Source organism: Musa acuminata, chromosome BXJ3-1 (assembly GCF_036884655.1).
Source record: "Musa acuminata AAA Group cultivar baxijiao chromosome BXJ3-1, Cavendish_Baxijiao_AAA, whole genome shotgun sequence".
In the NCBI taxonomy this organism is placed as follows: domain Eukaryota; kingdom Viridiplantae; phylum Streptophyta; class Magnoliopsida; order Zingiberales; family Musaceae; genus Musa; species Musa acuminata.
The window spans coordinates 18,977,288-19,049,376 of NC_088349.1; the positions used below are offsets into that span (position 1 = coordinate 18,977,288).

At 41.0% G+C, this 72,089-nt stretch overlaps 2 protein-coding genes across 6 annotated transcripts; both read left to right on the plus strand.

Moving 5' to 3' along the window:
- The first annotated feature begins 4,490 nt into the window (after positions 1–4,490).
- Positions 4,491–21,808, plus strand: LOC135629672 (pyruvate kinase isozyme A, chloroplastic-like). Of its 3 annotated transcripts, none has more exons than XM_065137401.1 (3): positions 4,523–4,578; positions 4,649–4,962; positions 21,221–21,801. In XM_065137401.1, the coding sequence occupies exons 2-3, from the start codon at positions 4,695–4,697 to the stop codon at positions 21,520–21,522; spliced, it is 570 nt and encodes a 189-aa protein (XP_064993473.1). In that variant the 5' UTR covers positions 4,523–4,578; positions 4,649–4,694; the 3' UTR covers positions 21,523–21,801. The 3 variants fall into 3 exon arrangements, with proteins under 3 accessions (XP_064993472.1, XP_064993473.1, XP_064993475.1); XM_065137403.1 differs by having other exon boundaries at positions 4,545–4,664; positions 4,750–4,962; positions 21,221–21,808; XM_065137400.1 differs by having other exon boundaries at positions 4,491–4,962; positions 21,221–21,796.
- A 1,545-nt stretch (positions 21,809–23,353) lies between these two features.
- On the plus strand, positions 23,354–39,129 carry LOC135629725 (folate-biopterin transporter 1, chloroplastic-like). Of its 3 annotated transcripts, none has more exons than XM_065137579.1 (9): positions 23,354–23,648; positions 24,292–24,533; positions 24,781–24,845; positions 24,916–25,078; positions 25,273–25,421; positions 25,504–25,755; positions 28,798–28,966; positions 29,038–29,130; positions 38,618–39,129. In XM_065137579.1, exons 1-9 carry the CDS (start codon positions 23,495–23,497, stop codon positions 38,909–38,911), a joined length of 1,581 nt encoding a protein of 526 aa, XP_064993651.1. In that variant the 5' UTR covers positions 23,354–23,494; the 3' UTR covers positions 38,912–39,129. The 3 variants fall into 3 exon arrangements, with proteins under 3 accessions (XP_064993651.1, XP_064993652.1, XP_064993653.1); XM_065137580.1 differs by having other exon boundaries at positions 24,946–25,078; XM_065137581.1 differs by having other exon boundaries at positions 23,355–23,648; positions 38,649–38,943.
- Positions 39,130–72,089: the final 32,960 nt, after the last annotated feature.

Genomic DNA, 72,089 nt, shown 5'->3' on the forward strand with positions numbered 1-72,089 from the left:
CTCCAAGATAAGGTGTCTGTGCCCAGAAGCTCCCTTCGTCTTTGGCACCATGTAAGATGACTCTGCTCCATCAGAATGAAGGACCCATGGAACGACATAATCCCGCTCTTGCCTCTGCAAGAGTTCATGTCCTTGACCTTTGTCCAAGGAAAGCTTTGTGCCTTTGCTCCATGTTTAATCTTCTATGTCGGCTCCCTTCATGCGGCTTGGGTACTTCGCCAAGTTACACCCAACTTGCTCCGCTCCTCGATTTGCATTGAGTTGATGATGGTCCTCACGCCCACCATTCCACGGGTCAGCCCTCCATTGAGTCTGATCTCCATATCGACTCTAAGTATGGCTTCATTTGTGTTGCCTTGGGTCGCTCCCCCACTTGATCTCGCAATGCATCCCCCCAATGCATTATCTCAAGCGAGATCATACGATGACTCCTCATCTTTCGATCGACCCGTTGAGCTTTGTGAAGTTGTTTTTGAGGTACTCCTCCTCAACATGTGCGGTCTATTACACATGGTTCTCCCTCTAGAGAGCCGGGGCTTATCCCTCCTGGATATCTGTCCCGTTGGAGCAACTTCTCTCTTCGCTTCCTTCTCTTTGAAAGTTTCGGAGACCACCATCCCCTTGGACTACAACACTTTGCTGAACAAACTGTGCATTGTTCTGTCCCTCGCAAACACACTTGCTAGGTTGCGACTCCACATCAATACAGCCCTCGCTACACCTCTCAAGGCTTAGCAATATGCTGAACTCGCTGCACACTTTAGCCTCCTACGAACGTATCCTTCTCATGCTGAAGAAAAAGTTTCAATGCTCCATGGCATCGAGTTTCGATCGCCTTGGGATGGCCACAAACACTCTATCGTTTGTATACAAGCCCTTGTATGAGTACTGAATTCTTCAAGTTAGCAATTCTTCTCACCTCTGTGAGCTTTGCATAACTTTTTTGGTCGCTGAACAACCTATTCCACCTTACATGGTCTCATCCTTTACTAAGCGTCTTGCTTGCCTTGAGCACCATCAAGTATAGTTGCCAATGTTGAGCCATAGCTCAAACTCAACCATCCCAATCTTTGTGCGCTATGTATTCTTCCCAGCTTGCTTGTGCTCGTGGTGCCTCTTGTGTGAAGGGTTGGCCATTCCTTTGAACGCCAATCTTAGATACCCACTCCTCTGAGCGACTCTTTTTCCCTGCATCTCCATGCCTATTTTCCCCCAAATGGTCACGCGTGCTGGCTGCCCTCAACGTAGCCCCGCTAGGTCCCCACGTTTGTATATCAAGTGTTTCTATGAGTGCTTATCCCACTCCGATACCACATGTCATGGACTTAGCTGGTTTTGCCTAAGTCGTGCGGTACCCTTACGTGTCCATTCGCAGGTCAGCCTCCTCGAAACCTCCTATGGTCTCTTAGGACCTACAAAAGAGAAAACATCTCACTCGGGATCCATAAGCAATCATTTCAGTAAGCATTTCATAGCCAATGCAAATTACAAACAGACTTTACAAGCTCTGAATGATCGCACAACAAAGGGTCCAAAATAATTCACTACAGACCGAAATCCCCATAAGTGCTCACATGATAAAACCTTTATTTGTAAGCTTAAGACGACCACCAAAACTAAAGAAAATAGGGCTACTAAACCTACTGCCAACCCTTTATATGGTGTGCAAAGCATCAACAAAACCGAAAGATACGGACGTACATGAGCATTACATCAAACACTCCGTTTACAGTTTTGTCCGTGACAATTCGATGATTCATCAACTTTACCTATAAAAATATTTTGTTCTCACTTTGGTTTCATCTAAACAGAACTTTGCAACTTCAAGTACTCTAGCATATTCAAATGAATCAAATTTATCTCCATCAATATCCCATATCTTAGTCTCTCCCTTTAAGTATCGTGGAGTTCTCCTAAAAAAAGACAAAGATTTCACTAAATGAATACCGAATCGTCTACATGTTGTGAGAAGTCATTTTGTTTCTTTTACAACAGTGCACGAAAGAATAAATACTCTAGTTTCTCTATATGGTAATGATTGGTTAAAGAATCATAATCAGCAAGTGTCTAACTCTACTAGAGTAATTAGCATATCATTGAAAAGAACATTTTGGTTGTGAGGTTGTCCATAATCTAAGTTAATGTTTGTTTTGTAACTATTAATGGACATCTCATGTATTGGAAGTTTAAAGATGTTAAATTTGATGTTTTTGATCCATATGAGCTTCGGGTTCAAGGATCTATCGACTCGATATCATCTTTTGAATGAAAATTTATAGAAATTTTGGCGGAAGAGAGAATTTTCGCAGAAAGACCAAGCGTAAAACCAAAATAAAATAACATATATTGCTTGTAAAGTCAAAGTCAAAATACTAGTTACATAACTTAACATAACGGAATAAAAACGTGATAGAAAGCTTATAGGTGCATGAAAACATAGGCTGTCTTTGGACAGCATGTCAGTGCTCTCGGCAGATTACGGTTGCTATCGGTTCTTGGTCTCCTCCTTCTCTCTTCACTATTGGAACCTCCTCCTGAGGTTTAGAAAATAGGCAATAGGCATTAGGGACTTCTCATAGATTAGGACTTGGATTGTGGTGAGAGGGCTGCCGTTTCTTGGGCTTGGTCTTTGCTTGTCCGAACAGGGCTGAGTAGTGTTGAGATCATCCCTAATCAGTTTCATATGTTTTGATGTGAACTTGTGGTAAATTTTTGGCTTATAGATATAGTGTTTAATTGATCCTGTGAGTTCATAAATGATTGTTACAAATCTTTGAGTTGGCTTTGGGATTTATGGATTTATCAAGAGATATATTGAGTGATTTAGAAATTGCACATGTTTTATAGTATGTAAATGAGAGCTGCATTCATTTTTTCTCTCAATCTTATCGTTTGGATCCTGGGATTTGATTGTGGATGGTTGAAAATATTTGATGAATTTCTTGTTTAAGATAGTTCACACCTAGATAATATTTTTCTGTGACTGTTATTTTGGGGTGTGACAATGGTGCTCATGGTTCAAGTTGGGATTCCTACCCAATATATTAGAACTGTATTGATCCAACCATATCTGACCAAAATTTAAGATCTTGATGTTTGTAGATCCTCATAATTGAATTAGACTAGCATGTGTACATGTGCATCTACTAAATGGTGATGTTGGATGAAGCAAGAGCCCCTCCCAAACCAAAGTTTTCAAACTGGTTGAACACCAATCCGGTGATTGACCAGTATTTGCGATCTAGGCGACTTTGCCCTAATCTGATTCAATACTGGGTATACTGCCTGATATGTGCCATCAGAAACATATCGTGCACCAAGAAATGTTGGGCGCTAAGCCTGCACCATGTACCAATACTAGTGTTTTTCTAATTTTAAACCTCCGACAAGTGTTCACAACCTGTTTAGCTTTTTTAATTCCTCTCTCTCTCTTTCTCTCTGTCTCTCTCTCTCTCCCCGCCTTCATCTGCACCTCCACACTGTCTGCACTTCACTCTGCTTCAGCATCAGTCATGATACCAAGTGGTCGTCTTTTGCATCTACATCTTCCTCGGTCTGTGATGCTACTGGTGGGTTCGGCTCAAGACACAATGTCCTCCTTGCCCTCGCCACCCTTTGTTACCCTCCTTGCACGGCATCGTCTCCACCAACAAGATAGTCGGCTTTGTCTTTGTTTGATGATCGGACAGTGACCTCGTCTCCCTCCATCACTGCCAGAGTGAGATGTTCTCGAACAATATCATTTGATGTGTCTGTTCCCTCACTAGCTCCTTCTTACCCTTCTTTCTTTCTTAGGTGGTATTGGCCAATACCAATTGGTAATAACCTGTACCGAGGCTTGATACACTGTACGGTACCAATATTATATCAGTCTAGCTGTAGATCAATATTGGTACATGATCAAGATTTCAATCCTTGCCCTGAACAATGGGCTGGGTGTGAGATTTGTTATTTGGATTAGGGTATAGACCTTTATTGAGCTTCATTGAGCTATGCAGATGAGTGCCAGCCGATCAATACTTAATATGCATCATGCTCTTTCATTGGACTGGTATGCATTATATGAAGCGAGCAGTAGGAGTTGGCACTACAATTCATGAATGAGATAGTACATGTTCTGTCTCGTGCATTTGCTGATAGCCTGATTCTAGGTGACTAAAACATAAATTGATCTTTCTTTGCCTTCGACATTTTGAGTTGTTTGTTGCTTTTGGTATTAAATCATGACAAGCAAACCTATGGAACATAGGTATACTTGTCTAAATTTTTCTTCCAGATTATCATACATCACCAAGATTTTTAAGGCTTTTAAAGTCTGTAAGTACCTGCCATTTTCATGCAAAATCTCTTCCATGTTTTTAAGTTTGTCTCATATGATTAAACGCAAAAATGTCAAAAGTTGCCTGACCCTGTTTGTCTTTCCCATCTTCTTGTCAAAAACAAAGTTGATCCTTGTGTGAATAATCTGCATTTTGTTTTACAGAGAAATTGCAGTCATTGCAAAGATTGAGAGCATTGATTCCTTCAAAAATCTGGAAGAGATAATTCGTGCATCAGATGGAGCAATGGTTGCCAGAGGTGACTTGGGTGCTCAAATTCCACTTGATCAAGTGCCTTCAGCTCAGCAAAAGATTGTCAAATTTTGCAGGCAGCTAAACAAGCCGGTCATTGTGGCTTCTCAGCTTCTTGAATCTATGATTGAGTACCCTACACCAACTAGAGCTGAAGTTGCTGATGTTTCTGAAGCAGTTAGGCAGCGGGCAGATGCTTTAATGCTTTCTGGTGAGTCAGCTATGGGCCAATACCCTGAAAAGGCTCTGACTGTGCTTAGAAGTGTAAGTATCCGGATTGAAAGGTGGTGGAGAGAGGAGAAGCGCCACGAGGGAATGGAACTTCCTGGTATTGCATCTTCCCTTTCTGACAAAATTTCGGAGCAAATTTGTAATTCTGCTGCCAAAATGGGTAAGCTTTATCATGTTGTTTTATCTATCTGAATTTTGCTAACAATTTGTTGTTCATTGGTAGTTTTTCATTTCTGAAAGTTACGTATGACACTTGTTAGTGATGAGAATTGTTTCAGCTTTATAGCTTGGAGATATTTTCATGTAGTAAATTACAAAATGTCTTGGCTCTTAGTTTCTAACTGTTTGCATATGGTTGCATAAACTTCTCTTTAAATTTTTGCCAAACCATAAGAGATTGAATAACTAACTTTGATGAATTCTATCTTGTCCTCCTGGAGTTATTCCATATTTCAAATCTTTAAACATAACTGCTAGTAATGGAAGTTATCTTGTCGTTCTGGAGATATTCCTTAGCTAAATTCTTGAAACATAACTGCTACTAATGAAAGCTATCTTGTCCTTGTTTTTTTTTTTCTTTGCAAAGAAATACTACATTAAATTAAATTAAGGGGAGTTAATACACTGAAAAGAGGGTGAAGCACCCTGCTCTAAAACTGAAGCAAAGAGCTTCTTGATAGCAAAATGGAGGTGGAGTACCTCGCACAAAAAACACTGGAGGTGGAATACCTTGGTCAAAAAATGAACCTTGAGCCTCTTGACAAAAAAATGGAGGTGGTTCACCCTCAAAAAATGAAGAGGAAGCTTCATGGCACAATAAACGAGGAGAAGCTCTTCGCGGAAACCGGGGGTCATGCCACCTTCCATAGTTGGCCAAGTTGTGAGCCTTGGTGTTGTTTCTGTCGATGTGTGTCCACTATGTTACTGAGACTTCCTTTGCATGGTAGAGGATGTCTTGGCAGATATAGCGTATTTCCCAAGGGGCTGGATGATGGCTTGAGAGAATGTTGGATAGTGTCTTTGAATCAGTGAACGCTCTAATCCTGGAGGTATTGTTTCGCTAAGCTGCCTTCGAGCCATCAAGAATAGCATAGGTTTCTGCCTGGAGGGGCATGGAGGAGGGATGCTTGTCGCAGCCTTCTAACACTGGATTGTTTTCCTTGTGTGTTAGACAGAAGCTGGTACCTACGAAAAGAGAGGAGGAGGGGTCGTGTGAGCCATCACAAAACAAATTGTAAAGGTGATCTTTTGGGGGGTAATCACTTTAGCCAATCCGAGTAGGGCCCCTTTGGTCCTCTGGAGCTGAAAATTCCATCATCGGTAAGGGAGAGAACCCTATAACATATGGCTCCAATTTGGCATTGGGGTTGTGAAAGTGACAGTTGTTCCTGTGTTTCTAAAGCAACCAAAACCTGCTTGTTATTAGGGCTATGAGGCAAGTCTTGGAGGGTGGGTCAAGATCCGATCCCTCCTCCAACCTAGAACCATTCGACCAGGTGTCAAAGGACTGGAAGTAGTAGTGGAGTTTTGTTTCAGCAAGGTGCCAATAGTTCTGTATGAAGATGCACTCAAAGAATATATGTTCGGTGGAATCCTGGCTTGAGTTGCAAACTAGGTAGGGAGAAATGTAATTGTGGACGAAGTTGGATGTCCGTTCAGGGTAGGAAGTCTTTTACATAAGAAGCTTTTTTGACTACGGGTATAATAGGAAGGCTCCACATCGTCATCCACCCATGCTAGTTGGAGTTTTCTAGTAGGGATCTCTCTCTAATGTACTTATAAGTACTCCTTGGGGTGGCTAATCCCAAAGGGTGAGGAGCCCACACCCAAATGTCATCACAAGGGACCTCGGGGAGGAAGATTTAAGAGATGGAGTAGACAAGATCCGGTCCAAAGAGGTTGTGCAGTGTGCGGGTTCCTTTTGCCGTGATCCAACAGCTCATGGACCTTGCTGAAATTAGAGATGAGACTGATATTTAGATATGTTGATCAGTGAGAAAAAGAAATGTTGCCACCCCATGGGTCATCCCAAATGAATGTTTTGTGCCCATCACCAATTGATCATCTTAAAACCCTCTTTGGTATGGGCCAAAACCTAGAGAGACCCTTCCAAGTGCAAGAGGCTTTAGGTGGGGAACCAGACCAAAGATAGATAGGGCCATATTTGGCCAATAACAATTTGTCCCAGATGTAGTCCTCCTTGTTTAGAAGGGGCAGGAGTTTATTTAAAAAGCGTTAGGCGCTAAAAGGTGCCAAAGTCCAAAAACATCCGAGGCGCTAGGCCCTCGCCCAAGCGCTCGCCCGAGCGAAATGAGATGCTAAAATATAAAAATATATAATATAATTAATAAATATAATTATTTAAAATTTTAAATAAAAATATACTATTAAATTAAAAAAATCTAAGATACAAAATCACAATGTCACATTAATAAAAAGTTTCAAAATTCAAAACAATAAAATTTTACATCAAAGTCATTCATCATAATCAATATTATCGTCATTTTCACACAAATTATCTTCATTGAATTCGTCTTCTTCCTCTTGTCCTTTGATTCCTTTCTCTTCATCAAGATATGTTTAATTCTCTGTCTTCAACAATAGCAGAAGCCGAGCTTGATGCTTTTGCACTCATTTTTCTCTTTGTCATCTGTCTTGTATATGTTTGTAATTCTCCAACACCTGAAGCTCTTGTCACATCTCCCCATATCAATCTATCATCTTCAAATACAAGCTCGTCTTCGGCATCTTGCAAGTTAGCACTCATTTCTCCTACTAACCACTCATTTGAATCATCAATATCTTGCAATGAGATTGAATCAAATCTATTTTGCAAATCATGATGAGCCTTCAAAGCTTGATTATACTTTATGTAAATAAGATCGTGCAATCGTTGATGTTCCAACCGATTTCTTCTCTTCGAGTGAATCTATCATGTCATATAATTTAAAAATATATTAATATAATTATCTAAATAAATAAATAAATTAAAACGAAAATATTTAGTGATCCTTACATGCTCAAAGACACTCTAGTTTCACTCACAATCTGAAGCACTAAATGTCAAACTAAATACTTTGATAGCAAATTGTTGTAAATTCGGGGTGGAATTTCCAAATAGACTCCACCATACAGTTGTAAAATTTATGTTATCATTAGCAATAACATAGTAACATAATATATATGAAATTAATTATATCAAATTATTAATACCTAGAGACGTAGTTGTCCTAGATTGAACGACAATTGAAATTTCAAAAAGACATTCGACATTTTTATATAAAGATAATTCACGAATAATCTTATCTTAAACCTCAAGACTAGGAACTAATCTTACAACGTACTGATATAACCCATCCAAAACTTCTGCATCAAACCCAATAGATTTAATCTTATAAAAGAATTCAGGATTCAAATAATATTCTGCTGCATGTAAGGGACGATGAAGTTGATAATTTCATCTTTCGTCAATGATTGTAAAAATTTTCTCATATTTTTTTTTATTTTCATTAAAAGATCTTTTAATCGTCTCCTTTGTTCTATCCATAGCCTTATAAATATATCTCATTGCAGGCTTATTTTCATTATCCACCAACCGAAGGACTCGAAAAAGAGGGCACATTTCCTTTAATATATAAACTACATAATTCCAAAAGGAAGGCAATAAGATGATATCAGCAACCCGCTTGTCTTTTGCTTCTTTGGTCCATTTGCTTGTCACCCATTTCTCAGAGGTAAACATGTTTTTCATATTATGTTTTTGACGATGCACGCTCTGCAATGTCAAGAATGAAGTAGCAAATCAGGTGACACCATATCTCACTAATTCTTTGTTCCCTGTAAATTCTCTCATCATATTCAAAGCCCCAATATAATTATAAAGAAATCCAACAACAAAAATTGCCCTTTCTAAGGTTTCCTTGATGTCTAAGATCTTTCCAATATCCTCCAACATTAAATTAATACAATATGTTGTACATGGAGTTCAATACAAGTGTTATCTTTTTGTTTCAAGCAATTTACCTGAGACAAAGGATAACCGAAATGATAAGACTTAAGAGTTTTAACACATTTAATTGAAGATAAAATAATTAACAAATTCAAAAGATGAATATTACCAACTAATACATAGTTGCTTCCAGTGTCGGTTATGATTTGAATGATATTTTGTTCTTCAATTTCTTCCACGAAATTGTCAAATAAATTATATATCTTGTCTCCAGATTTTACAAAAGATGAAGCATCTATTGACTTCACAAACATAGTCTCTAAACATAGTCCAAACATCTGACATAACAGAGAAACCATGTGTTGCCCATGATTCTTTATGACCCTTTAGTAAGTCATTTGTATAATTCAACTCTTTTTGCAACAATGAAACTCACATCTCATAATAACTTGGAGGTTTTAATCTTTCACCATATCTTCTAATAGCTTTAATCATATCTTTAAAACTGTCTAAACGAGTTGTACTAAGGGGAAGACCAACTTGATAGAAGAAGCGAGCAATGTGCTGAATTATTCTTCCTCTTATTTCTTTATCACAAGTATCACTTATATTTGTTTGTCTAAATTTTGAGCCTCCTACTTGCCCTTGTTGTTTATGGGATCCTTGAAACATATATAGATCCATCGATCCTTTTTTACCCTTCTTAGTACTCATAACTTCTTTTTCTTTTTTGTCGTATACTTTTTTCCCACTTGGGTTAATACTCATAGAATAATCTTCTTCTTCATCCTTGAGATGTTTAACATTGTCTTCTGGTAAATTCTTGTAAGATTCATTCTTTTGTGTCTTCTTTTCATTCATATAACTCAGCAACTCTTCTTTTACCTTAGGTGGACACTTTTTGCAAGCTGCTGCATTCTTGAAATTTCTTACTAGATGTTGTTTTGCACGAAAAATACCACCTCTAGTAGTCTTATCGTAGAATATGCAAGTCACTGCATTAGGATCTTTCGGATCCTTCAGATAATTATACTTCCATGCAGGATCTTTTTTTGATATCATTGGAGACTCTATTGAGTTGCTCTGTACACTTGCCATTTATTTTGAAACCTAACAATAATTTCAAATAAATAAAAATTAATAATATTAAAATTAAAATAATATATTATTAATCTATTAACAATATTGAAAACTAATAATTTTAAATAAACCTAACAATATTAACCCGAGTGCCTTTTTAAATCTCTAGATTTAACAAGGTGGAGGTCCTTAAGCCTAAGCCCTCCCTCCCAACTTAAGAGAGGCATCTTTTTATGGGAAGGGTTGTTATTCCACAAGAAATTTCTGGAGAGTTTAATGATGTTGATATTGGAGTCAGAAATCCATGTGTTCATAAGTATGTGTAAGGGAATAGTGTTGATCACTGAGTTGATAAGAATGGATTTATCGATATGGGAAAACATAGTATAGTTTCAGCCTTGAAATCTTGCAAGGACCTTTTCGATCATAGTGTCCTGATACCTATTGGGCAATCTGTTGTAATGGATATAGGCGCCTGGATAGTAAAGGGGCCAACTGCCATCTTTTATACCTTGGTTGTTGTTGATGTGGTGTTTAGTGGTCGGATTGTTACTTATAGGAAATAGGATCTCAGATTTGCCCTTATTGACCTGAAGGCCCATAATGGCTGAATATGACTTCAAGGCCTTAAGGAGATGTCTGCAAGATTTGTCATTAGCTCCAATGGAAAGGATAATATCATTGACAAACAAACATCATGTGGGTGATTTTAAAGCCCTTTATGTTGAAAGGAGAGATCTTTTTTCAATCGAAAAGGTCATCTAAACTGTCGGTGAAGATATGTTGCACTATGACAAAGAGCAGGGGGGATAGAGGATCCCCATAGCTAATGTCTTTGTGACTATGAAACCATTGGGATGGAGAGTTGTTGAAAATACAGGAGAAGCTAGGTGAAGAGATGCATTCATTGACCCAATCGATAAATGGGAGGGGAAAGTTCATACGCTGCAAAGCAACAGTGATTGCCTCCCATCGAGTCAAAGGGTTTAGTTAGGTTAAGTTTAATAAGGGCTAGAGAGGACTTGGCCTCAAAGTTGTACATGGTGTGGGCCAATTCGTAGGCTATGGTAATATTATCGTGTATGGAACGGCTCGATATAAAGGTGCATTGGTTTTGTCCAATTAGGTCATTTAGCAGGTGCTTCATTGTATTAACAATAACCAGACGAGTTTATACAGGACGTTACAAAGAGAAATGGGTCTAAAGACAAAAATTACAGTAGGATTAGATTTCTTAGGAATGAAAACCAAGTAGGTTCTAGACCAAAAGAAGGGAATTCTAGGGTGAGAGTGGAAAGCCTTAAGGATGTTTGGCCCCTAATGAGCTCTAGTAGCTCTTGTAAAATTCCACACGGTGTATCTGTCAACGCCCGGCCTTATTAAGAGCTCTTGTGATTTTAGAGAGGGTAAACTAAATTGTGAGCCCACTATGGGAACTAGATGAGATAGTTGGCAAGAGAGGCCAGGAGGGATGGGTGGAAAGGAAAGGGGAGTTTCGTAGGTCTATATACCACTTTGTCACGGACTTAACTGGAATTGCTTAAGTCGTGAGGCACCCTTGCAGCAAAGTCACAAACTTAGCTGGAGTTGCCTAAATCGTGAAGCACCCTTGCGCCAACTCCTCGGACTTGGCTGGGATTGCCTAAGTCATGAGACGCCCTTGCGATATATGCATCCGCAAAGGGTTAGCCTAATTGCAATCTCGTACAGGTCCCGAAGGACCTATAAAACAGAAAGTTGATTAGTTTGAAAATGAGCGACAGACAAGTCCCGATGTCTCGCAAAGAGGGAAGCTTTATAAACAATTCAACAAGCACCTTGAGTGCAAGAGAAGAAGGAGAAAACAAAGACTTTAGAAGGTTGAACAAACAATTGCAAGTCTGCAAACAACTGCTCACCGGGTGTCGAGCGCGAAAGCAAGTTCCCGTTAAGTTAACGTGCGAACTTGTGAAGATTGTTTAACGCTCGACGCTACGCTGAATCCCATCCCCCCTGGTGCCACTCGGGGGGTTCCAGGGTGCTGAGATGACTGACGTTTTGCGTGAGGCTGCAGTCTGCGGAAAATAGGTTGTGGCACGTAAAAACGGAGCCATTTTGGGGCAGTTCGACCCGACACGACGAGTGGTCGCACTACAGCGCTATGAATTGTCGTTGCTTACATTTTTCAAGCAAAAACACATAAAACCAATGCAAAACATGCTGTCATATTTCTGTACAAGCATGCAAAAATGATGAACGGTTCGTTGAACGAAGTTGTTGCGTGTGCGCGACGACCATTCGTGACATTCTCCCCCACTTAAATTGTCGACGCTTGTTGGTAGTTTTTTTATGACTGCTTCTTCATGTCATAGGACATCTTCGGGCTCTCAACTAGCTTCGGTTCAGGGAAGCTTTCTCCACTTCACCAAGTACTCGGTCTGCTCAACTTCATTGGGTAGCTTTATCTTGCGATCCGTTAAAATGGTTTCAACTCACTTCTCGTAGGAGGCCCTAGTTAGGGGTAACCGAGTTGGAACACTTTGGGAAGCATCTTGCAGATCTGAGCGGTAGGCTTTCAAGTTGCTGGTATGAAAAACATTGTGAATTTTGTGTCACGCCGGCAACTACAACTTATAGGAGACATTGCCCACCCTATTGATAATTGAGAAGGGCCCTTTATATTTATACACTAATCCTTTGTGTACTTTGTGCCTAAAGAATTGGAGTGATGTTGGTTGGATCTTCACCAACACTAAATCGCTAACTTTGAACTCTTGCAATCACCTTCCCAAGTCTACCCACTTCTTCATCTTTTTGGTCGCCTTCTCCAAGTAAGCTCGTGCAATATCTACATTTCGGTGCTATTCTTTTGCAAAGTGATATGCTGACGGACTACTCCCAATATACCTGATAGCCAAGGAGTGAGGAGTCGATGGTTGTTATCCCATAATGATCTCGAATGGGCTCTTGTTGGATGAAGAGCTCCGCTGCAAGTTGTAGGAGAATTGGGCCATGTCCAATAGCTTCACCCAATCTCGTTGGTTGGTACTCACGTAGTGCCGAAGATATTGCTCAAGGAGTGAGTTTATTTTTTTCAGTTTGGCCATCCGTCTAGGGGTGGAGGCTTATGGAGAAGTATAACTTAGACCCCAATAATTTGAATAGCTCGGTCTATAATCGTCCCAAGAACCGAGTGTCTCGATCATTGATGATATTGTGCGGAACTCCCCAATATTTCACCACATTCTTCATCATCAACTTGGCCTCTACCCTCCAGCTGGAAGGCATTCACCTGCTCCACTTTCAGGCTCAACGCATTGGCTACGACATTTGCTCTTTCGGGCTTGTACTCCATTGCCATATCAAATTCGGCCAAGAAGTCCTACCATCGTGTTTGCTTTAGGGAGTTTTTTTTTAGTTTAGAAGTAACTCAAAGCAATATTGTCCGTCCTCAGCATAAATCGCGATCCGAGAAGGTATTGCCACCAATCTCGTAGACAGTGGACCACCGCTGTCATCTCCTTCTCGTGCATCAGATACCGCCACTTGGTCTCGTTGAGCTTGCGGCTCTCGCAGGCCATCGGGTGACCCTCCTGCATGAGTACTCCCTCGATAGCGAAGTCTAAAGCATTTGTATGGACTTCAAAGGGCTCTCCATAGTTCGACAATTTGAGCATCGGTTCTTCTAACATAGCAACCTTTAGATCTTGGAATGTCACTTCATATTTGTCAGACCATCTCCAAGGCTGCTCCTATAGCAACTCCATCAGTGGAGCTACGCACTTCGAATACCCAGCTATGAAGTGTCGATAGTAGTTGACGAAACCAAGGATCTCAGCTCCAGCACCTTTGGAGTCCACCATTTCGCAATAGCTTGCACTTTTGATTTGTTCATCTGAATTGAACCATTATCGATTCGATGCCCCAAGACTAAGATCTTTGTCTGAGCAAAGTAGCACTTCTCCCTTTTCACGAACAAAGTGTTCTCCCTGAGAGCCTTGAAAATTGTCCGAAGGTGCTCGACATGCTCCTCGAGCGTTTAGCTGTAGACGACGATATCGTCCAAGTAGACGACCACAAACTTATCCAAATACTCCTTGATAGTTGGTTCATAAGAGTGCAAAATGTAGTCGGAGCATTGGTTAAGCCGAAAGGCATCACCAAGAACTCAAACGCTTCATACCTAGTCATGTAGGTAGTCTTCGCTTCGTTGTCATCAGCAATGCGCACCTGCCAATACCCCGATCGAAGGTCGAGTTTGGAGAAATACTTTGCTTTGCCCAGTTGGTCGAACAAGTCCACAATGAGCGGGATAGGATACTTGTTCTTCACTGTCACCTTATTGAGGGTTTGATAGTCGATGCATAGTTGGAGGCTCCCATCTTGTTTCTTTTGAAAGAGAACTGGAGCTCCGAATGGTGCTTTAGAACTACAGATGAGACCACCGCTTAGCAATTCGTCTAGCTGCTTTCTAAGTTCTACCAACTCTAGAGGGGACATGCGATATGGTAGTCTTGCTGGAGGCTTCACTCCCGGCTCCAGCTCAATATGATGATCCATGCCTCTGTGTGGTGGCAGAGTTTTCGGTAACTCAGGTAGCATAACGTCTGTGAACTCCTTCAGAACGTTCACCACCATAACAGGTTCATAAATGGCCTCTCCATCAAGTGGCTCATGCTTCATAGCAGTCACGAAGGTTAATTCTCATTTTCGTACCTCTTTAATTATAATGCTGATATTTGTTTGGGGTCCTTGGTTCCTCTCCTAGAGATGGGAACCACACAAGGGTCGTCACCTCCCATCAAACATAGGGAGTTCAGGAACAGCATTGGCACCAACTTCGCTGCGTGCATGAACTCCATTCTTATAATCATTTGGAAGTCGTCTAATGGCACCGCCATCATGTTTATGCTCCCGCTCCATGTTCCGATCTTGATGGAGTCTCCCTGTGCCAACCCGAGATCCGCTTGGCCTCCGAGTTCACTGCCTTCATCCGACTTGAGTTCTTCTCCAAGATCAGCCCAAGTCTCTTTGCTTCTTGATCGACAATAAAGTTGTGAGTAGCGCCCGTGTCCACCATTGCATGGGTTGTTTGGTTATTGAGATTAATGTCCACATACATCAGCTCGTTACTCCCTGCTTTTTGTAGCTTTGCCTTCATATTCTCCCCCACTTGACCTCGCAATGTATTCAACAAACACATTGCTCACATCTGTAGACCTTGCGACTTCTCATCGTTGCTGTTGGCTACTTGAATTGAGGGCGATGGCCTTAACCTTGTCTGATTTGGGGGGATGGATTGATGCTATTAAGGCATTGAGTGTCTGTTTTTGTGGGCACTCCCTCACCATGTGCGACCCTCCGTACAAAAAGCATCCGTCAGGTTTTGGGGAATTGTCTTTTGAGCTTAGCCCTTTGTGGGAACTCTTCTTCCTTTGCTCGCACCGGGGCTCCTTTCCTCGAGAATATTTTGGAGGGTGATTTCCTGACGATTGTCTCCTTTTCCTTGAGTCCTCCGAGGAAACAAAGTCGGTGAGCCTTTCTGCAGTCGCAATTGCCCCGATCACATCGGTGACATTCTTTCGATACAGTTCCTATTGAGCCCATGGCTTTAAGCCATCGAGGAAGCTGAATAGCTTATCCTTCTCGGACATGTCCTATATATTCAGCATCAGTGCAAAAATTGCTTCACGTAGTCTCGAATAGAAGTACTTTGGCAGAGTTGTCTCAGCTTTCTCCTTGCGACGAACTTTGTGTTCTCGGGTAGAAACTGAGTTCTCAACTCCCGCTTCAAGTCCTCCCATGTGTCCACTCGACACCGACCTTGTTGGATCTCCTCCTAACGGGTTTGTCACTAAAGTTTTGCATCCCTATTCAAATATATTGTTGCTTTTGAAACTTTTGTATCTTCAGAATCGGGCGTTGTAGCTTGAAAGTACTGTTTCATGTCAAACAAGAAATTCTCGAGCTCCTTTGCGTCCCTAGCACCTTCATAGCAATGTGGCTCAGGTGCCCTCAAGTTTTGTGGCGGCGCAACATGGGTGTTGCTCCCTCCCGCATTTAGTGCCCTTGTGAGCACTATCATTCTGGAAGTGAGTTTCACCACGACTTCGTGCAAATGTTGTACGGAGTCTTTGGTATCGTCCGTCAGTTGATCGACTAGGGCTTCAACCTTGTCGATTCGGTATTCAGCTTCTTCTTATAAACTCTCTACCCCAAGAAGCCTTCGTTGGCCTTGGTAAAGTTCCTCCAAGCTTGCTTCAAGAACATCCAGGCGGGTTTCCACCATTGAGTCTCTCCTTATGGCTTTTTTTCCCGGTTGGTGCTCCAGATTGCGCCTCCTCCGCTCACGGAGAGTAGCCAACTTCTCGCTCATTATGTTCGCTGTCGCGCTCCTCCTAAGCGGCTCCAACAGCATAAGAGCGAGTTTACACTTGCAGCCCACCTGCGGTTGCTTGGGGCAATGGTCCGGCTTGCCCCGTCTTGCTCAATTCGCCACGATGCTTTGCCATGTGAGATTGTGAAGTTTCTTCGCTGCTTGCTCGAATTGCCTGCCCACTCTGATATCACAATGTCACAGACTTAGCTGGAATTTCCTAATTCGTGAGGCACCCTTGCGGCAAAGTCACGGACTTAGCTAGAGTTGCCTAAGTCATGAAGCACCCTTGTGCCAACTCCTCGGACTTAGCTGGGATTGCCTAAGTCTTGAGGTGCCCTTGCGACATATGCATCCGAAGGGTTAGCCTAGTTGCAACCTCGTACAGGTCTCGAAGGACCTGTAAAACAGAAAGTTGATTAGTTTGAAAATGAGCGATGGACAAGTCCCAATGTCTCACGAAGAGGGAAGCTTTACAAGCAATTCAGTGAGCACCTTGAGTGCAAGAGAGAAAGGAGAAATCAAGGACTTTAGAAGGTTGAACGAACAATTGCAAGTCCGCAAACAACTGCTCACCGAGTGTCGGGCGCGAAGGCAAGTTCTCGTCAAGTTAACGTGCGAACTTGTGAAGATTATTCAATGCCCGACACTATCCCGAAGCCCCATCTCCCCTAGTGCCACCCGGGGGGTTCTAGGGTGCTAAGATGGCTGATGTTTTGCGTGAGGTTGCGGTCTGCAGAAAACAGGTCGTGGCACGCGTAAACGGAGCCATTTCGGGACAGTTTGGCCTGACTCGGTGAGCGGTCGCACTGCAACGTTGCGAACTGTCGTTGCTTACATTTTTCAAGCAAAAACACATAAAACCAAGGCAAAACATGCTGTCGTGTGCCTGTACAAGCATGCAAAAGCGACGATCGTTCGTGACAACTTGGTGAAGGCATTTCTAATGTTGTCAATATTTTCATTAGTGACTTTGTTGTCCAACTTGATGGAGTGGATTGTGTTGGCTCTCCTCCTTTGTCTCACAATATGGTGAAAGTATTTTGTGCTCTTATCGACTTCTTGGAGTCATTTAGTCTTAGCTGTAGTGCTCCATTTGAGATGGATTTGTCTAGAGAGAGTTGTAAATTTGTTGTGGAGGCATCGGAGCTTAGTGTGGTCTTTCAAGGTGAGGGTAGAGTTATTCTCTTTAAGCTCAAGTGCCTTGAACTCAACCTCAGTATTAATCAAGGCCTTATTAATGTTCCCAAATCTAAATGGTCTATAAGTATTCTTAGCATGATCAGAGTGGTTGAGGGAAATAAGTAGGGGCGTGTGATCCGAAAAATTCTGGGGGAGAAGTTTAACATGAGCATGCAGGAAGGAATAAAGCCAAACATCATATGCAAGAGCTATGTCTAGGCCAGTGGAGACCTGAGAGACACCGAACCAAGAGTCGATGTCATTAAGATTGTAGTCCAAAAGGAAATCTCGAAAAGCAATTACAAAAGAACTAAGCATAATTTTTTTGCCATCAGACTTCTCAAAAGCCGAAGTAATACAGTTAAAATCCCCACAAATCATCTAAGGAATGTTAGAAAGTTACAAGTTAGAAAGATTATTCAAGAGAGACATATGAAGACCAGCATGAGTTCTAGCATAGACTGCCATAAGAAGCCAAGGAAGCGTACCTTGTTGTTCCACTATTAAGTGAACACATTGTTGATTCTTACATATTGGGTGCGTTCTTATTTGGTCGAATCTCCAAGCAACCAATATTCCATCTGCTTGACCTTGGGCTTGGGTGATATCCTCGTGCCATTCCTTGCCAAGCCTTCTAGTGAAGGCCACGGCCTCCCTGAGCGAAAGGTAGGTCTCCAAGAGAATGAAGATTGAGATATGGTTTGAGCCTATCAGGTGTCGGATGTGTCCTGAGGCATCCTTCTTTTGGACCCCTCTATAGTTCTACAAGAGGATATTAGGATGTTTGATCATTTGGGTTTAAGAGGGTGATCGTGGTACTTGTGACAATGGTAGACTTAGTAGTGAGATTTTAGTTGTCTACCTTCTTCTTGGATTTATATTTCAATGTAAGGAGTGAGGTGTGGGGACTTCCCTAAATCGGTGGTTTCCGCACCTTCGAACCTTGTGTTTGTGAGAGCCTCATCCATTCAGGGTCATCTTCATCGTGCAGGAAAGCACCATCGTCTTTCGTGGAACAGGATATTTTATCATTTGGGTTTAAGAGGGTGATCGTGGTACCTGTGGCAATGGCAAACTCAGTAGTGAGATTTTAGCTGTCTACCTTCTTCTTGGATTTATATTTCAATGTAAGTAGTCAAGTGCGGGGACTTCCCTAAATCGGTGGTTTCCTCACCTTCGAACCTTATTTTTGCAAGAGCCTTATCCATTCAGTGTCATCTTCATCGTGCAGGAAAGCGCCATCGTCTTTCTTGGAACAGTTCGTAGCTCAGCGGAACGCCTGCTCCACCTTGTCAATGAGGTTTCTAAAGAGATCATTTTGTGGAGGCGAAGGACCACGTGGTTAGGGGCTTGGAAAGCACTGGGGAGAAGCTTTAAAGGTGAAGCGGCCATCAGTTGAATTAGGTGGGTGGATTAGAAAAATATAGGGGGGGGTATTGAAGGGATTAACTAGGAGGATTTGAGGGATTAGAGGGGCGGCCAGCCCTTTTTGGAAAGGGAGGGAAGGTGGATAGGGTTTCTTTGGGCGCTCAGTTATGTGGCTAGGGGAGCGGAGGGAGGGAGGGAGGGAGGGAGGGAGGTTTGACGGGTTAGGTTGGCTGGGCAAAGCTCTGACCGAGGAATATGGTTAGGATTCACTCCTTCCATTGCAGGGAGGGGTGGTGCAGACGAAGAGGGTTGATGCAGCCGAGATTTATGGTTTCGAGGGCGGCACTGACGAGGTGATGTGGGGTTTCACGTGGGTGGGATGCCTTATGCTGCTTGTGTCCTTTGAAGAGGACGCTTTAGCCAGTGTAGTCTCGGGATGGAGGGAGAAGTATTAAATGCGGCAAGTTTAGGTATGGGGGAGTGTGAGCTGGCCTGGTCGACTCTGAGCGTGTTGAGATTTGGGTGTTGTAGAATGTAGTTGTGGTTTCGGGTCCTGGGCCCTTGTTAAGCCCTCATCCATGAGATCTGGGTTAGGAGCGGGATTAGAGGCCTTGTTGTAATGGGCAGTGGGTGCATGACCGTTGTGAGAGGGATGATTGCTGTTACAGGTCCTTCTTTTGACTTTGATCTGAGGCCCGTACATCTCCTCAGAGGCCTCGGTGTCAACCTGAACAAAACGTTCTTCTTTGTTGCTGACCAACAGTTCACGAAAGCCCTGCCTGCCGGAGCCCTCCTTGCCCGTCGGGGTTGGTTGCTCCGACGGCTTGCTGCAGCCATACTGATTGACATTATTGGCCCACCACACCACCGGAAGAACAGAAATTTGGTAGTTTTTCGTAGGCGATAGTTTGGAAGAAGTTGGTATCCTCTGTTCTAACCCAGATGCCCTTAGGTAATGGCTATGAGTAATCAAGCATAATGCAGACGCGAGTATACCTTCCTCATGCACTCGAGGCTGTCATTGCATCTACCTTTAGCGGGTTTCCTATGCAGGTGACGACTCGGAATAGGATTATGGGGAACATCAGCTCGATGGGGAGTCCGGGTAGTTGGATCCATGTAGATGCTGTCATCATTGTCTCCGTGAGTGGCTGGAAGTTTTCACGCTAAGGAAAGAGGTTTAACGCCACTCCCCGTAGAAACTAGGGACCTCTTGTTAGCGTGTTCATCATGTCTTGCTCGTTCTGGAAGCGGAAGCACAAGTACCCACAGGTGAGGTCGATGATCTGGAGTGTTGATTGTAGCTTCCAGAGGGAAGGGGGCTTTGCTCTAAGAACCTCCAAGGGTGGGGCTTTCCCAAAGAATTTCCCATATAAACAGAGCTTCAAGTTGTGCACCTCCATTGGATCTAAGATCTAACATGCCTAGAATGTTTCTGGATCTTCGCTATCTTTGCAACCAAGTCTGCAACGAATTGCCATGGGTCTACAAAGGATGTTTGTCAGAAAAGACTAGCCCAGAAAGAGGGAGGGGTTTTGGAGACTGGGGGAGAACTCTGGTTGGGGGCAGGGTTCTTTTCAGTGGAGTTTTCCTGATTCAGCGGCTTAGAGGGAGGTGTTGCCTCAGAGGTTTGTGTAGCAGCGGGGGAAGAAAGGGGGATCGGGGGGCCTGTCCGCCTCTGCAGGTGGAGCCTCAGCCAGGGGAGGGGAAGCAGAGCACATGCTCTCCAGCACTCAGGTCCTAAGTCTTTATGCAGCTTCCTCACTACATTATCTTGTCCTTGTGAAGTGATTCCTTAGCTTAGGCTCTTTAACAATAGCATGGCATTGATAACCATTCATCGGTACGTGTTATCTGAATTTCTTTGCTTCAATGAGTTATGTTGTTCTAGTGATGAGTTATTTTGGCTTGCTATCTGTATTTTTTCCTTCTTCTGAGTTATATATTCTTTTTTTATACATGGAGATGTTTTTTGGACTTTGACATTTAGTGATGATATTCTAAATGTAAGTAATTGTTTCCAGATTTGCTGAATTTAAGCTTCTGCGATGGGAAAATTTATATTTTTGAACCCCAGTTGATTCCTTGCCAAGACTGTTTCTATTGAAAATTTTATGTTGTGCTGTATGAATTTGTATGTAACATGAATAAAATATCTTTTTTATTTTTTGATTGATTTACTGTTTAAAAAGATGCTCTCAATTCAAATAAGACTTGGTTAGTCTATGGCAACCTTTTAAGTAATATTTTATCTGCAGCAATAATATAATTTTAGTTGGCAATGCCATCCATTTGTGCCTGATTACTGGACAACAGAAGAAATATGCTAATTTTGTGCCACCTTTTTATGCATTTGATTTTATTGTCTTTTTTTAGCCAATCCCCGATATGCTTTATGCAGTTAGTCTAGTATCATATCTTCGTTCCAGTGCTTATGATAAGAACTTGTTTGTTGCTCCTGATCCTGTCAATCATGCTTCACAGCTAACAGCTTGGAAGTGGATGCAGTCTTTGTGTACACAGAGACAGGTCACATGGCTTCTCTTCTTTCACGGTGCCACCCTGATTGCCCGATCTTTGCATTTACATCCTCAACATCTTTGAGGCGACACCTGAACCTTCAATGGGGTCTCATACCCTTCCGTCTTAGTTTCTCCGATGACATGGAGAGCAACCTCAACTGCACATTTTCTTTGCTCAAGGCAAGAGGAATGATCCAGCCTGGTGACCTGGTCATCGCACTGTCCGACATGTTGCAATCTATTCAGGTGATGCATGTACCATGAGGCAGATTTTATCGAATGCTAATAAGTTGTCTGATCCTATCGGCAAGCTTGGGAGAGGTAGTTGGATGCTTTGCTCCACAGTATTTGTTGGTTCTTTCATCGGTGGCTATCCCAATTGATTTATCCTTCATAAATCTGGGTACTATCATCTGCTGCTATTTTTTGTATTTCTTAAAATATCTAAAACATGTAGAACTATCCTTACATCGTTAAACAACTATGATGGTCAACCCTAATGGTTTTCCAAGTCGACTTATTTTTCAGCTTGCTGTTGCTCGAACCATTGAACAGATTTTGGGATTTTCGGATAATGGATCTGTAGGAGTCTCCAAGCCATGTCTCTTGTTTCACTTCTGTCATTCATTGTGATCTGCAAGCCCTGCTGTGTAATCTTCTTACTCGTGATAAAGATTGCGTGAGAAATGTCAAATCTGTTCATCCTCTTTATATCTCAATACGTTGGACAATGGTGGATGATATGATGATTGGGAAAACTGCTTGAAGTTTTTTACATGAACTTGTTACTTAGAATTATCCTTCTTCATGCACTTAACGTAACTGAACACTCCTGCTGGGTTAATGTGAGTGAATGCTTCTCAGCGTTATCCTCGTTTGGAAGAACAAAGAAGACAGAGAACATCTGTAAGTCTTTTATTATTCTTTTACCATTCAAAAACGAGGTCTTGCATATATGTGTGTGTATATGTCTTCGAATACTTTTAACTCTGTCATGTGTCACCTACAGATTGATCATGACAGTTAAAGGGACCAAAAACCACGCCATAGGATCTCGCAACCCAAACACCACCGGTTGACTCCCAACTGCCACCGCTTGCAGCAGTAACACGCGTCCTGGTGCCTCTTACTTAACCTGTTGCACACGTGTGTTCGTCTCCTCCCGTCCACCGTCGCTGCCATGCATGGCTATACCAGTTTGCTCGCGTGCATGATTCGACGAGTGCCTCTTCTTTGACGTCACTCACCAAAAGGGTAGCAAACGTTGCCCGTCTCCTCTCCTCTGTACTACTTGGCCGCCACAAAGAGATCTCGTCCTCCGCCCTTTTCTTCCGCCTTCCGCGGCTTCTCGCCAGCGTTGCACCGCGGAGAGCTGCGTTCGTGGGGCACCGACGGACGGGCAGCAGCAGGTCGACCCTTCACAAAAATCGACGCCCCGGCCGCCGGTGCCACCTCGTGCGGCACCGATCCCTGGGCCCGACCCTTCGCCCGACTACGCGGGCCCGCCGCCGCCGGTGATTCTGCCTTGAGACGACGTCGTCAACCCCGAGGATAACCTGCCGTTGCGGGGACAAACTTTGGTAGCGGAGTTCTAGCTTTTCTGTTGTCTTCTATGGAGCCAACACAGAGGATGGAAAAGATCTGCAATTGTTCATGCTGTGGCTTGTAAGAAACTGCAATTAGTCCTGCAACGAGGATTCTAATCTTGTTCGTGAGGTGATTACAGTGTAATTTAGGAGCATTCCTAATGTCTGATCTGTGGAGAACTTCATAAAGAACTTTCATGCTTAATTATAGTTTATATATTATAAATAATAATAATAATATTATTATTATAATAATGATGTGAATCAGCAATCATTTGATTGAAAATGATTGCACTTATAATGTGTGGGAGATGGAGATTAAGAGAGAATTTGAGGATAATTTAAAGAGTTATAAACTGTATTTAATTGTTTAAGTTGTGTATTGGTGTCTAAACTGATCTCCGATGTTTGATTTATTCATATAAGAACTATGTTTTTATTTAAGCTAATTTTATAAGGGTAGGCGTGGAGATTTCGGGTTGAAGAGGAATATATTCGTCATTTTGCGTAAAAGAAATGTATTGGTACGTTCCACAGCTTACGGTGAAGTCCTGCGTTTCTTCAATCGCCGCCCCTTTCCTTCGTCCTCGATCCCCCCTTCGGTTCTCCCTCCACTACCGCCCGCCGCCGCAGAAACGAAAGGCGGCGGCATGACGTCCCCCTCCGGCGCCACCCTGTCGCCTCTCCGCCGGAAGGACGGCGGCGAAGGTATCGGCGAAAGCCGCGACGAGGAGGAGGCCTCTCGGCGCCCGCTGGAGCCCGAAAGTGTCGGCATCGAGATGCCCGAATCCGACCGCAGGATCGGTGGGTTTGTTTCTTTGGCCGATTCCCTTCTCTGTTCCCGACCTGTCGGTGGCGATCCCACTAACCTTCGGTCAAACCCGCTGATTCCCCCTGCCCCAACATCTCGAATATTTATTTTCTGTAAATTTCTTTGATTAATTTCACCTAGGTAGTCCGAATTTTTCTGATTGTGGTGTCTGAACTCAGTTTGGGTGAAACCATTGACAAAGAGTTAAATCGCCCACCGGTTACGCAACAAATCTACAAAAGTAGGTCTTTTTCTTTGCTCCGGGCAAAATCTTTCTAGTAATTGTACCTATGATGGGGAGCAGATCGGGTTTTATCTGAGAAGTATCATCTGTGATTAGTTTTGTCTTCTTTTTGTCTCTCTGGGCAGATAATTCTTAACTGTTTTCAAATAGTTAATAACTTCTGTCTTCTCTGAAATGAACATGATGGAGTGATACATTTATTAGGATGACAGGTGATTTATGAATTTAACTTGGGTACTGATCCTGAGCTTCAGTTTGACATTATAGTCCTATGAGCTATAGGCATTTTTAAATGCTGAATGCTGAATGCCTTTCAGTTTGACATTATGTTATTCTTAAGCTTCTTATGGTCAAAACTATCCATGGTAAAAAAATCGATGTGCTTATTGTAGGTACTTCCGGATCAAGGAATCAGCTACTTTCTGGTGATGCTACAGGAGGGGCATATTTCTCCAATATAAATCTTATCCAGAGGAACAAGTCCAAGATTAGCAGCTTAACATGTTTTGGAGTGGATATGACCCCCGACAACTTTGCAGTTGCAATAGTGTATTTTGTGCAAGGAGTTTTAGGCCTTGCCAGGCTTGCTGTGAACTTTTACTTGAAGGACGATCTTCATCTTGACCCAGCAGAGGTCAGTCACCTTCTTTTTTAAAAAAATGTAATATATGTTGGTTCCAAATTCAAGTTTGGGTAGCATTCCTGTTTTCCTTCTCCTGTTTTCTTGGTTAATAGTTTATAATATAATTATCATTGTACATTTCCTTTCCATCTTGTGATTAGCAGATGTTGCTTAATTTAAATTTATGACTGATAACATGATATCCTATTTGGAAAGTAATCTTCACATAAACATTGACTCTTTTTTCCATCTGATTTAGACAGCGGTTGTGACAGGTCTGTCTTCTTTGCCATGGTTGATCAAACCTGTTTATGGTTTTATCAGGTTCGCGCATCTGTAGTATTCCTTTATCATCTTTTGCAATATGGTTGCTTAAATATTCATCTAATGGCAGTGACTCGTTCCCACTTTTTGGCTACCGAAGGAGATCATATCTTTTTCTGTCTGGGCTTCTTGGAGCACTTTCATGGAGCTTAATGGCTATGTTTGTCGACAGCAAATATAGTGCTGGACTTTGTATTCTTCTTGGATCTCTTTCAGTTGCCTTTTCTGATGTTGTAAGTGTTATAATTACTTTGGCACACTTAATCTATGAGTTGATCTCTTCTATTTACTATGCAAATTGATGTCAAGATGTATTAAAAAAATTATATTTATCTAGTTAATGAAACCTGCCATCCTGATAAGCTCTCCTAATTATTCTTTTTCATGCTTAGATGAGTGCTTTTGAAGTCTGAGACATGTATTATAGGTTGTTGATTCAATGGTTGTTGAAAGGGCTCGTGGTGAATCACAGAGCACATCAGGATCCCTTCAGTCTTTATGTTGGGGATCTTCAGCCTTTGGGGGGATTGTGAGTGCATATTTTAGTGGTTCACTTGTGAACAAATATGGTGTGAGGTTTGTTACAGCATCTGGAGTCTTGTCCTCTATATTAAAATTTTTGTAATTCTTTCTAATTTATCATTGTCGTGTATTGCAGATATGTTTTTGGCATTACTGCTTTTCTTCCATTGATGACATCAGCAGTTGCTATTCTTGTAAAAGAACATGCTTCGAATGCTACCAGAGGACATAATCTCTCAAGCACCAGTTCAGGCTTTCTAAAGAGCTCCAAGCAAAGTATTTTCCAGTTGTGGGCTGCCATTAAGCAGCCTGACATCTTTTTGCCGACATTATTCATTTTCCTGTGGCAGGCAACACCACATTCAGAGTCTGCCATGTTCTTCTTTATGTAGGTTTAAGAACATACACATTGCATTTCTGACCGATTTACACTAATTTCTTTCCATTTCATTTGAGATATGGTGCCTCTCATTTTATACTTTCTGATTAGGCATTTCTTGCAATAGTCTTATCTTGGGAAAGTCGCATTAAGTTCTTCATTACCATGATTTTTTTTCTTGTTCGATTGTGATTGCATAAAACTCACAACAAAAGGTAAGGATGTATGAATTGATCCATGTCCATTTTATGGCCATATATTATAAACATAAAAGTGCTAAAAATAAGTATTTATTGTTGTTGGGATAGTGGGTGAGATGTAATAGTTGTGATTGAAATTTTTATTGACACTTACACCCGAAAATATGTCTATCTTTGGCCACACTGCCACAATTCTGTTGAACTTTTTAAAATGATCTGATTGCAAGTTGGATTCTTTGATCATTAATGTGGTTTTACTTGATTAGATGGGTAGAAGTTCTGAGTCTTTTCAGGATTCTCTTTATTTGAGCTTTAAGCCTAGAATTGCTTTAATAAGTATCCATTACATCTCCTTTGTGATAAAATGCCCTTACTGAATCTTTTCTTTTTTGGGTAACCCCTGGAATCTGGATATCTAATCTGACAACCCAATTGCTTCTGTTTTGTAAAAATATTTCAGAAAACAAATATTTCAGAAAAATATTTCAGAAAATATATCTATCTTTGGCCACACTGCCACAATTCTGTTGAATTTTTTAAAATGATCTGATTGCAAGTTGGATTCTTTGATCATTATTGTGGTTTTACTTGATTAGATGGGTAGAAGTTCTGAGTCTTTTCAGGATTCTCTTTATTTGAGCTTTAAGCCTAGAATTGCTTTAATAAGTATCCATTACATCTCCTTTGTGATAAAATGCCCTTACTGAATCTTTTCTTTTTTGGGTAACCCCTGGATATCTAATCTGACAACCCAATTGCTTCTGTTTTGTAAAAATATTTCAGAAAACAAATGCTTGATCGTAAAAATCAACCGAAGTTTAATGTATTTCTATCCCCCAGACCATGTCAAACTTTAGAAAAACATATATAAAGCTCATGCCTCTTACAATTGTACATTACATATCAGAAGTATTAATTTATAAGGAAGTTTATGGCTTTGAGGATTATCTTTATGTCACATTTCAATATTTCAGCAAGCCACTTTAGATTCAAATACTATTACAGAGAAGTGTGAATCTGTAATTCAAAATTGATATGTAAACAAATTTGGATTTCCTACATTTTTCAAACTAAAAAGACGATCAAATGCATAAGACTCTTGCTAATGCTGGATATAGGGAGGTCCAATTTATGCAGTCTTACCCTTTTAAGCAAAGAGGTTGTTTTCATGACATGAACTTTGGTCATTTAAATTGTAAATGAACTATTTTACTGGGAATTTCTTGTAATAGATTTTTTTGACAGCAAAATGCGATAACGGATAACACTATTAATTTATGTTTGTTATGGATACAAAATGAGACTCGTAACTGTTTCATGTCACTGGAACCAAAAAGTCTATACTCTCAATATGCAAGAAATGTAGGATGAATTTCTTGAATTTAACAAAACAAGTGAAATGGAAATTGCTTTAGCTTTCTCACATGGGTATCCTTAGATTTGACTACTAGGTTCATTTGCACTTAGTTGGGATTTGTTGGTGGAGAATGAGTGTTATAAAATATTTACCCATTTGTTTCAGTTTTCAACTTAGTTTGAAGCTGACTTCTAAGTACATATGAGAACATAGTTTTTTTTTTTTTCCTATCCCATTTTGTCCAAGTTTTTTGATATATTTGTTTGATTAGATTTTGTGTTACCTAGGAAAAACGGCAACCTAGTGCACTAGGCTCCCACCAATGTGAAGTTTAGGAAGGGTCAATATACATGCATCCTAATTTAAATATTGGTCATGTAGGTGTCCCTTACTATGACGCTAAACCATGGTTTGCAATACCATACCGTACCGTTCAGTACGGGCAATATATACCGGTCCGATAAAAGGCTGGTACGGATGGTACATCGGTACAGTTTAGTGTATCATGTATCGGTATACTTGGTACAGCTTGGTATAGTTTGGTACATACCGTACTGACAGCTGATCGGTACATTGGTACAGTACGACATTCAGAACCTTGCACTAAACCTCTCCCAAAGATTCTGTGTTACTTGCAAGACAAACTACTGGTGTAGAGTGAACTTTTCTGGACATCATAATCCTACTGATACAAGACAACATGGCCCTCTTTCATGTAGACATCTAGCCTCGTGTGATCACACTCATTCATTATTGGGCACTCATAACTGCTAGTAAAATTTTTTATATTGATTGCAATTCTTCACATTGCAAATAAAAATCTGAGATAGATTACCTTGGTGCAATAAATCCATGTTTGTAGTTGTTTACATACACCTTTAGAACTTCATTACCTGAATCTGAAATTACAACAAGGAGATAAATTAGTATTGATATCTATGCCAAGGCTATTTAATCTGCATTCTCCATAGTGTAACCAAAACTTTTATGACGAAATCTAAGTGGAGAAGATGCATCTGTATCTACCTAGAACAACCATATGCTCTATTTTTATTTTTTTCTTTCCTCCTGCTCTTTGAATTGCATACACTTGAACTTGTTACACCAAATTTGTAGTGCCAACACTCATTTCGGTATGTAGTTATACCCTTGTAAGTTTCTGGTTTTGACCTATGATTGATTGTTAAATGCTCTTTGTCTAAAATACATACACTAGCAATATATGCAACCTGAGATCACATGTTGTGCCTGAATAATATCGTACTTAATCTAAGAACAAATTTGCACTTAATAGTCTTTGTAGCTTGCTGTTCCACTAGCAATGAAAAAGGCTCAGTGCCAGTCCTTTTCTTTTTCCAGTTTGAAGTGCTTATTGACCACTTGGTCTTCTTTACTCATGTATACTTGCTAGGTAGTTTGCATATTAAGCTCTTTATTTATATTCTGAGAACTAAACTTTTTGTGTTGTCCCTTTGCATCCATGCTTGGATTAAGAACAAATAAACTTCGATTTACTCCAGAATTTCTTGGCCGTGTCAAGCTTGTTACTTCTGTGGCATCCTTGGTCGGGGTTGCATTGTATAATTCGCTTCTAAAGAATGTTCCGCTAAGAAAAATCTTTCTTCTGACAACAATTTTTGGGTCAACCCTTGGGATGACGCAGGTGTGCATCATGTAATAACTTAGAATGTACAAAATTCAGTTTTCTCTCGAGTAACTTTGGTTATTTCACAGGTCTTTCTTGTCACTGGATTAAACCGACAGTTTGGTATTAGTGATGAATGGTTTTCCATCGGGGACTCTTTGATTATAACAGTTCTCAGTCAGGTTAGTGTGAACAACATGAACCATATATTTTACTTGATTGCAATCAATCAAAATACATGCTTATATTTGGTCAACTTTTTAATACCAACACCATGTGTAGAAAAAGTGAATGTGTGCAGGATACATAGATGAACTTTCTACCTGCAGAAAGTTAAAATCATGTTGTTCATGAATAAATTGGAATTACTCAAGTCCTTTGTTTTCTGGTTGTAGTTTGAGATCAATTTGTTTATCTTCTTACTTTATTGCAAGATTTGCCGTACCACAGCATACTGCTCGGTACAGGCAGTATATATCAGTCCGATAGAGGACCGATATGGGTGGTACATTGATACACCTCCATATACCATGTGTCGATGCGCTCTGTATGGTTCGATATAACTCTGTATGTACCCTATCGATAGCTGGTTGATACATTAGTACGGAACGATAATGACAACCATGCTTTATTATTCCTGCATCGACTAAACAGTAAGCTTATAACAGATGCATTTACATTTTTCTGTTGTCAGACAGCAATTTCACTGCCTGATTTACTCTCCCTAAACTTGAGTTGACTACCACATGTTTATTTATCAAGAGTCAACTCAAATCTGAGACTCATTCATGAATTGACCTCCTTGAATGGATCTGGGCCCAAAGGATCATGTGATCCTACAATCTGGATTGCAAGTTTGACTATGATGGTGTGATCTACGAAGATAATCTTTGAGATGTCGAACCATTCATCTACAAAAGCTTAAGCCCAAGAGGAAGACCTTAATTTTGGAGATGATAGCTCACACATTGATGCACAACTTCAAGAACTTTTGAGCGATGAGCCAAGTTGAAGATGAGAGAAGAAATCTGATAGTGATGCTCGTCTCTGCTCTTGTTTCAGCTGATGAAAATGTCTTTCAACTTCCTTTACATACTGTTCAAGACTCTTCTATGGCTCTAAAGAGGACTTTTTCTGAACTTGCCTTTCAGTTTTAGAGACACCAAAGACCACATGCTCCATCTCCTCACATGCCGAAGAACCCAAGTTTACCAAAAGTTGTTTTTCAAAATTATGCCTTTATCCCTCCATTTGTGGATTATTAAACTTACTGCTCCTTCACAATCTACAAATCGACCACTGCCCCAAGCTTAACAGCAACAACAACAACAGCCTTCATGGGGCTATGCCTTGGCCATGGAAAGTCTAAGGACGGGTTAGCCAATCGGTGGATGAAAAGGAGGCTTTATGCTCTCTGGATGATGAACTAGTAGATGATTAACCTCTTGAACCTCCAGATCCTCTTAACACTTCTACATCAGCTTTGTGACACTACAAATGGAGACTAGGACAATGTTAGGCCCTTGTGCATCCTCCTTTGAAGGCACAACAGGAGAGACGACATGCATGTTACAATCCTCAGGTGATTCTTTTGCTAATTGGAGATTTTTCTCAGTACCTTGACCAGCAGAACATGATGTTACACATTGTCAATTGCATATCCACTTTCCAAAAGTCACTGAGATTTTTTACAACTTGGTTCTTTCGTGTGGAATGATTTTTTAATTTTATAGGTATCTTGGATGCCAAAATGGTGACATTCATAGAGAAAGAAAAAAAAAGGCAAATCTCAAAAAAAAAATCAGTACTGGTACCATGCGGTAAGCTTGCCTCCCAGTTAAGTTTGATATCAATCTACATGCCCACAGTAAGACCAGTGCAATGAACTTATTGGGTGGTACAGCCAATATCAGACCAAACTGAGTGAAAAATCACCTGGCCACCAATGTATACCTCCTTGTACTGATCAAGGAAAGCAGTATTTTAAACCTCAGATGAGACCATAACTATTGCTACTTTATTATCACTAGTGGTAGATGCTGCAGGCATGGTTTCAAAGCTTGCCTGTGGCAGACCATACGGATCAGTATTTATAGGTGTAATACTCGGTACTGGTATAATACCATTCTATGATTAGATCGGCTGCCTCTTTAGCCCCCTTGGGAGTCCAAACATGATCCGCTTCTTTTACGAGATTTCCCACCACTACAACTCATTGAACCTCCTGTATAGCATCTTTAGGACGAGAGACATAGTTTTACTTTCATTACAATGAGAAACAGATTATTGGATATTAATGTAATAGCTAAATAAATGTCCTGTTGGTGTTAGGCTATGAGGAGCCCAAGGAGGGAGAGTTTATAGATCTATATGAAAATGAAGTTAACTTGTGTGATATTGTGGTGGAAGAAGAACCACCACCTGTTGAAGTTTCGACGTTCCAGTTGTTGAGAGATACTTAATGCCATCTCCATCAGTTCTTAAACATAAAACGATGGGATTTACTTCCCATGTCAAAAGCAACTTGTTTTCATATCGGTAGACACTGATCAACATATTCTTTATTGCAACTAATGTGGCAAAAAGAGTAAACACATTATTTGGAGAGACAAGAGAAAGCATGTGCAAGAGGCTAAAATAAAGGTCTTGTGAGCCCCTCTGAGACGTTGCAACTTGAGTTTTAAAAGCTTGTGCTCTCTATTTTTTTTCTATATTCCTCTCCTCTTCTTTCTCTTCTTGGAGTGAATTTGGTGGCAAGAAAGGATTCATGTAGCCAGTCCTAGATAGTTTAGATTTTTTGTTGATTAGCAAAAACAAAAGATAAAAATTAAGTTGTGCCTCCAGGTTTTATGGTTGTGATTTTTTTTGTCCTTTCTATGTTATAAGCAAAAGGTTCAAGATGCTACAGTCAGTGGTGCATCACATTTCTAGACTATGTAATCACTGGACTGAACACATCGAGAATTTCAAAATCATTCATCATCATCTTTCAATGAGTAGAATACAACAAAGATGTGAATAACACAGTTTAACTTTTACCTGTTGTTTTGCTCTATTTTAATGTAATATCAATTTAACAGAACATGGAAAAACATGGTGGTGCACTTTTGTTATTGCTTTGAATCTATAGTACATTTCAATGGAACACCATATTGTCACGAACTTAGCTGGAATTGCCTAAGTCGTGAGGCACCCTTGCGGCAAAGTCACGAACTTAGCTAAAGTTGCCTAAGTCGTGAAGCACCCTTGCGCCAACTCCTCGAACTTAGCTGGGATTGCCTAAGTCACGAGGCGCCCTTGCGACATATGCGTCCGCAAAGGTTCAGCCTAGTTGCAACCTCGTACAGGTCCCGAAAGACCTGTAAAACAGAAAGTTGATTAGATTGAAAATGGGTGACGGACAAGTCCTGACGTCTCGCGAAGAGGGAAGCTTTATAAGCAATTCAATAAGCACCATGAGTGCAAGAGAGAAAAGAGAGGAAGGAGAAAACAAGGACTTTAGAAGGTAGAACGAACAGTTGCAAGTCCACAAACAACTGCTCACCGGGTGCTGGGCGCGAAGGCAAGTTCCCATCAAGTTAACGTGCAAACATATGAAGATTGTTCACAACGCTCGATAATATACTAAAGCCCCATCCAACCCTATGCCACCTGGGGGGTTTCAGGGTGCGGGGATGGCTGACGTTTTGGGTGCAGCTGCGGTTTGCAGAAAACAAGCCGTGGCACGCGAAAACGGAGCCATTTTGGGGCAGTTCGACCTGGCGCGGCGAGCGGTCGCACTGTAGCGCTACGAACTGTTGTTGCTTACATTTTCCAAACAAAAACACACAAAACCAAGGCAAAACATGTTGGTATGTCTCTGTACAAGCATGCAAAAGCGACGAACGGTTCGTTGAACAAAGTTGTTCCATGTGCGCAATGACCATTCGTGATATTCTCCCCTGCTTAAACTGTTGACGCCCTCGTCGACGCTTGTTAATAGTTGTTGATGATTGCTTCCTCATGTCATAGGGCGTGTTCGGGCTCCTAGCTGGCTTCAGTTCGAGGAAGCTTTTGCCACTTCACCAAGTACTCGATCTGCTCTGCTCCATTGGGTAGCTTTATCTTGCGATCCGCTAAAATGGTTTCAACTCGCTTCTTGTAGGAGGCTCTGGTGGGGGGTAGTCGAGTTAGAACACTTCGGGAAGCATCTTGCGGATCTGAATGGTAGGCTTTCAAGTTGCTGGCGTGAAAAACATTATGAATTTGGAGCCATACCGGCAGCTGCAACTTGTAGGAGATGTTGCCCACCCTACTGATAATTGGGAAGGGCCCTTCATTCTTGCACACCAATCTTTTGTTTACTTTGTTCCTATAGAATTAGAGTGATGCTGGTTGAAGCTTTACCAACACCAAATCGCCGACTTTGAACGCTTGTGGTCGCCTTCCCAAGTCTGTCCACTTCTTCATCTTTTTGGCCGCCTTCTCCAAGTAATTCCGTACAATATCTGCATTTCGGTGCCCATTCTTTTGCAAAATGATATGCTGACGGACTACTCCCAGTATACCCGATAGCCAGTGTGTGAGGAGTCGACGATTGTTGTCCTATAATGATCTCGAAGGGGCTTTTGTTGGACGCAGAGTTCTATTGCAAGTTGTAGGAGAATTGGGCTATGTCCAACAGCTTCACCCAATCTCGTTGGTTGGCACTCACGTAGTGCCGAAGATATTGTTCAAAGAACGAGTTTATCCTTTCGGTTTGACAATCCTTCTGGAGGTGGAGGCTTGTGGAGAAGTATAACTTAGACCCCAGCAATTTGAATAGCTCGGTCCAGAATCATCCTAGGAACCGAGCATCTCGATCACTGATGATATTGTGCGGGACTCCCAAATACTTTACCACATTCTTCATCATCAACTTGGTCACCTTCTCCGCTGAACAGTGTAGGGGTGTAACAATGAAAGTTGCGTACTTTGAAAATCGATCGACCACCACGAGTATCGATCCGAGTCCCCCTACTGCCAGCAAGCTTGTTATGAAGTCCAAGGAAATGCTCACCTATGGCCTTTCTAGTACGGGCAACGGCTCCAAAAGTCCCACCGGCTTCCGCTACTTCACCTTGTCTTGTTGGCAAGTGAGGCACGTTCGAACATATTCCTCCACATCAGTCCCTATCTTCGGCCAGTAGAAGGCCCTCTCCACGAGAGCCAAGGTTCTGTGAATACCCGGATATCCAGCCCAAAGGGAATCGTGACACTCTCTTAAGAGTTCACGCCTCAAATTGTCCACTCGAGAAACGTAAACTATATTCCCTTTTGTGTAAATGAGTCCCTCCTGGACCCAAAATCATCGTGCCTTGCCTTCTTTGATGAGCTACATCAAGGTTACTGTCTGGGGATCAATATACAGTCTATCCCGGATCCTGGAAAGGAAGTTGGAGTGCAACTGACTTGCTTGGCCTCTGCCCTCTAACTGTATGGCATTCACTCGCTCCACTTTCCAGCTCAATGCATCGGTCACGACATTTGCTTTTCCGGGCTTGTACTCCATTGCCATATCAAACTCGACCAGGAAGTCCTGCCATCGTGCTTGCTTTGGGGAGAGTTTCTGAGTTTGGAAATAGCTCAAAGAGATGTTTTCTGTCCTCAACACAAATCATGATCCGAGAAGGTAGTACCGCCAAACTCGTAGACAATGGACCACCGCTGTCATTTCTTTCTTGTGCATCGGATTTCGCCGCTCAGTCTCGTTGAGCTTGCGGCTCTCGTAGGCCACCGTGTGACCCTCTTGCATGAGTACTCCCCCAATAGCGAAATCTGAAGCATCTGTGTGGACTTCGAAGGGCTCCCCATAGTCCGGCAATTTGAGCACCGGTTCTTCCAATATAGCAGCCTTTAGATCTTTGAATGTAGCTTCACATTTGTCGGACCATCTCCAAGGTTGCTTCTTCTTCAGCAACTCCGTCAGTGGAGTTGCGCACTTTGAATACCCAGCTATGAAGCGCCGATAGTAGTTGACAAAACCAAGGAAGGATCTCAGCTTCGACATCTTCTTTGGAGTTTGCCATTCCGCAACAACTTGCACCTTTGATTTGTCTATCCGAATAGAACCATCACCAATTCGATGTCCCGAGAATAAAATCTCCGTCTGAGTAAAACAACACTTATCCATTTTCACAAACAAAGTGTTCTCCTTGAGAACCTTGAAAATTGTCCGAAGGTGCTCGACATACTCCTCGAGCGTTTGGTTGTAGGCGACGATATCGTCCAAGTAGATGACCACAAACTTATCTAAATACTCCTTGAATAGTTGGTTCATAAGAGTGCAGAACGTGGCTAGAGCATTGGTTAAGCCGAAAGGCATCACCAAGAACTCAAACGTTCCGTACCTGGTCACGCAAGCAGTCTTTGCTTCATCGCCTTCAGCAATGCGCACCTGCCAGTACCCCGACCAGAGGTCGAGTTTAAAGAAATACTTTGCTTTACTCAATTGGTCAAATAAGTCCGCGATGAGCGGGATAAGATACTTGTTCTTCACCGTCACTTTGTTGAGGGCTCGATAATCGACACATAGTCGGAGTCTTCCATCTTGTTTCTTTTGGAAGAGAACTGGAGCTCCGAATGATGCTTTGGAACTGCGAATGAGACCATCGCTTAGCAGTTCATCTAATTGCTTTCTGAGCTCTGCCAGCTCTGGAGGGGACATGCGGTAGGGTGGTCTCAATGGAGGCTTCACTCTTGGCTCCAGCTCGATATGATGATCCACGCCTCTACGTGGCAGCAGAGTCTTCGGCAACTCGGGTGGTATAACGTCTGTGAACTCCTTCAGAACGTTCGCCACCACAACAGGTTCATGAATGGCTTCCTCATCGAGTGGCTTTAGCTTCACAGCAGCCATGAATGTTAATTCGCCTTTTCGTACCCCTTTCGTCAGTTATAATGTTGATATTTGTTGGGGGTCCCTAGTCCTCTCTGAGAGACGGGAACCACACAGAGGTCGTCACCTCTCATCATACATAGGGAGTTTAGGAACGGCATTGGCACCAACTTCGTCACGTGCATAAACTCCATTCCAAGAATCACTTGGAAGACGTCCAATAGCACCGCCATCATGTTCATGCTCCCGCTCCATGTTCCGATCTTGATGGGGACTCCCTTTGCTAGCCCGGAGATCCGCTTGGCCTCCGAGTTCACCGCCTTCATCCGACTTGGGTTCTTCTCCAAGATCAGCCCAAGTCGCTTTGCTTCTCAATCAACAATAAAGTTGTGGGTAGCGCCCGTGTCCACCATTGCATGGGTTGTTTGGTCATTGAGCTTAATGTCCACGTACATCAGCTCGCTACTCCCTGCTTTCAATGGCTTTGCCTTCATGTTCTCCCCCGCTTGACCTCGTAATGCATTCAACAAACGCATTGCTCCTATTCGGGGACCTTGTGACTCCTTATCGTTGCTACTGGATTCTGAATTGCTTGAACTGAAGGCGACAGCTTTGCCCTTGTCTGATTTCGGGGGGTGGATTGAAGTTGTTAAAGCATTGAGTGTATGTTTCTATTGGCACTCTCTCACTATGTGCGGCCCTCCACACAAGAAACATCCGCTAGGTTTTGAGGCCTTGCCTTTTGAGCTTGGCCCTTTATGAGAACTCTTCTTCCTTTGTTCGCCCTCGGGCTCTATCCCTCAAGAATATTTTGGGAGGCGGTTTCCTGAAGATTGTTTCCTTTTTCCCGAGTCCTCCGAGGAAACAAAGTCGATGAGCCTTTCTATGGCCGCAATTGCCCCGATCACATCGGTGACATTCCTTCGATGCAGTTCTTGTTGAGCCCACGGTTTTAGGCCATCGAGGAAGCTGAACAGCTTATCCTTCTCGAACATGTCCTGTATGTTTATCATCAGTACAGAAAATTGCTTCATGTAGTCTCGGATGGAAGTACTTCGGCGGAGTTGTCTCAACTTCCTCCTTGCGACGAACTCTGTGTTCTCGGGTAGGAACTGAGTTCTCAACTCCCGCTTCAATTCCTCCCATGTGTCCACTCGACACCGACTTTGTTGGATCTCCTCCCAACGGGTTTGCCACCAAAGTTTTGCATCCCCATTCAGATACATGGTTGTTATTGAAATTTTGGTATCTTCAGAATCGGGCCTTGTAGCTCGAAAGTATTGTTCCATGTCAAACAAGAAATTCTCGAGCTCTTTTGCGTTCCTAGCACCTCCATAGCAATGAGGCTCAAGTGCCCTCAGGTTTTGTGGCGACACAACGCGGGTGTTGCTCCCTCTCGCATTTAGTGCCCTTGTGAGTGCTATAACTCTGGAAGTGAGTTCCACCACGACTTCGTGCAAATGTTGCATAGAGTCTTTGGTATCGTCCGTTGGTCAATCGACTAGGGTCTCAACCTTGTCGATTCGGGATTCAGCTTCTTCTTGCGAGCTCTCTACCCTAAGAAGCCTTCGTTAGCCTTGGAAGAGTTCCTCCAAGCTCGCTTCAAGAACATCCAAGCGGGTTTTCGCCGCTGTGAGTCTCTCCTTATGGCTCTTCTTCCCAGTTGGCGTGCCAGATTGTGCCTCCACTCGCGGAAAGTAGCCAATTTCTCACTCATCATGTTCGCTGCTACAATCCTCCAAAGCGGCTCCAATGACATGAGAGCGAGTTTGCACTTGCAGCCCACCTGCCGCTGCTTAGGACAAAGGTTCGGCTTGCCCCGCCTTGCTCGATTCGCCACGATGCTTGGCCATGGCGAGACTGCGAAGTTTCTTCGCTACTTGTTCGAATTGCTTGCCTGCTTTGATACCACAATGTCACGGACTTAGTTGGAATTGCCTAAGTCGTGAGGCACCCTTGCGGCAAAGTCACGAACTTAGCTGAAGTTGCCTAAGTCGTGAAGCACCCTTGCGCCAACTCCTCGGACTTAGCTAGGATTGCCTAAGTCATGAGGCGTGTTTGCGACATATGCGTCCGCAAAGGTTCAGGCCTCGAAGGACCTATAAAACAGAAAGTTGATTAGATTAAAAACGAGCGACGGACAAGTCCTGACATCTTGCGAAGAGGGAAGCTTTACAAGCAATTCAACAAGCACTTTGAGTGCAAGAGAGAAAAGAGAGGAAGGAGAAAACAAGGACTTTAGAAGGTAGAACGAATAGTTGCAAGTCCACAAACAATTGCTCACCGGGTGCCGGTTCCGAAGGCAAGTTTCCGTCAAGTTAACGTGCGAACTTGTGAAGATTGTTCAACGCCCGACAATATACCGAAGCCCCATCTAGCCCTGTGCCACCTAGGGGGTTTCAGGGTGCTGAGATAGCTGACGTTTTGGGTGCAGCTGCGGTTTGCAGAAAACAAGCCGTGACACGCGAAAACGGAGCCATTTTGGGGCAATTCGGCCCGGCGCGGCAAGCGGTCGCACTGCAGCGCTGCAAACTATCGTTGCTTATATTTTTCAAGCAAAAACACACAAAACCAAGGCAAAATATGCTGTTATGTCTCTGTACAAGCATACAAAAGCGACGAACGATTCGTTGAACGACGTTATTGCTGGTGTGCAATGACCGTTCGTGACAGTATGGTGGTGAGAACTACCTGTTCCTTCGCTCCAAATCTGTATTACTTTTTAAGATATTAATCCCTTTGCTGTTCTGAATGTGGTTAATTTCCTAATTTTTTCACATCAAGTATAATTGAGATCTTGATCTGTGACGCAGGCTTCATTCATGCCTGTTCTGGTCTTAGCAGCAAGATTATGCCCATCTGGAGTCGAAGCCACACTGTTTGCTACTCTGATGTCCATCTCCAATGCAGGCAGTGTCACTGGAGGTCTCATAGGTGCCGGTGTCACTCATCTTCTCGGTGTCACAAAAGACAGCTTCAAAAACTTAGCTCTGTTGATCATAATTTGCAATCTCAGCTCACTGCTGCCTTTGCCGCTCATTGGGCTACTTCCTGACGAGAAAGAAGAATCAAAAAATGTGGATATCGAACAAGCAAAATTGAATTGAGAATTCCATAAATGTTGAACACCTTTCTTCCAGTTGTGAAAGATCAGATTCATGCAATAGCTAACACATACAGTGCCCCTGCTTTATCCTATGTTCAAGGCTTTTGTACGTATTGAAGAAAGGAAATCTCATCCTTCAGAGACTTCTTGTATTATTTTCCTTTCAGGTAGTGTTTCCATGCTTTTTGGAAGCAAAAAAATTTTCTTGTTGATTTTTTATGCTTCTGTATTGCTTGATATTCTGGTATTTTGCTACAGTTATTCAATAATTTTTAAAAAATATATAAACAAATTATTCATCCTCCAATATGTGAAGGAACATGTTGGAATAATAGTAAATTTGAAGTAATATGTTGAACAAAAGTCATGTGTGGGAGGATTGGATAGATAGTCATCAATTCAAAGAAATATTAAATAGTCAATCAAATGGTCAGCACAATAGATAGTCATCAATTCAAAGAAATATTAAATAGTCCTACCAATTAGCTTCCTAAAACCTTCTTTAAGGTAAAGCAAAGCAAAGCAAGCCTCTCCCAAGTCCAAAAAGTTCTTTTAAATGGATTCGGGCTTTTGGGCAACAAGTAGGCGAGCCCAAAGGTTAATGTCACAATTAAGAATAGGAAGAATCCGTTGGTAAACTTAACAACTTGGATATCATGAGTGCCTAAACCTTCAGCACTCTTAGAAGAAATGTGATGCAATTCCAACTCGGTGAGTTAATTTTATTGTGAGAATTGTCTGTGTTCCTAAGGAATTTATAAAAATAATTTCTTTATTATACAAATAAGTTTGTCTGAGACCCGAGAGTTTATAAACATATGAGTGAGAATAGCATCAATGAGGAAATTTACAAGGATTAGCTTCTTATCAGCCCTGAATTCTTCCCAAGATTTTATTAATAGGAGGTTGCGCTGGAATTTGTCAGGGATCGTAATTTGGGTTAACAAAGGACCGAAGATATTTCAGGGCCACCTGCCCCTTTTAATTTCAAAAAAATTATAAATTTTGTGTTTGGCTTATGGATTATAATTTTTAGAAAAAAAAATGATTTTAGATTTTAATTTGTCGATTACAAGGTTGGAAAAGGAGGAAATAAATTTAACATTTTGATAAGTTGAGAACAAGATTTTTGATCCGCATGAACGAACAAAAGAGTATGATCTGAGAAATTTTGATCCATTTAATATTAAAAAGAGTGAACTTGATTTGAAAGCTAGATGATTTATCATGGTGGAGAGTAACTTGTAAGACCGGGATCCCCTTTTCTAACCCCTTTATTATTGCAAAACGAATTTTCATTAATCAAACAGGTAAAATTAAAATTTATATGTTTAAACGAATAAGGGTCTCATTTAAAGCTAGTCAAGAAAGATTGTCAAATCAAATGTCTTGTTTAAGTCAAGCTTAATGAGGATTGATGGAGTGTTAGATCTAGACTTAAATATAGAATAAGTTAGTTTGTAAGGAATGAGAATATTATCTTGGGTGTTTCATGAAAATAATAATCCATTCTAAGATCCAATCACACGTTTGAGTACACTGAAAAAATATTCAAGTCATTTTTATATATTTCATAATCCATAAGACCTATGTAGTTTAAAATCATATACCATATCACTTAATGATGCATAGAATCCAAAACCAACGCAACTAAACCATAACCACATCATAAATCCATAGTTGTGGGAATCTATACAATCATAACAACCAATGTTTACCACATATTCATATCATTACACAAATTAGCTTAACACTCCAAAATCCTAAGCATGAGAGGTTCTTTAAACTTTTACAAAACTCATATTTACCATCAACATTTTCATTATACACCAAGTGTATTTATATAACAAAAACATATCATCCACAAAAGGTTTTCCCAAAGTCTTCTAGCTTTCCATTGTCGTAACTTAATTTAAACATTCTAGCGATCGACTAACTATCTTGAAAAATTTATATAGCAATGAAGTGAGCACATAGAGCTCAGCAAACGACTAACGATCATTGTCAGATGAATAATTTTGGAGCATATCAATGGCATATAAAATATTTCGGAACATATCAAAAAACAAATACGAAACAAAAGCTCAAACGTCGCATTTGACGTTGCACACATTTCATTCTTATCCAGAGCATATATAGAAGCACATAACCAAAGCTCTGGATATCATATCAAGCAGATAGAAGGTGAAGTGGGATCCCAAACATAATTTAGAGCATCGCGGGCTCTAAGCACATACCCTTTATCATTTTTGGCAAAGGTCCAGATAATCCCTTTACCATTTCTGGCAAAGGTCCATTAATCCCTTTATTATTTCTAGCAAAGGTCCAAATAATCTCACAAACATCAAAGTACAAAAGGATATTATGAACAATAAAGTTGAGACATATTGGAAACACATGCGGAACAACGAAATGCATGTGCCTATACGAAACATTATGATACAAACATGAAGTTTACATAACAGATTTGTTAGGAAAAGAGTCGTCACTAAGAGGGGAGGGGGTGAATTAGTGCAGTAGTAAAAATTACGTTTCTGAAAATTCTTCGTACATTGAAAATTGATTTCGAAAATATGCTTAGATTGAAAGCGTACGGAAGAACATAGCAAGTAATGAGAAGGCAGTTTGCAGTTTAAAGTAAATTGCTTAAAGTAAAGGCAAACCAGATTTTTATAGTGGTTCGGTCATCGTGACCTAATCCACTCCACCGATTCCTCTTTCGTCGAGGCCACCGACATCCACTATCGGTCTTCCTTCAATAGGCGAAGACCAACAACCTTTTACAACTCGATTCTCCTTTTATCGAGTTTAAGATATAACCCTTACACCCCCCCACTTACTCCTCTCTCAAACTATTCTAACACTTAAAACTTTTGAGAGGAGTTCACACAAGATTACAATAGCATTTCTCTCTATTTTTACTCTCAAGTCTTGTGTAGTTTAACCAGGGATGAGAGGGGTATTCATAGGTCTCAAGTTAATTCAAACTTGGAGCCTAAAAACATCTCATCCTGGGTTTCTTGGGTTCGTGCAGTACCACCGCCTGTGCTGGCGATACCATCGCTAGTGTTAGTCTAACACTAACACTACGCTAGACGGTACCACTGCCTAGGAGGTTATTCTAGGCGGTACCACCGCCTAAACTGGCGGAACCACCACTTGCAGCCTCTCGGAGGTTATGTCTAGGAGGTACCATCACCCAGACCAGCGGTACCACCGCTTGACATAGTCTCGGAGACTATGCCATGACGGTGCCACCTCTTGGGTCACTGTCTGGGCCTTTTCATTGAGCCTAACATAGTTATTACATGGGCCCAACTGGCCCTTAATTGGGTTGGCCTAATTCCAATCCCAATTATATGCTAACTATGAATTCTAAGACATTTCCTAAGCTAAACAAATTCGTAAGTCTAGTTTCTTCCGGCGAGCTTCCAGCGATCTTCCGGCGAACTTCTGATGACCTCTCAGCAATGTTCTAGCGGACTCCCGGCAAGCTCCTGGACTTCACGACGATCTTCTTAGCGAGTTCCGACAAGCTTATTTAGCAAGTTCCTAGATTTCTCGGTTGGTTCCGGCAGAACTTCCGATGAACGTCTGGACTTCCGATGAACTCTCGAACTCCCAACGAAATTACGTTCTTGACTCCGGGACTTCATTTTGCTTTATGCCTTGCTATCATAGTTAATCCTGCACATGTAAAAACACACTTCGATCTAGACAATTATTACTAAGCTTGAATCATGTTGTCTGGCATGTTATTGGTCCATCGATGCTTTGTCTGATTCTTCAGCACATCATCCTCTCTTGCAACCTATTGCCCAATCGGCCAGTTGACTCCGTAACTCTGATATCCTTGGCGCAATATCCGCTCTTCTTGGCCCGATGCCCGAATCCATGGCCCGGAGCCTTTTGTCGATACATCAATCGATCATCCAGCTCGACGTCCAATCTTCTAACATATTCCACCAGCCCAACATGATTCTTCCTGCTTTAATTGTCTCATCCTGATCGAAGCATCCTACGTCACTCAAAACGCAGATCAAACCATAAACACTTATCAATTGGTTTTATCATCAAAATCTGAGATTCAATAAGATTCAGGTATGCAAATATTTATAGGACAAGAGTATATAGAAATTTAAAGTAATAATGTAAAACTAAAGTAAGGATTTTAGCTGAAATCAATTTCCAAAGAGATGAAACAAGAATAGGCGAAATCGATCAAAGCTCGATTCTGATAGAATTTAAGAGGCATATTGTATGAATTGTTTAGATAACCAATTATACTCCAATTTATATAAATTATGTGTTATTTAAAAGATGTATCAATCTAGTTTTCGATAACTCAAGTTTTTATGAATCGAAGTTCCCAACAAGGAGTTATAAATAATTTAGTAACCAAAGGTCAGAGAATATTATCTTTGTTTTACAAAATTAATAGAATTGATTTAAACAGATGATTCAATAGGTAATTATGCTCTAAATCATTCAAATCAGATATTCATAGAAAGATTTATGAGTCTAGTTTCCAATAAATCATGTTTTACACAAATAAGAGTTTTGAACAAAGAGTTAGAAGCAAGAGTATACTGAAAGGTCAAAACTGACAGTCTCTATTTCACAGATTTCATAGGGTCAATTGAAATAATAGTTTCAATAGGTCAATAGACTCCAAATTTATCTGTCAAAAGAAAGATCTGTGAGTCTATTTTTGGATTTATTTGGTTTCTTCTAAATCCAAGATCTGTGCAAAATGTTATGGCTAGAATAATAAAGAATGGTCAAATCTTAAAAAATTCTAGATTCATAGTTTTATTCTCAAACGATAGAATAATCAAGTATGGAGCTAAAATCTTTCAAAGTTTTCATAATTAAGATGAAATCAGATATCAAGATTTTTTTAGGAAGGGGTTAGAATACTTGCCTTAAATAAATTTGAGTCTCAAAGGTGTGGAATTGATGCAAAACCTCAAGCAAGACAAAGCTCTTTCTTCTTCTTCTTCTTCTTCTTCTTCTTCTTCTTCTTCTTCAATTCCTCTTCCCTTCTCATCTCAAACGCTTCTTAAGTTTTCATCCTTTTATTTCTCTTCTAATGTATTAGATTTAGCTAATATAAGGATTGCAAGGTGGCAAACATACATGAAAGAGGCCTATGTGTCATCCTTAGAACAAACATAGGTGGCATCAACCTTCCTTAGGTTAGCTAGTGACACATGTTCACCATTTTTTTTTCTTTAACTTAAATCTGAATCTTTCATAAATCATATCAAATTTTTAATATTTACTCTTAGGTTCCTTCATTATAAATAGGCCCTTACAAAATTAAAAAAAATAAGGGATGTTACAACTAATATCTTAAAGGTAGATCAATTTCTATAAGAACTCAAAACAAAAATTTATCGAGATATGAAGATAACAATGAATGTCTCACACATTCCCTATTCACCACTAGCACAAAAGGCCTTGGAGGCACAGAAGATCGAGCAAAGAATTTTTCAAGCTCAATAGATGCATCTCATGCGTGATACGCTAAGGAAGGCTATTATTTTTTGTAATAGGCCCCCACAATCGTTTTTGGGAAATACAAGAAAATGACACTTACGTCAAGGACCACAAGAGGGTCTACCCAAACATCTTACATATGAAGAAATATGTTAAACATCCCTATCTTTTCAGTCAGCTCAAGCGCAAAAACCCACTTACCCTAAATATGGGAATCATCATATGGGGAAATGCCTTAAAAGAAAAGAACTAGGTTTTCAATGTAAAAAATCATAACATTTAGCAAGAAACTGTACAACAATCTTATCATGACAAAAAAGAGTACGTGACAGTTATCTCAGAAGCCATAGGTTAACCGCTCAGTTATCTCAAGTAAATTATTTATTTATGATATTTTTTATTTTAATTGATTTTGGCACCCCACATTCTTTTACATTACTAGTTTTTATTAAAAAGCTAGGTAAATCAACTAAAGCATTGGATATGATGTATTATATAGTTGTTTCATTAAGAGATAAAATATTCAAGTTAGGGATTGAGATCTTATTCAATTCAAATTATGGACAAAGAATTAGTTGAATATATAATAATATTGAGCATACAATATTATATTGGGCATGGATTGTTTGTCTAAACATCATGTTTTTATTAACTTTAATAAAAAATTGATAGTATTTCAACCTCCAAGATCAATAGAGATTGTATTTGCTGGTATGATAATGTTAAACATAGAAGAATTTAATATTATATTAGAAATGGACTAATTGTCTAAACCAAGGTTTTTAATTTCGAATAATACCACCCGTACCGGGCGGTACCATCAATTAGGATTGTTTTTGTCTCGTTACCGAAGTGAGTGGTATTAGTTGAGAGAGAAGAAAAGAGAAAACTTGAAGATCCGACGTCACTCTCTCTCAACGATCTCGATCCGTCGCCACCCTCCCTCGTCAAACCACAGATGACAAACGACGAGGCCTCGGCGTCATCAGCGACTTCTTTGTTGAATCACATATTTTGATGATGAAACCACTTGATATATGTTTATGATTTAATCTGTGTTTTGAGTGACGCAGGCTGCTTCGATCAGGATGAGATAATTAAAACAGAAAAAATCATGTTGTGCCGAAGGAACATGTCGAAGATTGGACGTCGGGCCGATGGATCGGTCAACGTATCGACAAAAGGCTTCGGGTCGTGGACTCGGGCGTCGGGCCAAGAAGAGCGGGTATTGTGCTAAGGATATCGGAGTTGCGGAGTCAACTGGCCGATTGGGCAATAGGCCGCAGGAGAGGACGATGCGCCGAAGAATCCGACGAAGCGTCGAGGGACCAATGACATGCCGAACAACTTGGTTAATTGCTTAGGACTAATTGTCTCGATCGAAGTTTTATTTTATATGTGCAGGATTAACTATGATGGAAGTAAGACATGCAGTAGAAGTTACGCCGGAATCAACACAATGATCACGTTGGGAGTTCGAGAGTTCGACGGAAGTTCGGACAGTCATCGGAGGTTCTACGGGAACAAATCCGAGAAGTCCATGAGCTTGCCAAAGAAGCTCATCGGAACTCGCCAAGTGGATCGTCGCAAGTCCAAGAGTTTGTCGGAAGTCCGCAGGAGCATCACCGAGGGTTCATCGGATGATCGACGGAAGTTCGCCGGAAGCTCGCCGGAAGAAGCGATTGACACACCGGAGCAAGTTGCAGTAAATGTCTTAGGAAATATCGTAGTTAGCACAATGATTAAGTTGGAAATGGGAGGTGATCCCATTAACTTAATCTTGGGGCAATTGGGCCCCTGAAAAACCCAAATTGGGCCGAATGGATCAACCCATTCGGACCCTGATTTCTGCCAGGCAGTTGAACCGCCCAAGCCAGGTGGTGGCACTGCTTGGGCTCAGTCTCCAAGCGAGACTGGGTGGTGCAACCGCCCCAGCCAGGTGGTGGCACCGCCTGGGCTCAGTCTCCGAGCGAGACTGGGCGGTGCAACCTCCCCTAACAGAGGTGGCACCGCTTGGGCTCGGTCTCCGAGCTCTGGCTGAGCGGTGCAACCGCCCCAGTCAGGAGGTGGCACCGCTTGAGCTCGGTCTTCGAGCTCTGGCAGGAGTTGCAACCGCCCCTGACAGGAGGTGGCACCGCCCAGAGGCTCAGTCTTCGAGCTCTGCCAGGCGGTGCAACCGCCCCAGTCAGGCGGTGCAACCGCCAAATCCCGAAATTTCAGGAATTGACAGTTTTGAGCTCCAAATTCAAACTGGGTTGGGGCCTATAAATACCCCACCCTTTCAGCACTGAAAGGCCACCTAAAAACTATCGAAATTCTGATTTTACTTTGTGATTTTTAGAGCTCAAAAGTGTTGTATGAGTTGAAAGTTCTTCTTCCTCTTTTCTTCCAAGTTCTAATTTGTTAAGAGAGGAAAGAAAATTCTATAAGGGTTGTCTCCTAAGCCCGTCAAAAGGAGTGAAACTGTAAAAGGGTGGTTGGCCTTCGCCTATTGAAGGAAGGCCTCTAGTTGACGTCGGTGACCTCGTCGGTGGAGGAAGCCAAAAGTGGAGTAGGTCAAGATTGACCGAACCACTCTAAATCTCGGTTTGCATTTTCTTTGAGCATCTTATCCTTACTGCAAACCTCCTCAATAGCTTACTGCCTTCTGCACATATACGATCGTGTTTCAAGCTCTACATTTTCCGAATCGGCGTTTAGACGTAAATCGTTTTTATCGTACGAACATCATATTTCAGTTTGCGTTTACGTTCTGATTTCTATCTTAACTGCAAACTGCCTTTATATCTTTGCTTTAACTGCATCTTTCTTGGTTACAAGTTAAAGTGATTTACGAATCGGATTTTCTACCGAAATTGCTCTTATCGTACGAACGCGATTTTAATCGTCGAAAGTTTTCTACTACACTAATTCACCCCCCCCTCTTAGTGCTCTTGATCCTAACAATTGGTATCAGAGCCCGGTATTTCTCATTTCGGATTTACACCCGAGAGAAATGGCTCTTCATGGCTTTCAAGCGGGCTTTTCGGTTGTTCGTCCACCGTTGTTTAACGGATTGGACTACACTTATTGGAAAACTCGAATGAGAGTTTTCTTGATTTCTATGAATTTGGATTTATGGAATATTGTTGAAAACGGTTTTCAACTTCCCTCTAAACTGATGAACGAATGGTCGGATTTAGAGAAGAAGTATTTTTCTTTAAACGCAAAGGCTATGAATGCCTTATTTTGCGCTTTGAACAAAAATGAGTTCAATCGGATTTCTATGTGCGAAACGGCTTTTGACATTTGGCGAGCACTTGAAATCACGCACGAGGGAACTAGTAGAGTCAAAGACTTGAAAGTTAACATTTTATTGCATGATTTTGAGCTTTTTCGAATGCAACCAAGCGAGACTATAGGCGACATGTACACCCGTTTCACGGATGTTGTCAATAGTTTAAGAATTTTGAAATATTGTAATTTCGACTAGTAATTTCGAAAATGATAATATTACATATTTTATGATAAACAAACAAAATGATTTTGATTGAAAATATGAAATCATGGTTAAGAAGTAATAATGTGTATCATGTTGATGTCCATTGTTATTTCTCGATTTTGAGTATATTGAATCATGTTTAATTTGAAGTTATGATTAATGAGTATATATTTTTGAAATTATGTATGATGATTCTTGATAATTATGGATTATCGATTTTCATGATAATAATAGTGGCTTTAAAAATTGATGCATGTTTTGATTTGACATAAATGAAATAGGCATGGTTATATGAAATAGTGTAAGTGTCATGCTTGACGATTGTATACTCAATGATGCATAATGATGTAATAAAAACACTAAATGCTTGGATACCATGATTTATGATTTTATGCATGAGATTTTAAAGTTATACATGATGATTTATGTGACTTATTGGTCTTGATGGTTTTATGATGAAATTGATTTTACGATCATAAACGTTGATGCTGTTAGGATCAAAAGCACTAAGAGGGGGGGGGGGTGAATTAGTGCAGCGGAAAACCTTCTACGATTAAAATCGAAAACTGCTTTCGTTCGATAGAAGTGATTTTGGTAAGAAAGTCAATTCGTAAATCACTTCAACTTTTGACTAGGAGAGATGCAACAAAGATATGAACGCAGTTTGCAGTTATGATGGAAATCAGAATATAAGCGCAAACTGAAATACAACGTTTGTACAATAAAAGCGATTTTGGTGTAAAAGCTGATTCGTAAACCACTTTATCTTGAGATAAGGCGAGATGCAGTTAAAGCAAAGATATAAAGTCAGTTTGCAGTTATAATGGAAATCAGAACGTAAGCGCAAACTGAAATACAAAGTTCGTACGATAAAACTGATTTGTGCCTTAAACCTCTATTCGGAAAGCACTGAACATTGAAACACATTCGTAAAAACATAGAAGGCAGTAAGCTATTGAGGAGGTTTGCAGTAAAGATAAGATGCTCAAAGTAAATACAAACCGAGATTTAGAGTGGTTCGGTCAATCTTGACCTACTCCACTTTTGGCTTCCTCCACCGACGATGTCATCGACGTCAACTAGAGGCCTTCCTTCAATAGGTGAAGGCCAACCACCCTTTTACAGTTTCACTCCTTTTGACGGGCTTAGGAGACAACCCTTACAGAATTTTCTCTCCTCTCTTTACAACTCAGAACTTGGAAGAACAGAGGGAGAAGAACTTTTGGCCTTTACAACAATTTTGAGCTCTAAGAATCACAGAAAAGGATCAAGATTTCGGTGTAAGTTCATACCCTTTCAGTGCTGAATGGGTGGGGTATTTATAGGCCCCAACCCAGTTCAAATTTGGAGCTCAAAACTGTCAATTCCCGAAATTCCGGGATCAGGCGGTTGCACCTCCTGACTGGAGCGGTTGCACCGCTTGGCAGAGCTTGAAGACTGAGCCTTTGGGCGGTGCAACCTCCTGTCAGGGGCGGTTGCACGTCCTGACAGAGCTCGAAGACCGAGCTCAGGCGGTTGCACCTCCTGACTGAGGCGGTTGCACCGCCTGGCAGAGCTCGAAGACTGAGCTCAAGCGGTGCCACCTCCTATCAGGGGAGGTTGCACCGCCCAGTCTCGCACGGAGACTGAGCCCCAGGCGGTGCCACCGCCTGGCTGGAGCGGTTGCACCTCCCAGTCTCGCTCGAAGACTGAGCCCAAGCGATGCAACCTCCTGCCTTGGGTAGTTCAACCGCTTGGCAGAAATCAGGGTCCAAATGGGTTGATCCATTTGGCCCAATTTGGGTTTTTCAGGGGCTCAATTGCCCCAAGATTAAGTTAATGGGATCACCTCCCATTTCCAACTTAATCAATGTGCTAACTACGAGTTTTCCTAAGACATTTACTACAACTTGCTCCGGTGCATCAATCGCTTCTTCCGGCGAGCTTCCGGCGAACTTCCGTCGATCATCCGATGAACCCTTGGTGATGCTCCTGCAGACTTCCGGCAAACTCTTGGACTTGCGACGATTCACTTGGCAAGTTCCGACGAGCTTCTTTGGCAAGCTTATGGACTTCTCGGATTTGTTCCCGCAGAACTTCCGACGATTGTCCGAACTTCCGTCGAACTCTCGAACTCCCAACGTGATCATTGTCTTGACTCCGGCGCAACTTCTGCTGCATGTCTCATTTTCATCATAGTTAATCCTGCACACTTATCTCAACATATAGATTAGATAACAAATGACAATTGACTTCATCATCAAAATCCGAGATTCAACAATCTCCCCCCTTTTTGATGATGACAATCAATTGATAATGGAGTTAACCTTAACTCCCCCTGTCTATATGCCATACTTGAGATAAGTCATTCTTGAATTCAAAACCTAAGAATTCAAGAGACCTATTGATAAGTTAAAATCATTTGAACTTATCAATACTCCCATCATGATTCCCATCATGATGTATCTCTCTGAAGATGATGTCAAGGCTTGACATTCATTTTCAAATATAACAAGTTTGAATGATGGTAATAGTAGCAATTCATCATATCAACATGTAAAGCTGTGAAGTAAGATTTTGATATCATTACATGATGTACACATTTCAAATATTTTAACAAGTATTGCATTTCTTCACATGGTAAGATATCAACTCAAAGCATAATGCATGGCATCTATTCATATATCTTTTGGTGATGCAAGCATGACATAATCATAGTATAGTGTTTATAGCATCAATTCATATATTTCTCTCCCTTTGTCATCAACAAAAAGCATGGTAGTTGTGATACCAGCAAATTATCAAGCATATAAAGGAAGGCATGATACATAGATTGCGTTGAATACTTCTTCCTTTTTTTTTTCTTTTTTTTTGTTATAATCCTTTTTGCATGAAGAAGGAAAGCCATTTGTGATACCAGCTATTTGTGAGTTTACTTTGAGTCAAGATATGTGTGTGAAACAACTTTTTGCAAGTAAAAATACTATCATTCATATTTCAAGATGGAATTCATAAGTAGGAATCATTTCATCAAATCTATTTCAGAAAAAAAATATGTTTCATAAGAGTGTATGAGAAAATTCGATTTTTAGCATTCCAATTGTTAAGCGAATCCGAAAAATGAAATGAACTCTTTCATGCATTCGGACAAGACTATGCTACAGATTTTCAAATACAGTCATGAAGACAAAACATTTTTGTATTCAACACATAATTTCTAACATGTTATTTAGGCATGTAATGGCAATCAAGTGATTTGAGCATTTAATAAAGTCCGAAAAATAATTTTAACTAGTTTATGTATTCGGACACATCAACATTCCTAATTCTCTTCTTATGAAATCAAGTTGTTCTTCACTTAGAGGTTTTGTAAAAATGTCAGCTAGTTGATGTTTAGTGTTAATATCATGGCAATGTCATGACTTATCAACTGCATTGGTATATCACTTTCTCAAATTATATTTATCATGGAAATCAAGGCACAAGGTTTTCAAAACATTTAGTTTCAATGTAAAATCCGAGATAAACAACGAGAGATGTTTACAACTCTGCATATGCTCAAAAAATATATCAGGTAACCATATCAAGGATCAAGGCAAAGCCCATCATGGTGAGTAACATAAGGAGTTTACAATAACAACAGATGATTGTGTTCATACAAGCTCATTCATGAGGTGGAAAATTAAAGTGCCTAAACAAAGAGTCAAATTGTCGATGAATTTGCTGCAGCTCAGATAGGATTTGATCTTGTCGATGTTCAAGCCATTCTTGTCTTTGTTCGAATCGGTCCATCCGAATCCCAATATCTTCGATAGATGATGTATGAGTTTGCTCAAATGGATGTGTTTCCTCAAAGGGACAGATCGGAGGAGATTAGGTACCCCTAAAGACTGGTGTTTCCGGTTCTGGTTCAGGTTGAGGGGGATCAGTTCTTCTTGGCATTCTAACCCAGTTATCGTTTCTATAAAAACATCTTAATCGGTGAAGTAGATTTTTATTTATTATGCTAAACCTATCTACTTTTATTACTTCTTCTTCCGGTGGTATTAGAATATCGTAGGCTTTCATTATTCTAGTGATTATACCACCATATTGTCACGACCTTAGCTGGTTTTGCCTAAGGCGTGCGGCACCCTCGCGCGTCCGTCCGCAAAGGTCAGCCTCCCCGAAGCCTCCCATTGTCCCTTAGGACCAACAAAAGAGAGAACGGGTTGAAGAGAACGCCTCAATCGGGATCCACAAGCAAACATGTCCGAAAAACACTTCATAGACAATGCAAATTACAAACAGACTTTACAAGCTCTGAACAGTGGCACAACAAAGGGTAAAATGGTCCATTACAGACCGAGAAGCTCTCGAACGTGTCCACATGACACAACCATTATTTACAAGCCTAAAGAGGCCACCAACCCAACTAAAATGGGACTATTAAGCCTTCGGCCGCCCCTTTACATTCTGTACAAGGCATGAACATGCCAAAAGACAACGGACAGACATAAGCATTACATCCAACATCTTGTTTAGAAGTTTGTCCGTTACATTCTCCCCCACTTATCCCTTCGACGTCCTCGTCGAAGCCTTTGTGAACACTGCAACTCTTCGCCTTTGCTGAGTCTTCAATCTTCCGCTCCAGCTGCAATGCGCCTCCTGGCTCCCAGCTGCTCTCCGCTGCTGTTTCTGAGTAGTCGAACCTTTGATCCGCCATGCTGCTTCAACTCGCCAATGACTCTGACTCTGGTGTGGGGTTGGCTGAGTTGTGTTGATCCTTGTCCATTCTTGCGGATCCACCAAATGAAGGAAAAGACCATCTTTTCTGCGCCAGTCTCTCAAAATTTCCACATGCTGCTTGAACTGGGTGGATGCTTGTTGGAGCTTTAACGAGCATCGCCTCGCAAACTTCAGAAGTTTTGGGTCCCTCCTCCACAAAATCTGCTCATTGACTCTTCTTTCAGTTAGTTGTCACATCCAAGTAGGTTCGCATCACTTCCGCTTTCGATTGGCATTTCGTTGGGAAATGAAGCGGACAATCTACTCTCAGTAGCACTGATCACCGTTGGTGAGGATTTGACAACTATTGTCTTCCATTATCTTCGAAGGGTCTTTAAACTTGTGCAGAGCTCCTCTGCTGGATAGATAAGAGAACTGGGGTACTCGGTTTCGCCCATTCTCTTAAGAGTGAGAAGGCAAAGGTTACTTGACTTCGCCCGCCTCCTCGAGATTATACTTCATGCATCGAGCTGGTTACTGGCCTTCGCCTGCTCTTTGCTCACACTTCTGAAGTACTTGAAGTGTTTGCACTCCTTGCGTTGAGTTGGCTACTGTGATTCACCTTCTCAATGCCATCGAACTTCTGGAATGCGGGAAGTTTTCACCCCAACTTGGAGTAATTCTCTGATAGATGAGGTCGCCTCTGGGATTGTACCGTCTTCTCCATCAACCCTGCCGCCTACTCCACTGAGTAGCAAAGGTACAGCACCGCGTACTGCTTGCTTCGTTCCTTGGTCGTGCACTCTTGCATGACCCGAAGTCCTTCACTTACGGCTATCTTGATGAGAAACTTGTTGACACCGGTCTTACGAAGTTTCTTGGCCTCTGCCCTTCAGCCTTGTCTCGGTACTTGGAGATTGCCTCTGCATGCTCCACCTCCTCGGCCCCTTTCACGACCAAGCGCTCTCCCTCCGTGAGAGCAAGGAATCAATGACTTGCACGGAAGTCCCGCCTCTGCGGTACCATGGCGCTGGCATGCCCATGGCCCTACTATCCGTCGCCTCGCCTCTGTATCCCTTTTCTGCATGATCAGTAGAAATGTCTCTGTGGCACTCCTCTGAGTCCACCTCCATTCTGACTGATGCTTGATTTTGGGTAGCTAAGTCCCTCTGGACTCGTCGTCGCTTCCTCGCCCCTTTCGACCCCCTGCTTCAACACCACTGTGTTCTCCAAGCAGTCCGTTTGGTCGATGGAAAGACAGACTGCAACTCCCAAGCATGGCCTCTGCCATCACATTGTAGAGTTAGCACCGATTCTGTTCTCCTTAGCTTCCTTGGTAGCAACGTTCGCTTACTCGACCTTGTCCTCTGACTTGTCGGGCTCCCTTAAGCGAATATGAGCTCTGGAGCAGTCCAACTCTCCAGCTGCTTCGATCATACCTCTGCATGATCAAGTCCCTCTCATGGGACTCACTGGTACTTGCATTCGAACTCTTCCCTTGGTGGAACCCAGCCCCCATATGCTGATGACCAAGGTTTTCATCCGATGCAAAATTCGGTGCACGCCCGGAAGACCCGCCTCTGCGGTACCATGGCCTTCACTCCTTGAATCCATAGCCCTTCTTGCCGTCGTGTTGTTCACCAAAGCGGAGCTCCCAGTAGCTCCCGATCATACCTCCATATGATCTCATCCCTCACGGGATTATGTCGTGTGTGTCGCATTGTCACGAACTGTTCCACCACGATCCGCTGCACCATGTCGCCTCCTGGTGACATCTCCATTGCATTCTGATCCTTGTGGAATAAACTCGAATTGTGAACCCTCCATGTGTGGCCTCTGCCAATACATCGCAGGGTCTCCTCCACCTTCGATTTTGTTCGCTCCTTTGGCAATCGACCTTCATCCACCCACTCTTGGGTCACACCTAGATGAAGCACCGCTCTAGGACAGTCCGTCGCCTAGTAGCTCCCGAAGTCCACCGACTTCGCTGTAATTTGTGCACCATTGCCTGGATCCTGGGCCTCTGCCCCTACCAGCACAATCTCCGCTGCACACTGCTTCCTTCATAGCAACTCGAATGGCAACACTGTGGCATATTCTTCAAGAGTACCCGCCTCTGCGTCCTCTTGCCCCGTGCTAAGGCCTTCTGTACCCAACTTCGCCTCCGCAAATTGAGTCGCCTTAGTTCCTCCATCGAATGCTCCTCCGAGATAAGGTGCATGTGCCCCGAAGCTCCCTTCGTCTTTGGCACCATGCAAGATGAGTCCGCTCTGTCAGAATGAAGGACCCAGGGAACAGCATGATTCTACTCCTGCCTCTGCAAGAGTTCATGTCCTTGACCTCTGTCTAGGGAAAGCGCTGTGCCTCTGCTCCATGTTCCAACTTCTATGCTGGCTCCCTTCATGCGGCTTGGGTACTTCGCCAAGTTACACCCAAGTTGCTCCGCTCCTCGTTTCTGCATTGAGTCGATGGTGGCCCTCACGCCCACCATTCCACGGGTCAGCCCTCCCTTGAGTCCGATCTCCATATCGACTCCAAGTGTGCCTCCATTTGAGTTGCTTTGGGTCGCTCCCCCACTTGATCTCGCAATGCATCCACCAATGCATTCTCTCAAGCGAGATCATGCGACGACTCCTCGCCGCTTGCTCAGTCCATCGAGCTTCGTGGAGTTGTTGTTTGTGAGGTACTCCTCCTCAACATGTGAAGTCCGTCTCACATGATTCTCCCTCTGGAGAGCTGAGACTTATCCCTCCTGGATAACTGTCCCGTTGGAGCAACATCTCTCTTCGTTTCGGAGACCACCATCCCCTTGGACTACTCCGATCTGCTGAACAAACTGTGCATTGTTCTGCCTCTTGCAAACGCACTTGCTAGATTGCGCCTCCACGTCAATACAGCCACCGCTACACCCCTCAAGGCCTAGCAACATGCTGAACTCGTTGCACACTTCAGCCTCCTCCGGACGTATCCTTCGCATGTCGAAGAGAAAGTTTCAATGCTCCATGGCGACGAGTCTCGACCGCCTTGGGATGGCCACGAACAATCTATCGTCCGCATACAAGCCCATGCATGAGTACCGAATTCTTCGAGTTAGTAATTCCCCTCACCTCTGTGAGCTTTGCACAACTCTTTCGGTCGCTGAGCAACTCATTCCACTTTGCATGGTCTCGTCCTTTGCCAAGCGCCTCGCTTGCCTTGAGCACCATCAAGTAAAGTTGTCAACGTTGAGCCGTAGCTCAAACTCAGCCATCCCAACCTTTGTGCGCTCCAAATTCTTCCAAGCTTGCCTGTTCTCGTGGTGCCTCTTGCGCGAAGGGTTGGCCATTCCTCTGAATGCCAATCTCAGATGCCCGCTCCTCTGAGCGACTCTTTTCCCTACATCTCCATGCCCGTTTTCCCTCAAACGATCGCGCGTGTGCTGACTGCCCTCAACGCAGCCCCGCTAGGTCCCCCACGTTTGCATGTCAAGTGTTTCTATGAATGCTTGTCCCGCTCTGATACCACACTGTCACGACCTTAGCTGGTTTTGCCTAAGGCGTGCGGCACCCTCGCGCGTCCGTCCGCAAAGGTCAGCCTCCCCGAAGCCTCCCATTGTCCCTTAGGACCAACAAAAGAGAGAACGGGTTGAAGAGAACGCCTCAATCGGGATCCACAAGCAAACATGTCCGAAAAACACTTCATAGACAATGCAAATTACAAACAGACTTTACAAGCTCTGAACAGTGGCACAACAAAGGGTAAAATGGTCCATTACAGACCGAGAAGCTCTCGAACGTGTCCACATGACACAACCATTATTTACAAGCCTAAAGAGGCCACCAACCCAACTAAAATGGGACTATTAAGCCTTCGGCCGCCCCTTTACATTCTGTACAAGGCATGAACATGCCAAAAGACAACGGACAGACATAAGCATTACATCCAACATCTTGTTTAGAAGTTTGTCCGTTACAATATGGGAGCATCATGTCTTTCTTAGATAGTTCTAACATGTTTTGTTGGATAAGATAACCAAGACAGATATCATGTCCTTTCATGATCAAATACATAGTTCCTAATTCTAATTGGCTTACTTCATCAGGATGGTATTATTTAGGGAGAATGATGCTAGTTAGGATATGATGAAGTACCTTAGTGTTTAGAGGCAGTAGATGTTCACAACTTTTAGGAACAAATGCTAAGTTGGGATTGACAAAAATTGTTCCTAAGGCTTCAACATATGTTATTCCAACAGTTTCATCATCCCATGATCCTCTAAAGTAAAGTCCTCTACTTTTTATGGGAATGCCTATCATGTCGCAAATGAATTTATCCGTAATGGAGATGTGTTGTCCTAAAAGATATGTAGACATTCTTTCTTCTTCATCTATTCGTATGTTGTTGTAAAACAATCTAACAAGTCTTGGATAGATGGGTTCATTAATTTGTAAAATAGGGAGTAGATCTAAGTTTGCAAACCATTGAATTGTCTCTAAATCTTTTAGTTCATTTAAATCTACATATTTTCCCTTATTGACACTCCTAAGTTCGAAAAAGGAAAACTTTTCAGCATGGTATTTTGAATCAAAAAGGGTGAGATCAAAATCTTCTACTAATCTCCTCTTTCCTTTGTCCCTTGAGGATCTTCTAGATCCCAAAACTACTGCTGTTTAGAATAATAGTGATGAGCAAGAGTAAATGAATCAAAAACAGAATTTAAGGGCTTCTTAGATAATACCTTAGTGAGATCTTCAAGAGAGGGAAGGATTGTTGATATTTTACTCCGAAATGAGGGGTATTCGGGATGCTATGAGGGGAGAAATGGGGATGGAGGAGCCTTGGAAGAGTAGAGAGGGGAAGGGAGTGAGTTGGGGTCGGTTTCACCGCCGACCCTAGCTTGGGTTAAAAAGGGCAGAGTTGCGGGCGGTTGCACCTCTGGCTGGGGCGGTGCAACCGCTTGCAACACGTGACAGCCGGAGGTGCTACCTCCAGCTGGGGCGGTGCCACCACCTGCAGGCGGTGAGCACTTGTTCTGATCGCAGTGTGATCTGATTTGAGAGTTTTTGTCTTGAGAAGAATTTTCATTCAGAGCAAACAACTTTACTTACGTAATTACGTAAAAGTTTTCATTTTAAGACAATAACTTTTGCACGATCAAGATAGATCTTTTAACGTGCATACGCTCAATGTCGTACACATGTTTGTGACAGTTTGTTCAAGTTGGTAAGCCTTGCAAGTTCATGACAGACTTAGTTAGTTCATGATACAGAGTTGGATTCGAAAGTTATGAATGGATGAAATTGATGGGTTCGAAAATCTAGAGGATATGTGAATTGAGAATCATGCGTTTCTAATTCTGAAAAATCAAATAGGATTGTATCTAAATCGCATTTGTGATTTTAAATTTCTAATCTCCATCTGTTATTTAGGCTAGAGAGCATTGCGAGTTCTTTTTTGGATCTTGGGTCATGAATATCGAGAATCCAAGGAGCAGAATATTATTTCTTGCTCCAGCTTATAATTTTTTATGTTTTTACAGGAAAGGATGATTTTTAGGTACCCATTTGCTTTTGGGTGCCTCAAAAATAGATCTACATTGTTTATCATGTTGCATAGAATTTATTATGGTTCCTTTAGGAACCCAAATTAATTTGTTTGGAGTAATTTTCTTGAATGGACAATAATGTGTTTTGTGTCCAAATTTGCAACAAAAGTTGCATTTGCTTTGGTGTTGAACATGTAAGATGGGGCCTTTTATGAAGGTGGTTGGATTTTGGTGAGGACTTCTCACAAATTCAATTCCACTTCTTTTGGGAACGTGACCCTTGTTTGCAAGGATCATGTTCAATGACTTGCTACCAACCTCGAATTTCTTCAATGTGTCCTTAAGTAGTAAGTTTTCTTTTTGGAGAGTTTTTAGATCATGGCATTTTATGCATGAACTTAAACTATCATGATATTCAGTTTTTAACTTATCAAAATTACAACTAAGACTATCATGTTCCTTTTTTAGCAATTTATATTTTCTACTAATAATCTTGCATTCATCAAATAAGTCATGGAAGGCATTTAATAATTCATCAAATGATAAATCTGCATCTATTAAATTTGTTACCTCCTCTCCAATGGCCATTAAGGCGTAGTGAGCAACTTGCTCGGTGTTGGACTCCTTTTCTTCGGACGCGCTCGAGTCATCCCACGTTGCTTTGAGCGCCTTCTTCTTTGATGTTCTCTTTTTGGCTTGGGGACAATCACTCTTGTAGTGTCCCGGCTTTTTGCATTCATAGCAAATAACTTGGTCCTTCTTGGGTTCAAGTTTATTTTTTGCGTCATTCTTAAACTTGTTTCTTTTAATGAATTTTTTAAATTTTCTTGTTAGATGTGCCAAGTCATCATCACAGTCCTCATCACTTGAGTTTTCTCTCAAGTGGCCTTCAGAAGTTTTAAGTGCCATATCCTTCTTGTTCTTTGGAAGGATGTCTTCTTGCTCTTCATGAGCTTTGCAAGTTATCTCGTAGGTCATTAATGACCCGATTAGTTCTTCAAGAGGGAAGTTGCTTAGATCTTTCGCCTCTTGAATAGCAGTGACTTTAGGATCCCAACTCTTAGGAAGGGATCTTAGAATCTTATTTACGAGCTCAAAATCCGAAAAACTTTTTCCGAGTCCTTTTAGACCGTTGACGACATCCGTGAAACGGGTAAACATGTCGCCAATGGTTTCACTCGATTTCATCCGGAAAAGTTCGAAAGAATGTAACAGAAGATTGATTTTTGACTCTTTCACTCTACTTGTGCCTTCGTGAGTCACTTCGAGTGTGTGCCAAATATCAAATGCGGTTTCACAAGTCGAAACACGGTTAAACTCGTTTTTATCAAGTGCACAAAATAAGGCATTCATAGCCTTTGCATTAAGAGCGAAAGCCTTATTCTCCAATTCATTCCAATCGATCATTGGAAGAGAAGGCTTCGAAAATCCATTTTCGACAAGATTCCAAAGTTCAAACTCCATAGAAATAAAAAAAATCCTCATTCGGGTCTTCCAATAGGTGTAGTCCGTCCCACTGAACATGGGTGGACGTGTAATAGAATGGCCCTCTTGGTTTCCGGCGTATGCCATCTCTCTTGGGTTTTAATCCATTAGAGAGTTAACCCCGCTCTGATACCAATTGTTAGGATCAAGAGCACTAAGAGGGGGGGGGGGGTGAATTAGTGCAGCGTAAAACCTTCTGCGATTAAAATCGAAAACTGCTTTCGTTCGATAGAAGTGATTTTGGTAAGAAAGTCGATTCGTAAATCACTTCAACTTTTGACTAGGAGTGATGCAACAAAGATATGAACGCAGTTCGCAGTTATGATGGAAATCAGAATATAAGCGCAAACTGAAATACAACGTTTGTACAATAAAAGCGATTTTGGTATAAAAGCTTATTCGTAAACCACTTTATCTTGAGATAAGGCGAGATGCAGTTAAAGCAAAGATATAAAGTCAGTTTGCAGTTATAATGAAAATCAGAACGTAAGCGCAAACTGAAATACGAAGTTCGTACGATAAAACTGATTTATGCCTTAAACCTCTATTCGGAAAGCACTGAACATTGAAACACGTTCGTAAAAACACAGAAGGCAGTAAGCTATTGAGGAGGTTTGCAGTAATGATAAGATGCTCAAAGTAAATGCAAACCGAGATTTAGAGTGGTTCGGTCAATCTTGACCTACTCCACTTTTGGCTTCCTCCACCAACAATGTCATCGACGTCAACTAGAGGCCTTCCTTCAATAGGCGAAGGCCAACCACCCTTTTACAGTTTCATTCCTTTTGACGGGCTTAGGAGACAACCCTTACAGAATTTTCTCTCCTCTCTTTACAACTCAGAACTTGGAAGAACAGAGGGAGAAGAACTTTTGGCCTTTACATTAATTTTGAGCTCTAAGAATCACAGAAAAGGATCAAGATATCGGTGTAAGTTCATACCCTTTCAGTGCTGAATGGGTGGGGTATTTATAGGCCCCAACCCAGTTTAAATTTGGAGCTCAAAACTGTCAATTCTCAGAATTCCGGGATCAGGCGATTGCACCTCCTGACTGGAGCGGTTGCACCGCTTGGCAGAGCTTGAAGACTGAGCCTTTGGGCGGTGCAACCTCCTGTCAGGGGCGGTTGCACCTCATGATAGAGCTCGAAGATCGAGCTCAGGCGGTTGCACCTCCTGACTGAGGCGGTTGCACCGCCTGGCAGAGCTCGAAGACTAAGCTTAGGCGGTGCCACCTCCTGTCAGGGGAGGTTGCACCGCCTAGTCTCACACGGAGATTGAGCCCCAAGCGGTGCCACCGCCTGGCTGGAGCAGTTGCACCTCCCAGTCTCGCTCGGAGACTGAGCCCAGGCGATGCAACCTCCTGCCTTGGGCGGTTCAACCGCCTGGCAAAAATCAGGGTCCGAATGGGTTGATCCATTCGGCCCAATTTGGGTTTTTCAGGGGCCCAATTGCCCCAAGATTAAGTTAATGGGATCACCTCCCATTTCCAACTTAATCAATGTGCTAACTATGAGTTTTCCTAAGACATTTACTACAACTTGCTCCGGTGCGTCAATCGCTTCTTCTGGCGAGCTTCCGGCGAACTTCCGTCGATCATCCGATGAACCCTCGGTGATGCTCCTGCAGACTTCCGGCAAACTCCTGGACTTGCGACGATTCACTTGGCGAGTTCCGACGAGCTTCTTTGGTAAGCTTATGGACTTCTCGGATTTGTTCCCGCAGAACTTCCGACGACTGTTCGAACTTCCGTTGAACTCTCGAACTCCCAACGTGATCATTGTCTTGACTCCGGCGCAACTCCTGCTGCATGTCTCATTTTCATCGTAGTTAATCCTGCACACTTATCTCAGCATATAGATTAGATAACAAATGACAATTGACTTCATCATCAAAATCCGAAATTCAACAGATGCATGTTTTCATTTGACATAAATAAAAAGGCACGCTAACATGAAATCGATCACTTAAGATGAAACACTTAAAAAAGGGGGAAAAATATATTATCAATGAAATCATGAATCTATTTATGTTATAAATTTTGTGAGCCATAAAAATAATTTTGATGATTTAAATTTGAAATGAGTTTTATCAAAATCATGATCATGATTTGTCAAATTGAATGAATTGAAAATGAATGATGATTTTTCTCTTGAATGATTGTGACCTGTATTCCTTGTATTCATGATATGATTTTTATGCAATTCTTTGTATTCATGAAAGGTTTATCTCATCACCCAATTATTTTCTTCTTGATATTCCTTATGTGATGATATGAATACATGAAATATTCATTAATTTATTTTGATGTATACAAATGAAAAGTTATGATCATGCATGGTAAGATATAATTTAACAAAATTGATACCATTATGAAACATTTATGATTTGCAATGATGCACACAATACTTGAGCTTTTTAATTATGATGTGATGTATTGCATATGATGTGAATCATGATTTAAAATGCTATGAGTTGTTGCTAAAATGAAGTATTATAAATGTTGATTTAATGTCATGAATGCTCTAAATGATGAATGTTTGGTATCATGATCAAAATGAAGTAATAAATACTTAAAAAATATTGATTTAATGTTCGGTATCATGAACACTTTATTATCATATATGAAAATAGTGATAAATACTTTGAAAATAAATGTTTGTATCATGTTAGATGGTTTGACATATTGTGCATGATAAGCTATAAAGATGATTGAAACAATGATTGAAATAATAGGAATGATGATTTGAAATCATATAATAATGAGTTTATATGTTTTAAAAATATATATGATGATAATGATGTATGCAATGATGAAATATTCATGATAAAATAATTGTTTTGACATTCAAGACTTGAATTTTCATCAATGCTATTTACCTTTGTCATAATTTAGAAATTAACGTAAAGGGTCTTTCTTTTTTCTTGACAATGACAAAGGGGGAGCAAAACATGCTTGAAAGCTAATTTGCTAGCTCATATATTTCAAAAAAAAGGAGAAAGAAAATAATTACACTTCTCAAAAGAAAAGGAATTGCTATCTTGAACATCACCAAGAAGTGCTATCTTGCAAATCTCAAGATGCACAAATGCAAACATGCAAAATTTATAATTTTGCACATCATTAAAATTTATGATGCTTTGGTGATTATGCATGTTCTAAAATGTTATAAGATTCACTAGCTTGCATGATGTAGAACTTGCTATATTGAACATCACTAAGGAATGATATCTTGCAGAAGCAAAAAGTTAACTTGCACATCTAGCAAAACTTATATTTCAAGAAGCAAGAGTTGCTTTCTTGAACATCTCAAAATTACTAGCTTGCGTGTCTTAAAATTGTAAACTTGCCATCGTACTACCATGATGATGAGCATGCCTTATCTTCATGATTGTATTTGAAAAACTATGGCAAAAATACGTCCGAATGATTGAACGTGTTAAAATTATTTTTTGAACTTTCTTGATTGAATGATCAAATCACTTGATTGTCATAATGATTTTATACAATTACATGTTAGAAATTATGTGCTTGAATACAAAACTTCCATGATAACAAGCATGCTTTACCTTCATGATTGTAATTGAATATCTATAGCAAAACTTTGTCCGAATGCAAGAAAGAGTCAAATTTCATTTTTGGATTTTCTTGATCCTAATAATCAGATTTTCTCGATACATTACTCTCTTCCGAACTTAACAAGCATATGTCATATCAAGTTTAGTTCATATCATTGATTTTTGACATATGTAATCAACTAGCAAATACATCTCTCATACACATATCATGTGAAAAATATTTTTTTGAGAAATGGATTTGATGAATATGGATGAAAGTGTTTTTACTTGCAAGGATTTGTTTCACATACATATCTTGATCCTTGTAAAAATGAAGCATGATTTAATCTCTCATCGATTTTAACTTCACTCGAAGTAAACTCACAAATAACATGTATCACAAATAGTCTTCCTCCTTCATGCAAAAAGATAATAACAGATAAAAAGGAAGAAGTTTTCAAAGCTATCTCCATGTCATGTTTTCCTTGATATGTTTGTATAATTGATATCCTATTACTCACTGTTGGAAAATGACATGAACCTAGTTATGACATGAATAATTACAAGCACTTATGCTTAAAATTTGCTTATATCGTTCTCCTTTTTGTTGATGACAAAGGGGGAGAAATATATGAATTGATGCTATGATTGCCAAATTTGCATTATGCCATGTTTGCATCATGTGTTAAGATATTAAGAACTTGTATCATAATTTTACGCGTTGATATATTACCATGTGATGAAATGCTACAATTGATAAACACTTGAAATGTTTGCGTTATGATATCAAAAGCTTACATCGTAATTTTACATGTTGATATTTGATAATAGCAAACTTGCATGATGATAAAACTTGATATTATGTTTTTCATGCAATGAGTTGAACCAATATCACAAACACTTGATTGTGGTACTTCTCCTTTTTGTTGATGACAAAGGGGGAGAAGTATGTTGATGACATGACATGTTATGCATAAGTTTATGATGACATGTTGCTTGGACTTTTGAATCCAAGAGTTTCTATCAATATGGCATATTGATAGGGGGAGTTTGTTTAAACTCCGGGAGTTAAGGTTAACTCCGTCATCAAGTAATTGTCATCATCAAAAAGGGGGAGATTGTTGAATCTCGTATTTTGATGATGAAACCACTTGATATATGTTTATGATTTAATCTGCATTTTGAGTGACGCAGGCTGCTTCGATCAGGATGAGACAATTAAAACAGAAAAAATCATGTTGTGCCGGAGGAACATGTCAAAAGATTGGACGTCGGGCCGATGAATCGGTCGACGTATCGACAGAAGGCTTTGGGTCGTGGACTCGGGCATCGGGCCAAGAAGAGCGGGTGTTGTGCCAAGGATATCGGAGTTGCGGATTCAACTGGCCGATTGAGCAATAAGCCGCAGGAGAGGATGATGCACCGAAGAATCGAACGAAGCATCAAGGGACCAATGATATGCCGAACACTTGGTTAATTGCTTAGGATTAATTGTCTCGATCGAAGTTTTGTTTTACATGTGCAGGATTAACTACGATGGAAGTAAGACATGCAGCAGGAGTTGCGTCGGAATCAACACAATGATCACGTTGGGAGTTCGAGAGTTCGACGGAAGTTCGGACAGTCGTCGGAGGTTCTGCGGGAACAAATCCGAGAAGTCCATGAGCTTGCTAAAGAAGCTCGTCGGAACTCGCCAAGTGGATCGTCGCAAGTCCAGGAGTTTGCCGGAAGTCCGCAGGAGCATCACCGAGGGTTCATCGGATGATCGACGAAAGTTCGCCGGAAGCTCGCCGGAAGAAGCGATTGACGCACCAGAGCAAGTTGCAGTAAATGTCTTAGGAAATATCGTAGTTAGCACAACGATTAAGTTGGAAATGAGAGGTGATCCCATTAACTTAATCTTGGGGCAATTGGGCCCCTGAAAAACCCAAATTGGGTCGAATGGAATTCCGGGAATTGACAATTTTGAGCTCCAAATTCAAACTGAGTTGGGGCCTATAAATACCCCACCCTTTTAGCACTGAAAGGGCACCCAAAAACCACCAAAATTCTGATTTTACTTTATGATTTTTAGAGCTCAAAAGTGTTGTATGAGTTGAAAGTTCTTCTTCCTCTTTTCTTCCAAGTTCTAATTTGTTAAGAGAGGAAAAAAAATTCTGTAAGGGTTGTCTCCTAAGCCCGTCAAAAGGAGTGAAACTGTAAAAGGGTGGTTGGCCTTCGCCTATTGAAGGAAGGCCTCTAGTTGACGTCGGTGACCTCGTCGGTGGAGGAAGCCAAAAGTAGAGTAGGTTAAGATTGACCGAACCACTCTAAATCTCGGTTTGCATTTACTTTGAGCATCTTATCCTTACTGCAAATCTCCTCAATAGCTTACTGCCTTCTGCGCATATACGATCATGTTTCAAGCTCTGCATTTTCCGAATCGACGTTTAGACGTAAATCGTTTTTATCGTACGAACATCATATTTCAATTTGCATTTACGTTATGATTTCTATCTTAACTGCAAACTGCCTTTATATCTTTGCTTTAACTGTATCTTGCTTGGTTACAAGTTAAAGTGATTTACGAATCAGATTTTCTACCGAAATCGCTCTTATCGTACGAACGCGATTTTAATCGTCAAAAGTTTTCTGCTGCACTAATTCACCCCCCCCCCCCCCCCCCCCCCTCTTAGTGCTCTTGATCCTAACATTCTTCTCATCTGCGCAAGGCCTCGGTGTCATTGACTTCTCCTCATCCGTGCGAGGAGAAGAAACCACCTCTTCTCCCTGCGGTTTCTTCTCCCCATGTGAGGAGAAGAAATGAGGCGATGTCGCCTCAACGACGTCGCCTCTTTTTTTTATTTTTTTAACTCTTGTGTGTGTGTATGTCAAATTGAGATTGAAACTCTGGTATGGTGTGTGTATACCAAACTGAGATCGAAACTCCAGTATGGTATAAAATTACAATCCTCAGTCTAAACATCATGCTTGATAATGTTGAACATATAAAACTTTGATATTATATTGGGCATGGGTTGGTTGTCTAAACATCATGCTTTCCTTGACTGCAGTAAAAAGATGATAGTATTTCAACCTCAAGATCAGTAGAGTTTGTATTTACTGGTTTTGAGAAGAAAAAAAATTCAATCCCTTTTATCTTAGTAATGAAAATCAAAAGACTCCTAAAGAATGGATGCTCAGGATATTTGACAAATGTAAAAAAACCGAAGTTCAAAATCAGAGGTTATATCGATTGTGAGTAAATTCCTTCAAGTGTTTCTAGATGACCTCTCTGTTAGGATCGGAGCGGCACTAAGAGGGGGGGGTGAATTAGTGCAGCGGATTAAAATTTCGATTTTAGAAAAATCTTTCGTACGATAAGAACGGAACTTGAAAAGCTTAACTTGAAAGCGTATTCTTAAAGTTGCGCAGCAAAGGTAATAAGGAACTAAAGCATGTAAGAAGGTTTGCAGTAATGTAAATAGCAATAATGAAATGCAAACCAGAGATTACGTCGATTTTAGAGTGGTTCGGTCAAATGACCTACATCCACTTGCGAGGCCCCTCTTCGATGAGGCTCCCACCTTCCACTAGTAAATCTCTTGAAATGGAAGGGTAAATACCCCTCTTACAACCTTTTACAAGCAGTTCAACCTCTTACAAATTTTCAATAAGAAAGAAGGAGGAGAACTCTCTAGCAAATTGAAAACAAGACTTGCTAAGACTTTCTAAGACTTTTCTCTCAATCAAATGCTTCTCAAAAAGTTTTAATCTCAGCTGAGATTTGAGGGGTATTTATAGGCCTCAAGAGGATTCAAATTTGGGCTCCAAAATTTGAATTCTCTTTGGGTTCCCGATGCTAGCGGTGCCACCGCCCAGCGCTCGGGTGCTGGACGGTGCAACTGCCCAGCCGAGGAGGTGTCACCGCCCAGCTCTCGGGTGCTGGGCGGTGCCACCGCCTGGCTCTCCGGTTCACTAGTTTGGCTTAATTTTAGCCCAAACCAAATCTGACTTTGGGCCCAGTTGGCCCCTAACCAGGATATAGGATTATCTCTTAATCCTAATCCTAATTACAAGTGAACTACATAACAAAACACATCCTAAGCAAGTTTTCAACCACGAACGTCGAGTCTTGTTCCGGCGAGCTTTCCGAAGAACTTTCTTCCGACGGACTCCCATCAAGCTCCCGAACTTGTGATGACTTTAACGAGTAGCCGAGCCTTCTCGGTGATCTCCGTGAACCTCCGAAAATCTCTTCGGTGAACTTCCGAAAATTCCGACAGGTTCCCAATTTCTTCACGGTTGGTTCCGGTAGCATCTCCGACGATTCTTCGGACTCTTAAACGTCCATCGAACTTGACTTCGGTATCCTTGCTTTATGTTTTCTGGTTATCGTAGTTAATCCTGCACACTTAACTCAATAATATGGATTAGATCAATTAACCCACCAATTGATTATATCATCAAAATCCGAGATTCAACAATCTCCCCCTTTTTGATGATGACAATCAATTGATGACAGAGTTAAATATAACTCCCCCTATCTATATGCCATATTATGAGAAGATAAAAAACACTTGAATTCCATCCCATTGGATTCAAGCATAACCCGATAAGTTCTAACCGTAGAGCTTATCGTGATCCTCATTAAACAATAGTAAGTACGAAACTTCGATGAAAATCATAAGTTAAATGAAAAGGGACGAATTTTACTACAACAGAAGATAAAGATTTTCAATATAAATTTCATGATATAGATGTAAGGCATGCTTTGAATATGATCAATCAATCTTGTGATATTTTCAAGGATTTTGCAAGGCATATAAGACATTCATATCACACAAGTTTTTGTAATGGTGTAAGTCATCACTTAGTCATCACTTCTCCCCCTTTGTCATCAACAAAAAGAGACAAGCCAGCTAATTGATGATCATAAAAAAAAGGTTTAGCATTTAATAGTAAACAAAGTTCATCATTCAAATTTGCCAGAAATAGTTTATCCAAAAGAAATCATCATTTATGCAGATCAAAACAGTAGTTATCTAAAAGGAAGGATCAGTTATCGTTCAATCGATGACAAACTTTGAACTTGTTGTTACAAGCAAACAGAACAGAATAAAAAGATACATCAATTTAATCCTTAGGAGGTAATCCACAGTGCTGATACATGATATCTATTTTTTCATTCATTTGTCGTAGTGTCTTCAAAATTTCAACTTGTTGATTTTGAATTTGTTCTTGCTATGATTTGATCTAAGACAGTTCCGCCATAATGAGATCTTCAGAGGAGGAAACAGGAGCTGAAGGTGCTGCGCCAAAGGGACTAGGAGGAGGAGATTCATTCCCCATAAGAATTGGTGTTTTGGGGTGTTCTATTGGTGGAGGAATTGGATCCGTCCTTCTAGGTTGCCTAACCCATATGCCATTGCTAAAAGTGCACCTAAGTCTTTTCAGTAGGTTTTTATTTATTATGTTGTATCGATCATTTTGAATAGATTCTTCATCGGGTGGGATGCAAATGTTATAAGCATGAAGAAATCTAGTGATTAACCTCCCATATGGCAACATAGTATCTTTAGCCATAATATCCTGCATGTGTTGCCGAATTGAGTACCCAAAACAATTATGCTGATCGGTCATAATCCAATACATGGTACTTATCTCTATTTGACTTATTTCGTCAAGATGAAATTGTTTGGGGAATATGATGCTTGTGATAATGTGATGAAGAATTTTAGAGTTGAAAGGCAGTAAGTGTTCACAGCTCTTGGGTAGGAAGTCAAGGTTTGGATTTGCAAAAATTGTTTCTACGGCTTCGGTATAGGTTGCTCCTATTGTGTTGACGTCCCATTTACCTTTAAAATAGCATCCCCTATCTTTTTCAGTTATGCCAATTAGCTCACAAATGGTGCTGTCAAATATTCTAATGGGTGTTCCTAGAAGGTAAGTGCTTAGGCTATCGTTGTCCTCATATAGATTGGCATAGAACAATCTAACTAATCGCGGATAGATTGGTTCATCTATTTGTAGTAGAGGTAGAGCTTCTAGGTGTGCAAACCACCTAATGGGTTCTAAGTCCTCTAGTTCATCCAGATCAACGTATTTTCCCTTATGGATACATCGTGTTTCAAATTTTGGAAAGCTAAGGGCTACCTCTTTTGATCTAAAAAGATCATGGTCAAATGAATCTCCTTCAATCCTTTTTCCTTTTGATATCTTAGGAGCCATTATCTAGACAAGATGATGATGAAATTGTGAAAAATAAGCAAGGGAAAGAGAAAAGAAAAGAGGGAATGGGATACCAAAAAGAGGGATTTCAAGTGTTACCTTATGGAGATTATGTTGAGAGATGGAAAGCTTGGACCACCAAGAATCCTTCTACAATGCTTCTAAGAGTTAGAATGAGGGTTAGAGGGAATGGGAGAGGGTTTTGAGAGCTTTTTCTTCGGGTTGGGGGCGGTGTCACCGCCGGCCCTAACCCCTCGGGTTAATAAGGGTCGCTTGGTCGGTACCACCGCCAAACCGAGTGGTGTCACCACCTGGCGCCCGAGCGCTCAGGCGGTGCAACCGCCGGATCTGGCGGTGCCACCGCTGGCATCCCGCGGAGGAAAGAAAAAAAATTTTTCTTCCTCCCTTTTGTTTAGCTTCTTCCCTTAAGATAATAAGTTATACTTTAATGGATCATTTTGAATTGAAGAAGAAGGAAGAAATCAAATCCACAAAAGAAAGGAAAAGGACGAGTCATTTTTCGTGAAGTTCATTTTAGGGACAATTTAACATGCCTAATTCCCTTCTAATGAATTCAAATTGATCTTCGTTCAAAGCTTTTGTAAATATATCTGCTAATTGATGCTTTGTGTCAATGAATTCTAAAACAACATCATTGTTAAGGACATGATCGCGTATGAAATGATGCCTAACGTCGATGTGCTTAGTTCTAGAGTGCAGAATTGGATTTTTAGTAAGACATATGGCACTAGTATTATCACATTTTATGGGAATATTTTTAAAGTGAATTCCATAGTCTTCTAATGTATTTTTCATCCAAATGACTTGTGCACAACATGCACTTGCAGCAATGTATTCGGCTTCTGCCGTAGATAGTGCAACTGAATTTTGTTTCTTGGAAGTCCAAGAAACAAGTGCATGTCCTAAAAATTGGCATGTTCCGGATGTACTCTTTCTATCTATCCTGCATCTGCCAAAATCGGCATCTGCATAAGCTATTAGATCGAATTTTTCAGATTTTGGATACCACAATCCTAAATTTGGAGTTCCTTTAAGATACCTAAATATTCTTTTAACACTCTTCAGATGAGATAATTTAGGATTAGATTGAAACCTAGTGCAAAGTCCTACACTAAACATAATATCTGGTCTAGTCGTGGTGAGGTAGAATAGACTACCTATCATTCCCCTATATGTTTTTTTATCTAAATTTTCACTATTTTCATCCATATCTAACTTAGTCGTAGTACTCATAGGGGTGTTTATTGCTTTTGAATTATCCATGTTAAATCATTTTAACAATTCTAATGTATATTTGGATTGGTTAAGAAATATACCATCACTAAGTTGTTTGATTTGTAATCCTAAAAAGAAAGTTAATTCACCCATTAAACTCATTTCAAATTCATGACTCATACATTTGGCAAATGATTCACATAGTGATTCATCCGAAGAGCAAAAAATAATATCGTCAACATAAATTTGCACAATAAGAAAATTATTTTCAAAATGTTTGATAAACGATGTAGTATCAACCTTGCCTTTGGTAAAATTATTTAAAATAAGAAAGGAACTAAGCCTTTCATACTAAGCTCTAGGAGCTTGTTTCAAGCCATAGAGAGCTTTAGTCAATTTGAATACATGATTAGGAAGAAGAGAGTTTTCAAATCCGGGAGGTTGTTCGACATATACTTCTTCGGAAATAAAACCATTCAAGAAAGCACTTTTGACATCCATTTGAAATAGTTTAAAATTATTACTACTAGCATAGGCAAGGAGCATCCTTATGGCTTCTAATCGAGCCACGGGAGCGAAGGTTTCTTCGTAATCGATACCTTCTTCTTGGTTGAAACCTTTGGCCACTAATCTAGCCTTGTTTCTAACCACGATACCATTTTCGTCTTGCTTGTTTCTAAAGACCCACTTAGTACCTATGACTAAGTGGTCACTTGGTCTAGGAACAAGCTTCCGTACCTCATTCCTCTCAAATTGGTTCAATTCTTCTTGCATTGCAATGACCCAAAAATCATCTTTTAAGGCTTCGTCAATGCATTTAGGTTCAATTTGAGAAAGGAAAGCGGCGTTAGCACAAAAATTCTTGAAAGAAGAACGAGTTTGAACCCCTTTTGTTGTATCTCCTATAATTAGCTCCTTTGGATGAGCATCTACATACTTCCATTCTTTGGGTAAAGAAATTTCGGAAGAAGATGCATTCAAATGGCTATTTTGAGGAGGGGGTTCGTTTAAATTCAAATTATCAACACTAAGATCATCATCAAAATCATTTTTCTTTAAATCAGAAATTTCATTAAAAACTACATGAATAGACTCTTCTATTACTAAGGTCCTTTTGTTAAAGACACGAAAGGCCTTAGAAACAGAGTAACCAAGAAAAATGCCTTCATCGGATTTAGCATCAAATTTACCTAGGGCATCCTTTTCATTTAAAATGAAGCATTTACAACCAAAAACTTTAAAATAAGAAATATTTGGTTTTTTGTTATTCCATAATTCATAGGGAGTTTTTGATAGAGATGGTCTTATTAGGACCCTATTCATGATGTAACAAGCCGTATTTACGGCTTCGGCCCAAAAATATTTGGGTAAACTATGTTCATTTAACATAGTTCTTGTCATTTCTTGTAGGTTTCTATTTTTCCTTTCAACTACTCCATTTTGTTGAGGATTTCTTGGAGTTGAGAAGTTGTGATTGTACCCATTAACTTCGCAAAAATT

What these genes read in the sequence shown, in the direction of transcription:
- LOC135629672 (XM_065137400.1), top strand. Translation starts at nt 4,566, where the DNA reads ATGGTTGCCAGAGGTGACTTGGGTGCTCAAATTCCACTTGATCAAGTG. An exon ending in TAATTCTGCTGCCAAAATGG is followed by an intron (nt 4,963 to 21,220) that starts GTAAGCTTTATC and finishes CATGCTTCACAG; the next exon opens with CTAACAGCTTGGAAGTGGAT.
- LOC135629725 (XM_065137579.1), top strand. Translation starts at nt 23,495, where the DNA reads ATGACGTCCCCCTCCGGCGCCACCCTGTCGCCTCTCCGCCGGAAGGAC. An exon ending in CGAATCCGACCGCAGGATCG is followed by an intron (nt 23,649 to 24,291) that starts GTGGGTTTGTTT and finishes TGCTTATTGTAG; the next exon opens with GTACTTCCGGATCAAGGAAT. An exon ending in CAGTTGCCTTTTCTGATGTT is followed by an intron (nt 25,079 to 25,272) that starts GTAAGTGTTATA and finishes CATGTATTATAG; the next exon opens with GTTGTTGATTCAATGGTTGT.